At 39.3% G+C, this 72,089-nt stretch overlaps 1 protein-coding gene and 1 long non-coding RNA gene across 2 annotated transcripts; both read left to right on the top strand.

The window, feature by feature from the left end:
- The first annotated feature begins 22,282 nt into the window (after window positions 1-22,282).
- Window positions 22,283-29,169, top strand: LOC115746965 (CDPK-related kinase 5). Its single transcript, XM_030682966.2, has 11 exons — window positions 22,283-23,091; window positions 24,882-25,012; window positions 25,137-25,178; window positions 25,296-25,404; window positions 26,248-26,326; window positions 26,422-26,718; window positions 26,787-26,899; window positions 27,682-27,789; window positions 27,859-27,921; window positions 28,023-28,190; window positions 28,656-29,169. Exons 1-11 carry the CDS (start codon window positions 22,468-22,470, stop codon window positions 28,794-28,796), a joined length of 1,875 nt encoding a protein of 624 aa, XP_030538826.1. The 5' UTR covers window positions 22,283-22,467; the 3' UTR covers window positions 28,797-29,169.
- A 4,692-nt stretch (window positions 29,170-33,861) lies between these two features.
- Window positions 33,862-65,545, top strand: LOC125312835. The gene is made up of 6 exons (XR_007196891.1): window positions 33,862-34,026; window positions 35,841-35,845; window positions 42,675-42,677; window positions 48,483-48,489; window positions 60,166-60,173; window positions 65,534-65,545. It is a non-coding gene; the product is annotated as an uncharacterized LOC125312835 (long non-coding RNA).
- Window positions 65,546-72,089: the final 6,544 nt, after the last annotated feature.

Genomic DNA, 72,089 nt, shown 5'->3' with positions numbered 1-72,089 from the left:
CCACCTAGTCTACTAAGCCCCCCTCAAGTTAAAAGCCTAGTCTAAGACAACCCATCACCTCAATCTCTCATTCTTTCTCTTGGCTTTGGGAACAAGCTTTTGAGAAGCAAGAGCTCATCTTCACTCTCCCTCTCCCCTTTCTCACCACCATCTCCTTCTTGTTACCTTGTCCGTTGGTCACCGGGATGCCTCACCACCACCACCATCGACCACCCTCCTCCGTAAGAGCACCGTGAGCCTTGAACCGCCGTCTGCGAGCCGTTGAGAGCCCGCAAAGCCAAGCCAAAACAGCTGCTGCCCTTCACTGGAATTTTGGACTTGTAGGGCTGTTCTAAGGAGTTTCTTGAGTGGTTTCAAGCCCTCAAATCTGTTCCATATCTGGTCGTGAAGTCTTGCCGCCCCTTGGTTGGCTTTTCAAGCTTCAATCTTGTGGTAAGTTACTCTCAAACTTAGTCTAGGACTTTAGGTTACTAATGGATGGTTTAGAATTGGATTGGTAGGATTTTAGGGTAGTTTTGTATGAAGAATGTGTGAAACCCGAGAGACCCGTTAATCCCGTTTTTCAGCGCACGTCGAAATTGAAATGGCTCGTTCGAGGTCGTCCGGAGTCCGAATTGAGCTCCGTTTTCTCCCACACGACCGTAAGATCATGAGGAACATGATTCTGAGTTTGGATTGCTCAAAAGGAGATTAGAAAAATGTCAGTTTTTCTGAGAGTAGGTCTGGATGTAGAAATCAGTAGGTGGATACCACCGAGGATGCATGGACGTGGTTAAATTAACTTACTTGTCCTATATGTGTTTGGTCTTGAGGTGCCCTTGTGGATTGATTACTTATCATTATTATGTTTGGCTATGGTTTGCCAATGTGAATTGAGCATTTGGAATTGACTAGCTAAGTACCTTGTATTCGGTCATGAGGGATCGAAATGATCGATTGACTAAATTGATAAATTGCTCCTAGTATGTTTGACATTATGATGTGGAACATGAATGAATTGATGTGTTTGGGGCATAGTGGACGAACCATGAGATGTCCTTTGTGATTGTGCAATTCATGTTTGCTCGAGCAAGTGCTATGGTTAATTGGCATGGCTTGTGTTGTTTAGGTCATGATTGACCTTGAATTCAAGTTTGGCTAAGCGAACGAATTGATTATATATATGTGATCACATAATACCCCGAAGCGTGATACGCGGGGAATTGAATTTATCTTGAGGCGTTAAACGCGAGATAACGGCTTGATGCGTGTTTACGCGAGTCTTAATATTTATAACGACTTGATACGTGTTTACACGAGTCTTAATATTTATAACGACTTGATGCGTGTTTACGCGAGTCTTAATATTTATAATGACTTGATGCGTGATTACGCGAGTCTTAATGCTTAAAATGGCCTGAAGCGTTATGACGCGGGCACTTGACAATCCGATATCAATGATCGGTATGTGATTGAGATATACGATAGGAAACACCTTTTATGATCTTGTGATTTGTGAAATGTCCAAGTACGAAGCTCGACCTTAAAACCGTAGAGCATGACTTGAATTGCGAACTTCTATCTTATGTTTGTAGTGTGCTTTTGTCGTTTTGCTTGTTGAGCAATTGTCCCTTTGAGTAGAATTACATGTTTTAGGAATTGTCTGGAGGTACTACTTGCCTGGTCTAGGTTTAGGAATAACTTGCTGAGATTTATTCTCACCCCGTCGTGGGATAACAATTTTCAGGTCCCAAATGATGAAGTCTCATGACCGCCATAGATTGGCTTTTGAAGATGCCCTTTTTGAAGTAGATGAACCGTTAACCTTACTCGACCGTACTTCTTTTTGTAGTCTTAGAGAGCTGTGTTTTTATATTTGGGGTTGTGTTCGCCCGTATAGCTCTGTAAGGTTAAACTTCATCTCCCTTGTTTTATTAAAAGAAGTTGTATTTTGAAAATTATCAAGTAGTAACTTTTGAAGTCAATTTGACGTTTTTAAGAAATGTATGGAGTAAGTTTTAAATCCCCCTTTTACATCCCGAGTCATTGTATTTCATTCTGTTGTATGGAGTGTAGTTATCGCTTCCGCATGTGCTTATCATTTTAGGCTTAAGTTCGTTGCCGTTGGATCCTTGGGAAGTTTATAATTTACGGCCCGTGCGGGGTGTTGGCGTGCTCGTAAGGTTCGGGGCGTGACATCTTGTTTTTGCTACGATTTTGCATGTTCACCCAAGTCAAACCTCCTACCGGTGGCAAACTCACCGCGACTTAGCCAACCAAATCTGGCAACCTAGGGCTTGATCAAAACCTTAGGTAGGCCTCTTGAACTTCATGTGATGCTATTACGTGAGTTAATTCAATAGTTATGCTCTGTATTGTTTAGTTGAACCACCATTGATGTGTTCTATACAAGCTCTATTGCTCGTGTTCTAGTGGATAACTAGAGCTGATTTTGAGATATATTAAACTAGGGAGCGAGATGAGTCGAATGGAACCAATTTCGGGTCATTTGGCTGAGGTTTCACCATCGATTGGCATCAAAGAAACATCGGCCGTCCATTCATTGTTGTCTCCGCGAAAACGAAGACCAATCAACATTTGTTGAATTGATCAACATTGACATGGCACCGATTTGGCAGCACGTCGCTTGACAAGTGGCAGCCACGTCAACTGGAGATATTCCGAAAATGTTTTCAAAAAAAAAATAATAAAACCCAGATTGGACGGTTGGCATAAGGCCACATATCGCAATTTGGAAATTTTTTGGAGTAAAAAAAAATCATTTTTAGTATTATCAAATAGTCTTCAAAAATAAAAAATAAATTCTGATATGACAGTCGAGAATTAGTCTCACCGTGCGATCATAGTCGTTAGTTTTGGTATGCTGATTGAATGGCTAAGAGTTAGTCTCTCCATTCGATCTCGGCCGTTGGTTTTAGTAATCACATCAGACGGATAGGATCTAGTCTCCATTCGATCCGGCCTGTAGATCTTAGTAATCGGATCCAAGGGTCGTGGCTTAGCCACGTGGTTGAACCTTGACCGTAGGATTGAGTATTAGAAATAAAAATTCTCAAAAATTCTAAAAAAATTAGAAAAATTCGAAAATAAATAATAAAAGATGAAAAATTGTCATTTTAGACCGGCCTAGGACCCTTAGGGTCTAGGTCGAGCATCCGGGTCTCGTGGGTTAGGTCAACCCCATTCGAAAAATATTTAAAAAAAATTCATAAAAATAAAAAAAAATCAGAAAATCAATAAAAATATAAAAAATTCTGAAATTTTTCAAAAAAAATTAAATAAAATAAAAAATTCAAAAAAATTCAAAAAAATTTAAAAAAAAAATGGAAAAGGGCCACATTCAACTAGCCCAACCCAATTTTGTTGATTTTGGGTTCCCAACCCTTTTCAAATGACCGTTTTGCCCCTCTAAACACTTGGTCCCGAAATTTTCCCCAACCACCCCCGAACTTAAATGGATCATTCTCTAAGCTTAGAGGGTTTCATTAAGTACAGCCTGTGACTCATTGTTTGAAGACTTAATGCATTTTATCTGCACGTTATTGATTACTTGATCTGCGCACTTTCCATTATTGAATATGATTGATAAGTTAGAAAATTCCCATCCGCATAAAACTCTTTAGATCGTTAGAACTTATCTCACCTCTCAACGCTTCCGCAAAAAATCTTAGTTTAGGAAATCACTCGACTTAGGTACCGAAAGAGCGTCAATGACAATCTCGACGTAAATAAGTTCTTGAACCTACTTATATGGTTTTCATAGAATTGAACAATATCTCCTCGATCGCTTGATAGGGTTCCGATCATACCCTTCAAAAAATGATTAGTGGTAACTCCGTTGGCATGTACACTATGCACATGTCACTTCACATGGGTCCGATCCCCCACTACAAAAGGGATCGACCCTTGTCCTTTTAATAATACCTCTCCGTTGCGATTTGGGAAATGGACCTTACGAGGGGCTCACATACGAAATCCATCCATTATGAGTTGGATGACAACGACCCATTAGCCCCCCAACTTGAGCATAAAAGGAGGGCTTTCGAGAGGGTCAAGACAATGTTGTTCATCGATTTTACTTTCTAATTTAGGTCTCAAACTTTTTGTGATGGGTTCGATGTAGCCCTTCCATTAACTCTAACCTCATATAATATGACTTATTTTGACATGGATTGCTACATAAATGATGACTGGATAAACAAAAGACATGGCCGGCGGGTCATGTCCTTCCACCCAAGTCGACAAAAAATATAGTTCTTTTTCCTTTTTTAACCCTTTCTATTTCTCCGCCGTTCTTCCTTAGCCACTGTCCCCCCCCTCCCCCAAAAAAAAAACCCTCCAAATCTCTCTCATTTTGAAATGTTGCATCAATTTTAAAGCCATTGCAATCTCAAATAAGGAGAGAAGAACACCAAAAGTGCCAAAAGTTGTGTCCGGCGTTCATTTTAGTGCCACAAGTTTTTGCCGGAACACTTAATTGATAAATCAAAGAAAAAACAATCATTTAAGTGTCTCTAGCGAGATATTTTGGCCAAAATTAATACATGGCAGTTATAATTAATTTTTTATTATAAAGTGACATTATTTTAAAACATTAAGTCCACGTGGACTTCCCAACTTTAAAAAATTTTAAAAAAATAAAAAAATTATATTTAAAATTTGCTAAAAACTAATTTTTTTAAATATGATTTTTTTAAATAAATTTAAATATAAGATTAAAAATTTTACACAAAAAAAAATTTTAAATTTTTAAAAAGGGGGGAAATTTAAAATTTAAAAAAAATTTAAAAATTGAGAAAAATATGATAAATTTAAAAAAAAAAATCTCACCACCTGGTTCTTCCCCACCTCCCCTTTTCTTTAATTTTTTTTATCTTTTTATATAAATTTGTTTAAGCCTCTTTTAAATTTTATTTAAAAAATTTAAAATATTATTTTCTAGCAAATTTTTAAATCTAATTTACATTGTTTAATTTTTAAAATTTTTAAAAAAATTGTAATTTTATGGAATTTTAAGCTTTTTCTTTTTTTTTTAAATCTAATTAAGCTTGTATTTTTTCTTTTTATTATGTTTCTTCAACTTTATCTTTTTTTCATTGCTGACATAACCTGCGGCGAGGCACGTCGCCTTTAAATATCAATAAAAGAATGTTACGTCGGATTTCCGACTAAGCGGATAGGAGTTGGCGCTTAAGTAATAGTTTTTCAAAAATATGGGCACTTAAGTGATTTGAGAAAAAAAATTTGCGCTAAGGTGAGCGCCGTACATAACTTTTGACACTCTTGGTATTCTTACGCCCTCAAGTAAGAGATCCAGACTGTCTCAACTTTCATTCCAATGTTGCGATGGCCTCAAATTTGGTCGATCAAGAGAGAGAGGGGGGGTCATTGAGAAGTTGGCAATCGTGGTGTTCAACTTTGGCGGCCACAGATAGTGACCGTAGTAGAGAGCTTCAGCTCTATTTGAGAGAGAGAGAGAGAGAGAGAGAGAGAGAGAGAGAGAGGAGTGTCATGTGGACTAAAGTGGAAGAACAAGGTGACAATAGTTAGTAATTAAACCAAATTCACAAACGTCTTACATGCATGCATCATGACAATTCATATTTTTATGTCAATTTCAATGTTTTGTAAATTCATGAAATCTATTTCCTTAAAATCTGTTGAGTTTTAACTTTCAAATTAGTGACAAGGGTATTTTTTACCACATATTTTTTGCTTTAGTTTTTTTTTTTTTTTTGAAGAGGGACTATAAACGGGACATGTTGCATAACAAATTGTTATGCTAGCCTACACATTCTCCCCCTTTTTTGTTTTTCTATCTTCTTGATAGATCTTTGGATCTTTGGCTTGTATTCTTATGTTCGTTAGTGAAAATAGTGAAACCCCTTTCTCTCCCCTGTGATTTTTTCCCGTCTTGGCTTTTCACATATATCTTGTGTTACGTTTGGTTTTGATTTTTGCTTTCATACTTTGCTATTCGTACTTTGATTTGTACATCTTTGGTGTTCTTTCACTACAACTAGTATCGGGGTAAAGGAATTTTGATTTTTTTTTGTTTGAGATAGCATTTATCAAGTTCGAAGTGACACCCTTCGATGGACAAAAAAATTTCGAGATGTGGAGAGTAAAGATGAAAGCATTGTTGCATCGCAAAGGTTTGGTTAGAGCCTTAGATAGGAGTTACCACGATGACATGAATGCAGGCAATATTGAGGAGATGGGAGAGAGGGGGCATAGCACCATCCAATTGTTAGTGTTCAACAAGGTGCTTCGTGAGGTTGCCGATGAAAAAACAGATTTGGGATTGTGGAAGAAGCTCAAGAGCCTTTGCATGAAGAAATCTCTTATGACGAGATTATTCTTAAAGCAACATCTTTACAAGTTAAAGATGCAAGAAGGTACTCATATCTAAGAATATCCAAATGAAGATCATAATGGATATGAAAAATCTAGATTATAAGTTAGATGATGAAGACCAAGCCCTATTTGTGTTATGCTCATCACAAGCATCGCGGCCTAAATTTTCCCAAATCTAGGCTAATGGATTGTGACATTCTGAAATCCGACCCTTTTGAAGTAATGAAATGTCATCGATGTATTTCAGTAAATCTCGCTCAGAATTGATCACTCTTGAGTTAACTAACCGAAGGGGAATGGCTAACTGGGAAATGGGTACGTGGACCTAAGAACTTGACCATGGATCGACAATTTGGCCATAAGGGTTATCGAGGGAAGGTTTAGCTATTATAGGCCGATCCAAGAACGACTAAGGAACAAATTGCTAGCGTTATATAATTGGATCGCGGGTGATTCCGTTTGACCACAGTATAATTTGTGAACGTTCCTAAACCGTTTCCTGACGATCGCGTCCTTCAGAACTAATGATTGACCCTCGCAATCACATGACAACCAAGGTCGCCATAGCTTGAGTATGATACGAATCATAAGGTCGATACGCGTAACTCCTAAAGAGCCGCCCGTTAGTTTGAGATAAACTGAGTTGCAATCGATTGGGATTAGCCATTAATTTGGACTTCGAACTTGGGCATTGGATTTTTAAGGAACACAATATGAATATTTTGGACGTCGCCTCACCAAAGTCAATTAAGTTTACGGTTCGTCCCAAAATGATTAGAAAAGTGAGATATAGATGGAATTAGAAATTTCTCTTTTACCGTTGGATTAGAGCTCATTCCTCAAGTTAGATTAAGAGCAAAGTAGTCTTTAGACTTGAGTTGGATTTACAAGATTGCCCCTCTTGTTGTTATTTGCAAGAACCCAAAAGTTTGAATTATTGATGTAACTCCCTAGACAACTCTCCTTAAAACCTTCAACCACCTAGTCTACTAAGCTCCCCTCAAGTCAAAAGCCTAGTCTAAGACAACCCATCACCTCAATCTCTCATTCTTTCTCTTGGCTTTGGAAACAAGCTTTTGAGAAGCAAGAGCTCATTTTCACTCTCCCTCTCCCCTTTCTCATCACCATCTCCTTCTTGTTACCTTGTCCGTTGGTCACCGGGATGCCTCACCACCACCACCATCGACCACCCTCCTCCGCAAGAGCATCGTGAGCCTTGAACCGCCATCCGCGAGCCGTTGAGAGCCCGCAAAGCCAAGCCAAAACAGCTGCTGCCCTTCACTGGAATTGTGGACTTGTAGGGCTGTTCTAAGGAGTTTCTTGAGTGGTTTCAAGGTAAGAAACTCCATATACCTCGCTTAGTATGTTAGACAACTTGTGGAAGAAGTTTGGAGTGGATTAAGAGGATTTAAGTGGCTGACTTCAAGCGTTTTCCTTGGACTGAATTAGCCCTCAAATCTGTTCTAGATCTGGTCGTGAAGTCTTGTCGCCCCTTGGTTGGCTTTTCAAGCTTCAATCTTGTGGTAAGTTACTCTTAAACTTAGTCTAGGACTTTAGGTTACTAATGGATGGTTTAGAATTGGATTGGTAGGATTTTAGGGTAGTTTTTGTATAAAGAATGTGTGAAACCCGAGAGACCCGTTAATCCCGTTTTTCAGCGCGCGTCGAAATTGAAATGGCTCGTTCGAGGTCGTCTGGAGTCCGAATTGAGCTCCGTTTTCTCCCACACGACCGTAAGATCATGAGGAACATGATTCTGAGTTTGGATTGCTCAAAAAGAGATTACAAAAATGTCAGTTTTTCTGAGAGTAGGTCTGGATGTAGAAATCAGTAGGTGGATACCGCCGAGGATGCATGGACGTGGCTAAATTAACTTGTTTGCCCTATATGTGTTTGGTCTTGAGGTGCCCTTGTGGATTGATTACTTATTGTTATTATGTTTGGTTATGGTTTGCCAATGTGAATTGAGCATTTGGAATTGACTAGCTAAGTACCTTGTATTCGGTCATGAGGGATCGAAATGATCGATTGGCTGAATTGATAAATTGCTCCTAGTATGTTTGACATTATGATGTGGAACATGAATGAATTGATGTGTTTGGGGCATAGTGGACGAACCATGAGATGTCCTTTGTGATTGTGCAATTCATGTTTGCTCGAGCAAGTGCTATAGTTAATTGGCATGGCTTGTGTTGTTTAGGTCATGATTGACCTTGAATTCAAGTTTGGCTAAGCGAACGAATTGATTATATATATGTGATCACATAATACCCTGAAGCGTGATACGCGGGGAATTGAATTTATCTCGAGGCGTTAAACACGAGATAACGACTTGATGCGTGTTTACGCGAGTCTTAATATTTATAACGACTTGATGCGTGTTTACGCGAGTCTTAATGCTTAAAATGGCTTGAAGCGTTATGACGCGGGCACTTGGTAATCTGATATCAATGATTGGTATGTGATTGAGATATACGATAGGAAACACCTTTTATGATCTTGTGATTTGTGAAATTTCCAAGTACGAAGCTAGACCTTAAAACTGTAAAGTATGACTTGAATTGCGAACTTCTATCTTATGTTTGTAGTGTGCTTTTGTCGTTTTGCTTGTTGAGCAATTGTCCCTTTGAGTAGAATTACATGTTTTAGGAATTGTCTGGAGGTACTACTGGCCTAGTCTAGGTTTAGGAATAACTTGCTGAGATTTATTCTCACCCCGTCATGGGATAACAATTTTCAGGTCCCAAATGATGAAGTCCCATGACCGCCATAGATTGGCTTTTGAAGATGCCCTTTTTGAAGTAGATGAACCGTTAACCTTACCTGATTGTACTTCTTTTTGTAGTCTTAGAGAGCTGTGTTTTTATATTTGGGGTTGTGTTCGCCCGTATAGCTCTGTAAGGTTAAACTTCATCTCCCTTGTTTTATTAAGAGAAGTTGTATTTTGAGAATTATCAAGTAGTAACTTTTGAAGTCAATTTGACGTTTTTAAGAAATGTATGGAGTAAGTTTTAAATCCCCCTTTTACATCCCGAGTCATTGTATTTCATTCTGTTTTATGGAATGTAGTTCTCGCTTCCGCATGTGCTTATCATTTTAGGCTTAAGTTCGTTGCCGTTGGATCCTTGGGAAGTTTATAAATTTACGGCCGTGCGGGGTGTTGGCGTGCTCGTAAGGTTCGGGGCGTGACATGGATTGTTAAGCTAATCACCTAATTAATCTAATTTAGACTCTCTCGGGTCCATACTAAATCGCAACTTCCTTTATGCAATATATCTAACTTTTAGAGTCGCAACTAATCAATTTATGATAGGCTAATTAGACACCTAATAAAATATTGAAAGAAATACTTTATTTCTATGAATCAGAGATTAATGCATTCGGGAACTTAATTACGCTAGATTTATTTCTAACGCCCTTTCGGTGCCTTTTATTTTAATGGAAACATTTAAGGAAGCATCTTGGATTAATTTTATCTAAAGTCCTAACATGTGAGGAGATCATGCGGGTGCGCAAATATTATGTAACACCCAAGAATCAAAGCATGAAATAAATTACAAGATAGGGAAAAGGGAACATACCTAGATGCTGCAGACTAAACCCTAATGCTTATCTCCCAAGCGTAAGACTTAGTCTAATGTCATATTTTTTGGGAGTTTTCACTTATTTAATGAGGAATGTACATGAATGAAAAGAATATGCAATCCTAGACTAAATGACATGGTATAGCATGTAAGGTACTTATTTAAATGACCTAATTCTAACTACATGCGAAAATGAGTCTGACTAGAGTGACAATGCAATTCTACTTAAATAACATGTGAATTGACTAGATTAACCTAGTCTAAATGGCATGTGAAAATGTCAAGAATTTAACCTAGGTGACATGCAACATTAAGCTAAATGACTTAAACATGTGAACTAGATTAATGAACTTAGACAAGCGGACTATATAGATGAACCCGGACACAACTCTAGGTGACATGCGAATGTAACATGGCATATGATATGGCATGCAAATGATGACACGTAAAGCGACATGGAAAACTATATGGCATGGCACGGAATATTCTAAACTATATGAAATACATGTGCATGAGATATTTTTTGGTATTTGCTTGAGAATTTTGAAATTAATAATTAATAAAATTAAACCTATCCTATATGAAGATTGTCCTAAATGTCTAATAAATAATTTGAATTAAATCCTAAAATTATCTAGGAAGTCTTTGGTCCTAAATCTAAATGTTTTAAGATGGGATTATATATCTAAATCAAGATGCAATCCTAATCTATATGAGGATATTTAAGATGCACATAATCTATTGGATATGATTTCTAATAGATCACATCTTTCTAAATGGATGTCTATCCTATGAGATCTTACCTCCTAGAAACTTATCTAACTAAGGCAATTGAATTTTTTAGATAAACCTTATCTTTCTAACTCTTTTAAAATTTCCCCCGATAAGTAAATTATTTAATCGATATGTAGTTAGAGATATGCATGCATTTTTAAAATACTTTCCATTCAAATTGGGTAAAAAATTTGAACCAAGGAATCATATCTATGTGGTTGTAGACTAGATTTCCCGATTCCCGCACCTTATCATGTTTCATATTAGTTTGAATTTACACATTATCCGTAAGGAAATAATCTCTAATTTGAACCAGTTTTCTATTCTAAGAAAATATGCATGTTAAAGATAATGTTTGTTCAAAATAGGAAAGTAATATTACCAATTCAAAGTATGATAATGCTCTTACCTAATTCGAATATTCTTGTAGATATGGTTTCTTAATCTCTTAGGTTGCGTTTGATCATCAAGATATAAGCCAAGTTAGGATAAAGAGGATATAGTCGGGATAAAATATCCTAGGAAAGGAGTAGGGTAAACCAGGATAGGATTTTTCTAAAGAGCATACACGATGAGAATTAAGTTTGTCCCACAATCACCACCTCTCCTCCGCATTAGGCTGCCTTTCCATCGCGCCGAGCCACCTCTCCGGCGAGGAGCCACCTCCTCCACGATGGCAACCATTAAGTGTAGCCGCCTCTCTAGTGGCGCCAGGCTGGGTTCTCTAGCCACAAAGCTGGGTATCTCCATGATTTTATTTTTTTAATCTATTATTTTGCATGATATGAGATCACATCTCTCGTTCTTTAACCACTTGAACATTTTCAATATTTGAAAAGGGTCTCGACATATTATGAAGAACTCGAGATTGATCATTGACTTTTAAGATAGCTACGTGGGATAACTAGCATGAGTGCATCTTCAACTTATGCAAAGATGTCAAATAATTATATTGTTGAGAACTTGTTTACTCACTCGACAAGATAACGAGCGAGGCCAACAGTTCATTCTCAAAAGATTTGACTCCAAATTAAAACCGTTACGCTTCATCGATATTGTGTTCGAATTTAGATGGCACACACCTTTGCTCAAGAATAACTCATTCATCAGAACTCATTACTGAATAATTTCTATATCATCATGATGTTTCAGAGAAATATAGTCGATCTTAGCCGTGTCTCGCCTCTGATTATCTGACTTTACGGTAGATAGGATATGACAAACTCATTGGATTTCTTATCCTATCTTATCTAGCTTTATTCTGACTAGAAATTCAGACGACCAAGCGGAGTCTTGGTTACGAATGAGCGCAAGCATCCCCAGTTACTTTTATTTAGTCTCACGGTTCTTTCTTATCTGCATATGGCCTATTTTTCTATAAGTGCATTTTGTACGGACTTCTAGTTTTGGGCTTATCTATTGGCAAGGACTTGTTGCATTCGCGTTCATAATATACTGAAAGTCACAGTCCGCTACTTGATCTAGAGCATTGAGCCCATTCAAGAGGAGTTGCTACAACGTGGTTGTTCTTAGCTCCATTGATTTTTGGAATCCATTAGTACTCTTGAACTTCATAAATGATATAATGAAAAAAAAAAAGGTGGTTGTTATGTAATTAGCTAGGACCCAAAACGGAAAACTCATGTAAGCAATTGCACAAAATAATGCTGCTTAAATATGAATGATTGTCATGGTGGGTTGAGCTAAAATAAAATACCTCTGCTTGCTTAGCATTTCATGTTAATGTTCCTGCTTTTGGATGTTTATATAGGAAATCATATCAGCACTAACATGACGTCGCAAATCTAATTACCACCATCATTTCGTTAATGCTTTGCTCGCTCGTCCCACGATCGTTGCCATGAGCTAGGAGTTCGAGTTTACACGGCCATTAGGTGGAAAATTCGTTCTCGATTTCTTTTAATCGCCTAAATGTCGGAGTTCACAGAAGGGTAAGGTCTGACGGGGAAACAAAACACCTCAAAAACTCCATAGTTGTAATGATCCCATGGCTCATTAAAGGCCATCACGAGTGGCCCATGTTTCTAGGGTTTTAGCTTCCCCGTTTGCCCGATGGACCATTTGATCAGTCCCCAGCAGGATTTAAAAGAAGGTTTAAACGTCAATTCGACAAGATGTCTTGTTTTTAATGAAGCACTTTTACTTTCCCTTTTCCCTTTTTTTGTAGTGAATTTCGGCCCTATATTTATGGGATCATTTGACTTTTGCTTCGAGGATTCCTTTTAAGACATGCCAAATGTGGGTAGCTTTCTTTTTCTTTTGTCTTTTTTGGTTTTTAACCTCGGAAAAGATATAACATGGGGAAACAATAGACATGAGAAATAATTTAAAACCGGAAAAAGGACCGAAAGTCATGGTGGGGAAGTAAATAAATCCATTGATTTCAGCTAGTGGCGCATTAAGACCTACAACAGTGGAACGTTTTTCATAAGATTGTTTATTGGCTGCTCTTCCTTACGTGGAGGATGAAGTTAAGATGTTACTATATTTAAGAATAAGGCAATTACGGTCGGCATAATCTAGTTCATCCCTAAGGTTGTGTAGTGACAATCGCCCTTTACCGATTTATAGACTCGATGGCACGTGGAGCTATCAAAATATAGGTCATAAATCAATTTTTTAACCCATATATGATAGACTTAATTGTTATATGGATTAGTTATATTCAATAAATAGATAATAAATTAGTTCAAATATAATATAAATATTAAATAGGTCGTAAAAGGATATGCAACTTACCTATATCCAACTCATCTCTATGAATCTCTATGAGTCTCTATTTATTCTTTCTCGCCCTTATTCAATCTCGCACTCACTCACTTCGCAATATCACCTCGGTTTAAATATAAATTTTTTTATATTGGTGATTTAGGAATATAGGTCGGGCTGGATACGAATCGGTTCGAGTGTGGATCTCTAGATTATCATTGCAATAAATGAATCATAAATAGCTTAACTTCGTCTATTTGGATCAAATCATTTATGACTCGATCCACCTGTTTAACGGATCTAGTGACACATAATCGGGGGTCGAAAGCGCACGAGTATAGCGCACATTGCCGATGGTCACATAAAGGAGAAATCTAGTCGCTCAAATAGGAAAGATAAGCCTTTTGGCTCAAATGACAGCAGTCGACGTGATTCCGGCGAGAAGATAGGATGATGGCCGGGAGGGGATTTTGGGCGCCAAAGGCCGAACGTGATGAATGGAGAGGGCTGCATCATCACATGGTCAGTGTCGCCATCATTGTAATTCAAAGTCAAACCGGCCGGTTTTGCGTGGGGAGAAGTGCCATGATTAATGTCAACGTGTGAGTTCATGACTTTGCACCTGACATCCAGACAATTTCCGGAGGGCACGAGTGCTCGAACTCATGTTGTCAGTCAAAAAGGACGCGCATAGTTTTTGTATGAAGTTCGGTTGACCACGTCTGCCATTTTCGATGAGTAACGTTACGCATTTGATTGATTTCGTTTCCAAAGCGCCGGTCCGAAAATGCACATGACGCGCCTCGGATCATTCTGTGTAAACTAATGCACTCGTACAAATAAGTAATTCAAAATATATATTCTAAAGACACTCTCCTCTGTTCGAATTGTGAGATTCAATTATTCGTATCGGCAATGAAGAGCAACGCTTTGTTTGAGCCATCTGACTTTGGCAATTCCACCTTGCCTTCATTAGATGGACCGAGTGTAGTTACATATAAGAGTGGGTAGATCTAGTCCTGAAACTGGTACTCCAAAGGCGAAATCAAATTTGGCGGAATACCATTCAACCTGTGAAATCTTATGGTATGGACCAGTAGGACCTTTAATCAAGTAGATCTTGAAACCGGATCATTCGCTTAGATTCATGTCAAACTTTCCTTTTCTTTTGGATTTGTTGGAGTGTCGTGTCTAAGTTTAATTAGGAGAAGAAAAGTAGATAAATCATGACTGAGATGCAGATAGTCTTGCAGGAGCAATTATGGTTGGAGGGGTTGGATGGGTGGCAAGATGATTATGGCGGCCATATAATTGGAAGTTTGTTGTTGCATTTACCTGATTAATGGAAGTTCGACGCGTAGAACGGGTCGTCACATTTTATTCCACGAGTAGGGACGTCAAAAACGACATAGAAAAGCTAATAGAACCGCTAATTGAAGTAAATCCAACCGAAAATTTCATGCATTTAGGTTCGTTTTGATTTTTTGTTTGGGTAACTGAAAAATAATCATTCTTTTTTTTTTCAGTTCAGTTATTTCGGTTCGGTTAATCAAATCGCAATTGAAATCTCCAAAATCCCATTGACCCCCGGGATGAGGGGTCACGGCCCTCATTGTCCAGACGTAGCAGCCCTCACCTAGGGGCCAGCGACCCTAGCCGACCGTCCACCAGTGGCCAAAGGTTCTGCCCTCTTTGAACCAAAAAAGAAAATAGAATAGAAAAGAAAAAAATAAAAATAAAATTATTTCTTTTCTTTTCTTTATCTTTTTTGGGGCAAAGGGCCGATTAGGGTCGCTAGCCCCTAGGCAAGGGCAGTGAAGCCCTTGCCAGCCGTGGGCAAGTGCGACCCCTTGCTGGCTAGATCTAGTGTGGCGACCCTAGCCTAGGGGCCGGTGACCCCCATCAACCCTTAGCAAGTAGCCCGCGGTTACGTCGGCTTTGAACCAAAAAAGAAAAGAAAAGAAATAAAAATTGAAAACCGAACCAAACTAGATTTTTGGTTCGGTTCATATTCAATTCGGGGGCAAGATATGGTTTGGTTCAAGCTTGCATCCTAACGGTTCGGTTCGGTTCGATTTTCTTGACACTCCTAATCCACGAGTATCATCAACTTTTTTAATGACTCGGTTGCACCGAACTCTTATGAGTCTTTTGCGTGTACTAGTGAGATGGCCTCATCAACAGAAACACTGCTTTAAACTGTTTCAAAAGAGCACTCTTTCTAGGGTTTCGACTTCGTTCCTTACTAATTTGATTCCTCGTGATTTTCCTTAAAGGATGAAACCGTTTTTGTATCCAAGCAAACCGATTCAATTCCTATGAAACAAATTGGTTTTCTTTTTGGGAAAAATTCAAAAAAGGGTCTGAAGTCCTCTTGTTTTTTCAAATAAGGGCCGCAAATGAATTCTACTTCAAATAAAGGTCCAAAATGACATAATATGTTTCAATTAAGGGCTTGAAGTGGCCATAGTGTTTCAAAAAAGAGTTTGACCCGAAAGACGTTTTTGCCATTTTATATTTTAATATTTTTGTTCATTTTCCTCTATTTTTTTCCTTTTTTTATTTTTAAAAATTTTAAATAAAAAGGAAAAAAAAAAAAGGCACACAGGCGGGAGGGCTGCCCCACCCAAGTCCATCATACCACAAAAGTCAAGAAGCTCTTTGAAAGTTTGCATACGATAATTATCTGACTCCGTTCTACCCACTTTCTCCCACTGATAGAGTGTCTTGTTAAAATCCCCAACCCAAATCGACGGGAGATTACCTGCAGATTTGAGCTGTTTAATGTTGTCCCATGTATCGAGTCTCGCTTGATATGTAGCTAGAGCATAGATAAAGGTCAACCTGAAGGGAATTCTCGGAGCGGGATCTTCATAACAAATATCAATGAATTCATTTGTGGCAAGAGTTAATTATAATGAATATCAATAAAACAAACTTGGCAAACAACATCAAACCTGAGGAGGAGACTCTCGAGATTGCCATGGAATCCCAAAAGAAGAAGGAAAATACAGACCATCTAGATGGACAAACGCGCAAGGCAAAGTGACTCTCGCGTGGGAGAATTCATCGTATCAATCCCCAAAGGCAAAAGGGCAAATTGGAATTGCATCATGCATGACGTCATCGAGTGACCCCTAAACAGAGAAGGATTTATGTTTCTCTCCCTTATTTTCTACAATATACATGTTCACGTTACACCCAGGTTTCGCAGGTCAACTCGAGATTTGGTAATAGCCGGTCAATCTGCCGCCTCGTACTTCTATCGATTTATCCACGAAAATGGACAAGAATCGAATGGTTTCAAGAGTTGAAAAGTGGGAAATTTAATGTATAGGTGGCGAATTATTTCTCATCATCTCGTATGCGTGTACGCGTGGCGCGGTTTCATTTGACAATGTCCCACGAACTGTGGTTTAGGACCAGCGTACCTCGATAATTAAAACTGGGGGTTTAATTTATTAATTAGCTTCGACTTTCAAAGCCTCCTCGAGAGTCAAGAGGGGCTGCATTGCAAAAATAATAATAATAATAAAAAAGTGTCGGTCAAATTACTTCTTTTATATTTTATTTCAACTTTTTGTAATAAAGTTCGTTCGCCTAGAAGAAATTATAATGAAGCTCCCACATTTGTAGAGTTAAAGAATTATTAAAATATCGCAGCTCTCGACTTAAATAATATGAATTGTATTGATAGAATCATGGAAAAAGCTATGGCAACATGAATATATTGACAAATATATGTTCATTCATATAAGTTCGCAGTATACGAAATCCGGGCTGTCTCGTACGAGTTGCACGAGCACGTGAACGCACCGCTTCATTTACGTGAACCGGATAGGACTCGATCCACGAGGTGATCGACCGGCACGCAAAGCTATTCCGAGCATAGTAAATTCCGGTGATCCGGACATAGCGTTTGCCCCCATTCGAAGTTCAAACCAAGTATTAGATCGGCAAACTTCAATCACTGCTTTCGAAGTGATTGCTATTGCATATGTCTTTGTATAGTTGATTGTGTCCGCCACAAATGATGGAAGTATTCATGCCTTTGGCCATTATCATTTTTCTTCTTTTCCTTTATTATCTTGTTTTTTTTCCCCCTTTTGTTACTTTGAAACAAAACATAAATTTTGAAAAAAGAAATAAAGGGAAAGAGAAGGGAGATTGGATTTCTTTTTCTTCGCTTTGACCATGGAAATGGTCCTAATTTTTGTCAATATATTCATAATGTGATTTGCACATGTTCTAAACATGTCTAAATATTTGATAATTCAAAAGCTGCACTATAAATGCGAACACCTTAACGTGGAATAATATGGTTTTGGCAGATTTGTAGGGCTCCAAGATATTGACCAGGACAAGAGTTGAGAAAGTCAAAGAGCAAGGAAGGCGGCATTCACAAGTGCACGGGCTAATTAAGAGTCGCTTTCAGCTTCCGTGAACGGCAAGAAGCTTCCCCTTTTCGCCTCTTGTTTACTTGCCCATCAAGGCATACCTTAATAGTATTCTACTAAAAAAAAATATCTGTACATCTTACTATCAATGTCGCAAAGATAGTCCCCGTTCATGCATCACATGGAACCGGTCTTATTTTGGGCAATATGCGGTTCATGTGTCAAAATCAAAGGGTAGGAAAAATAGATGTCTAGAAGACACTCAACGACCGATTGGAGAATCAAAGGAAGACACGCATTGGGCCATTCTTACGGTTCATTTTCGGGAGAATTACCAAAAACAATCATAAATTTAATATAATTATATCAATTCGATCTTAAACTTTTTTTTTTTGGCCAATTAAGTCCTAAGTCTTTTTGTATTTGTGTCAATTCAGTCAATCCGATCCGACATGAACGTTGGCTGTCTTTCGTGATACGGCCGGCGTTGTGTGGACAGTTTTTAATAATGTCTTAATATTATTTCAAATTATTTTTTCTTTTCATTTCTTTCTCTTTCTTTTTTCTTCTTCCCTTCTTCCTCTAGCCAACTGTTAGACCTTAACAACCAACTAGAGGCGAGATAAGGTGGAGTTGACCTGAAGGTAAGGTCGGCCTAGTCCAAACCTTGTCCGCACTTGGCGAGGCTCGACCTCGCCATCATTGGGCATGAGGTAGAGATCGAGCCCTCAAGGGCCCTTGCCTCTAGCCGGTTGCCGAGGTCTACCTAAAACTTAGAGGAAGAAGGGGAAAAAAGAAAAAGAGAGATAATAAAAAATAAAAAAAAAACTAACAAAAGATTAAAATATTATTATAAAAGTTTCTATGTCGGCGCCGACTATTGCGATCGGCGTCCATATGAGTGATTTTCCCGCGGAGGGACCGAGTTGGCACAATTTCAAAAGATTTAGAGCTCAATTAGTTAAAAAAAAAAGTAATTTAAGACTGAATTGACGCAATTACAATAAAAGATTTAAGATTTTTTTTTTGCAAAAAAGAAAATTGTCAAATCGACCACGAAAATACGAACACATGCCGTTCTCTACGCCCTTGGTGGGACCACCCAACAAAGTTTCCGGTTAAATTAGTGATCAACAGAGGTTAATTGAGATTGGCCATCGTGCATGTGTTTGGTTGCATAGCATTATACCTGGGGTCCGATGAAAAAGGGTCGATAAATGCTGCTTTTTTTTTTTTTTTGGTAACAATTTTAGGTGGGAGGTTGCAAGTAAGTAAAGATTGGCATTTAATGGGAGACGGTCAAATGTCGCTATCATGGGATTGACAATAAATGTGATACCTTCCCTCTATCCATTCATTAACGCCCTTTATCTATCTCTTGTGATCTCTCCGCTCCTCTCTCCTTTTTATGCAATGCAAAATTGATATTTTACTCGAGTTCTTTATGGAAGATCTCTCTTTTTTTTTTTTTTTGGCATATTTAGGAAAAGTTTTATGTACTTTTTTTCTAGCCATGAAAAGAAATATATAAACCCATCCCCAGGATTTGGGAAAATTTCAAAGACGAACTCCAAATGTACTCATTTTTTTAAATAAGAACTTGAAGTGGACTTTGTTTGAAATAAGGGCCTGGAGTGCCATCATTATCTCAAAGAAGGACCTGAAGTGGTTATGATTGTTTCAAATAAGGGTTTGACCTCGCCGGCCGGTCGAGGGCATTTTTGTAAAAATATAAATTTAACCTCATTTTTTATTAAATTAAATTAAATTAAAACAAAAAAGCAAAAACAGAATTTTTTTTAAAAAAGAACACAAGCGGGGGGACTGACCTCCCGCTTGTGTTGTTCTTTAAAAAAAATTCAAAATTTCTTGAAAAATAGAAAAAGGGAAAAATAAAATAAAATAATAAATGAATAAAATGTCCCTAACTAAAATGACTCAGGCCCTTTTTTGAGACTAATATAGTCACTTCAGGCCCTTTTTAAAATAATATGCACTTCAGGCCCTTCTTCTACACAATCGGGGCAATTCAAGTCCTTATTTAAAATAATGTTCACTTTATATCCTTATTTGAGAAAATGAGTGTACTTGGGATTTTTTTTGGAATTTTCTCTCAGAATTTTGAAATTTGAAACAGCTTCCTTTTTAGTAAATTTTCTAACCCAGAGAAGGGGGGGGTGCAGCAGTCCAAATAATATTCTGACAAAAAAAAAGTCCAAACAATAAAACCATCTTATGTATTTAACATTGATATTTCCCCTTTGCTTTTGGAAATTTGCTGTTTGACTTTAGACCCTAACGCGCATGTTATCACCGAAAGATCAAGAACAACCGTACAAGTTTGTACTTAGCGCGGAATGTTTATATGTGATGTTTCGTGCAAAACTTGCATTTCAATAGTAACCGTATTTATACTCTACCTAATCCTCGAAAATAGACTTCTACTGCTGTTACAATCTACAACACTTGAAAAATAGAGAATTTAAACATTCTTTTTTTGCGTTATAAAGAAGACACCATATAAAGAAGTTATAACCTCGAAAAAAAGAAAAAGAAAAAGTGTTGCGCAAAGAAGTACATGTTACAAAGAAATGAAAATAAAGAAGTGGAAAGACAACCGGAAGTGACCAAGGAATGTTTATGAATAGTTAAATAATGTATCGAAGGGGACACAACACAATACTAAGTATTAGGTCTACATTTAAAAAAATAAATAAAACAAATAAAAATAATAATTAGTCCGGTTGGGTGGTCCGACTTCCCCTTAGAACCGGTCACTGGATCGCCCGATCCCCGATTTCACTTTTAGGAATTAGGAACCAGACCGGTGCCCTCAGAAATCGAACGCCACTGGTCGGCTCGGTCTGATCTGTCTTGCTCACCCCTAATCTCATCTACGTAAATGTTGAGATCCATTTTACTGTTTTTATTATATTTTATTAGGAAATTGGCGATGATACGAAGGATAATAAGACTATAATGTCGCCAGCAAAATCATTTTGATGTTGCCTAATTCCTTTTGCTTGTATCATACATTTGGTCTGTTTTCAGATTTTACGCCCAATCCATTTTGGGATTGTCCCACAAATAAAGACATTCTCGTTCTTTCCACGTTGCCCCGGCAGTTGAGGGTTGAGGGATCGTGCTAGTTTTCCTTTAGGTAACCGACTAATTATGATAGGTAGCCGAATTATAGAAACAAGAAAATGATTGCACTTCCTATGTTTTTAGTAGTCGGCTGATCTGGAATTGATTTTATGATCAACTGCTATCTTTTTGTAGCATTTCTCTCTCGATCTAAAGCTAGATCTAGATTTGAGTGTTCTTCTATCTTGATCTAGAGATAAATTTGGGATTTACAAAACATTTTATATGTTCGTTTAACCTATTTTGTGTTGTTGTGGTGTTTATATGGTGACAGTACTAGGACGCCGAACCTAGGCGCGTGTTGCCGCAATTGTTAAAGAGGAATATTTTTGCGTATGCTCATCATTGATAATGATATGAGATTTGGTGATTGGCAGCCGTTTGAGCCTTGATGCTATCGGATCCGTCTTTGTGGAATGGACTAGTCCCTCCAAGTCGTACCAAGTTGATTCACTTATTTTACTTGGTTTGTGAGATTTGCATCTTTCTCCCGAAATTATGGACTCTTTTTTCTTATGGAAAGAAGATTTTCATTTCGACAAAAATAAAAATAAAAATAAAAATAAAAGTCAATGAGATAGTGTCATTGGAGTTTTGCCTTCATAAAATCATATTCTCGAATTTTATTCATGCCGGTAAACACGAGTGAGATTTGATTTTCACCGTGAGTCCATCCGGTTTCGCGAACGAGCGGTACTAATATCCGAATGTTTAACAAGCAATCTAACCGTCCAAACCGGACTCCCGTTTTCTTGGACCTTACTTGCCGATCTCGCCTTCTTCCCGACTAAAAAAAAACCGAACTGCCCTTTTCGCAACACACGGAAATATATATATCGACACGTAAATTCATACTATAAATTTTACAATCATAAAAAAAAAATATATATATATGTTTTTTTTGTTGTTGAGAAAATAGGTATGAAAGTGAAAGTGAGATGACATTATCTCAACAGAAATGAATAAAAACATCCCTTGCTGCACACGCTGCTATCACGCGGCAGGACCACGCACGTTCCCGTCGCCCGCCCCATTTGAGTCAGCCTTTTTATTATCTTTTTCCCCTCTCTTTATTTATTAATTATTATTTTTTGGTAGAATTTATTTATTAATTGATTACTTGACTTTAATTTAATTTTTTTTTATAAAAAAAATAGCTCAACGATTACGAATTATCTCATATTATAATTGGCTGGAAATCGGGACAAACCCGGAAAAGCAAAAAGCGGCTCGATCACCGTCTTTTTATCTCCTTCTGCAGATCATACACGCACTCTCTCTCTCTCTCTCTCTCTAAAACCTTGTTTTTTTTTAATTATTTGGTTTTCTCGAAGAAGACGAGCTCCAGCTACGCCTCCGAATTCAAATTCTCATCCGCAATGCTTTAGCCACTGTTTCCGAATCGTCTCTGCATTTCCGTTGTTCGGGGAGAGGGAAGAAGGCGGAGGAGGAGGAGGAGGAGGAGGAGGAGGAGGAGGATGGGACTCTGCACTTCGAAGCCTACTTCCCAAACCGATCTCTCCTCTCCCACATCCGGGCAAAGGGGAATCGCCGTCGCTAATGGCGTGGTCCCGTCCAAGGACGAGCGGAACCCTAATTCGAGCTCCGTCAATGGCGGCGACCCCGGCAACCACGTCCCTAAGGAGGAGTCCGGGGGTGACAAGAAGGAAGGCGACGAGAACGGGAGGAAGTCGCCCTTCTTCCCGTTCTACAGCCCTAGCCCGGGGCACTACTTCTTCTCGAAGAAGTCTCCGGCGCGATCTCCGGCCAACGCTAGCGCGAATTCCACGCCCAAGCGGTTCTTCAAGCGGCCGTTCCCCCCGCCGTCGCCGGCGAAGCACATTAAGGCCGCGCTCGCGCTGCGGCGCGGAGGGACGGTGAAGCCGAACGAGGCGGCGATCCCGGAAGGGAGCGAGGTGGGGGCCGAGGGGCGGGTGACCGGGCTCGACAAGAGCTTCGGGTTCTCGAAGAACTTCGGGAGCAAGTTTGAGCTTGGGGACGAGGTTGGGAGAGGGCATTTTGGGTATACTTGCTACGCAAGGTCCAAGAAGGGTGAACTTAAGGGTCAACAGGTTGCTGTGAAAGTCATACCAAAAGCCAAGGTTTTGATCTTCTCCTTTGTTCCCCTCTATGTGTATTGAGGTTTTTGTGAGTTCAAAAGTTAGTATAGACGCTGGATAAGTAATGTTTCGTTGAGCTTGGAATTCATTTTCCTTGTGCTGTCTTTTGTGGGGGTCATGTCGTCCGTGATTCCCTATAGTTGCTAAAGAATACCTCTTGTATGATTTCTTGAAACTTTAACCAATACGATGTGAAATGGGTCTTTTGAGAGAAGGTGAAGAATCATGTCTGGCCCTGCCAATTCAGAGGATCTCGAGTGTATGTTGTATTGCCTACGGGTATGACGACTAATTATTTCTCATGTGGTGCTTTTGAGTTTCATTGTATTGTCTTAAATCGCCTAGGATAGATGAGCATTATGTCGTCGTGGGTAGTTGATTTGCAGAATAGAGGCAATTCAACCGCCAACTACTGACAAGTGGAGACACATTAGTGCTTTGGTGATTTTAATCTTTTATTTCGGTTTGTAATATTGGAGGTGATGTCCAAGCCTACTGAGGGACTTATCTGGGTTTCCTTTTTTGGGCTTTTTGTCTTCAAGCATTTCAGTGGCATTGGTGGTATTCCATTTTTTTGGTCGAAAGTTGTATTCCATTTTGAGTTGCTTTCTTATTGGTGAATTTATCATATTATAATGCTAGTTGCGATGTCAAATGAAGTTAAGCAAGACAAACTAGAAGTTCAGAATAAAGAATGCAAACTCTCAGCCCAAGCGTGGTCCTTGCCCTTTTTTATTAACACCTCCACCAGGTCATTTGCATAGCATATAATTTTGTTGATAACATTGGATGTCACTTTAGATTGCATAAAGTTGGACAAGCAGTTCTATCTATAATCTATAATTTTACTATTGGACTTCAACATACATATTCAACTATACTGGAAGAACATAGATCTGGAACAACAAAAATGACCTTGATCATCTTTACTGCTGCCTCCACAACTACAACAACAGTGTCTCCTGTTTGATTTCTTTCTTCTGAAATTCTGTCACTTTGAAGTGTGTATGAAGACAATAATCTTCATACTGGTGTTGCTCTTGTTTTTTTTTTTTTGTGTGTGTGTGTGTGTGACAATGGAAGCCTAAATAAATTAGCCGGTTCTCAAATTCAGATGGAAGTAGTTCGATTGGTGAAACTAATGGCCTGATTCATGAACTTAGCAATGAACTATCACTTACAGTGTGTTTACGCTAATTTCTGTAGGTTCTTGTTGTTTATTGATTGACAGAGAGCGTTATGTTACAAAGAAAGCGGTAGCGCCAACCAAGTCACTACAAAAATTTCTTCAATTAAAACACGGAGTTGTGCATGCAACTTCACCCCATAGGACTTAGAGATAGCCTTTTGGGTCCATCCTTTGCTGCTCTGAGAGGTCGCCTACTCATTGCCTCTTTCTGTCAATGAAAAAATATCTTTTCAGTTATCCATTTATCTTCGAGAATAGGTTTCATTGATAATGGAAAAGGAAGGAGACAATAATTATGGTGATAAAATCGCAAAGAAATGCATGTCTAGTTTGGTATTTCTCCTGATTCACTGTATGCTCTAGACTCTGGAGGATTTGGTTTTACTTGGAAGAGATTGGTGAAGCACATCTTTTTGGTGCCATGTTTCTATTTGCTAGTTTTCCCTCTTCTAGTTTGCCTTATTTTAGTTTTCTTTACTTGGTTAAAGCAGGAAAATTTTGCTAAGTACCCGATTTTTTTTTTCCTCGTCTGTTTCTTTGTTTTCTGATGGATCTTGATATATATATATTTTTTCTCCGGTAGATGACGACAGCGATTGCTATTGAGGATGTGAGAAGGGAGGTCAAAATATTGAGAGCTTTGACTGGACATGACAATCTAGTGCAGTTTTATGACGCATGCGAAGACCATGATAATGTCTATATTGTAATGGAGTAAGCTCTCTATGTTGGACTTTATCTGAGCTATTTCTACTTTATTATCATGTTCGCAGTGTAAATTTTTTTGGATGTTTGCATACTGTGACTCAAAGCTTTGGTGATTTCATGCATTTTTCAGGTTATGTGAAGGAGGGGAACTCTTGGATAGAATACTTTCGAGGTAATCTTTTGTGCTAGCTTCTTGTATAATGGGTGAATTTATGTAGATGGAAAATCCATAAAAAATGGAACTCTTCTATTGCCAGAGGCTCATTTTCTAGGTGTCTTATTTCATCAGGGGCGGGAAGTACTCGGAGGATGATGCAAAAGCTGTTTTGATACAAATACTAAATGTTGTTGCTTTTTGCCACCTGCAAGGCGTGGTGCATCGGGATTTGAAACCCGAGGTAGTCATGTTCTCCTTTTCTTTTTGCGCGGTTGTTTCATAAGTACAAAGGATCCTCTCTTGTGTTAAATTTGTTGTCTCATTTTTGTTTTACAAAAGAGCAACCTCTCTTCCTAATCCTGCTCTGTAGCGTTTGTTTCTTTCCCAAAAGTTTTTGGACTATGTGTCCTAATTAAAATTTAGCCTCAAGAAGCTTGGGAAATGAACTTCTTATGGGTCTATCTACTTTATTATTGTTGCCTAAATTGCAATACATCCAACTATATTCCAATTCTACCTTTTCCTTGATTGATGTGATCATTTATGCCAAAGTTCGGAGGAGTCGTAAAGTCGATAAATCATATGAAAGATCTTTTAGAAACTGCACTTGAAATTTGTTGACTCACATTTTGTCAACTTTTTTTCCTTGAACGCTTGAATTGAAGGCATTTGTAGAATGGGTTTTTTTTTTTTTTTGTTCTGAAATGATGTTTCTGTGTCCATATGCACGACTACGAGTTGCATGATATCAAGTTACATAAATTTTGAAAACGGTTTCGTGCTTGCACGTAGTTACCTCCACATAATTATCTTCTTTCGCAATAATGTTCATTTTCCTTCATTTGTATCCTATTGCGTTTGATGTAAAAATTGTTTGAGCAAGGGAAAGGTACTATGTCTGATTGCTGACCAAATCTTATGTTTAACTTAAACAATTTCCATTTCTTTGGAAAAGAGAAATAAACCAAAAGAGGGAGGAATTGCTTTTGAAATGTTAACCATACTTTTTCTGCTTTGCATCATCTTTCTCAAATTAATTTGGATTGACCTATTCTCATGGAAGCGTGCCTAATTGCTTGAGCAGAATTTTCTATTCTCATCGAAGGATGAAAGCTCAACATTGAAGGCCATAGATTTTGGTTTGTCAGATTTTGTGAGACCAGGTATGCATAACCCTTTAGTTTATGGCAGCTTTTGCGCCTCAGTTTGAGGGCTCAGGAAATTACCTAATGATGAGAATTGTTTAATTGTTATACAGATGAAAGGCTAAATGATATTGTTGGTAGTGCATACTATGTAGCTCCTGAAGTTCTCCATAGAGCTTACACTAGCGAGGCAGATGTCTGGAGCATAGGCGTAATTGCATATATTCTGCTCTGTGGCAGTCGTCCTTTTTGGGCCCGAAGTGAGTCCGGAATCTTTCGAGCTGTTCTAAAAGCTGATCCAAGTTTTGATGAACAACCTTGGCCTTCTCTATCCTCTGAGGCAAGAGACTTCGTGAAGCACTTATTAATTAAAGATCCCAGGAAAAGGATGACAGCTGCTCAAGCTCTAAGTAAGTTTCATCTGCCAATGAAGGTGCTAGTTTTTTAATGAAGTAATTCTAACATTTTTCTTTGTCAGGCCATCCGTGGATAAAGAATTATAAAGATATCAAAGTGCCTCTTGATATTCTTATATTCAAACTCATGAAAACATATATGCGTTCAACCGCACTCAGGAGAGCTGCTTTAAGGGTATGTAAAATAATGCAGCTTGGCCATCTCTGAATTCATCTGCTCTGGAAATGGAAATAGTTCCAGGGATGAACTGGCATATTTAATTAGAATTCTAGACATGGTTCTAGGTACGTGGAGCAACTTATTATCATGCAGGATGTTCATGTTGCTATGAACTTAATGTAACTTCATATCTATTGTTGCTTCACAATGAAGTGGAAATCGAAAAACTTGGCCACGTCTATGTGTTGAGTTTTTTCTGGACAAGATCCCGATTCTTCTGCTCAGACTAACCATATAATTGTGCCTTTTAAATTGCTTTCGCCCGGCTGGTTCTATTGTGTGCTACAACAGATTTTGTTGTTTAGATTAGGAGAAATTTTCTAGGAAAGGAACTTGGTGTGGTATAAATAATGTTGGAGTGAGACTTAGCCTAGTGAGGGTTCATTCCTAGCAAGATGAAAGTCTTGGGGTTGAATCCAAACTTCTGTGGCTAATTTTTGCTCCCTTTTCTCTTAGTTTTCCTTTATTTAGTATTTGTATTGTTTAGGGTATGTTAGATTACGTTAGATTTAGTTTGTCGAGTTATAAGTGGCAAAGGATGATTAAAGGAAGGGTAGTGTAAAGATGGCTTATTTTATGGACTTTGACATCAAATCTGAAGGAGAATCTAGGACAGAAGCAAGAGGAGCTACAATGAGATAATATGTAGAAGAAGGGATGTTGAGGCATGCTTTAATCTTGTATTGAAGAGATTATACTTAGTTTATACTGACAGTTTGGTCATGTGGTTGTTACAGGCTTTATCCAAAACATTGACTGGAGATGAGCTATTTTATCTGAACGAGCAGTTTGCTCTATTTGAACCAAACAAGAACGGTACCATAGGATTTGAAAACATTAAAATGGTTGGTATCGCCTTGTTTTTCCCCCTGGTTTTAATGAGATAGTGGTTTTACACTCTTTGGTCTTGCCAGGCCTTGATGAGGAATGCAACGGATGCTATGAAAGAATCTCGTGTCCCAGATTTCTTGACATCAGTATAGCCCTCATCATTGAGCTTTGTGAAAGTTTTACCATTTTCTGTTTTTGTCAACGGTAGATCTTGAGTGTTGAACTGTTCTTCTTTACCTTGGGACAGCTTAGTGCACTTCAATATAGGAGGATGGATTTTGAAGAGTTTTGTGCAGCTACTCTAAGCGTCCATCAACTTGAAGCTCTTGATAGATGGGAACAACTTGCTCGTTCTGCCTATGAAATTTTTGAAAAAGAAGGAAACCGGGCTATTGTCATTGATGAGTTGGCTTCGGTATGTTGCTACTTTCAGCTACTTTGCAAGATTTAGGCAACTATATATAGGCACACATGCATTATATTTCTTTGCTGCTCTTCCGTGTTATCTGCACACTTTGTGATTTGCATGGTTTTCAGTACTTATTTTTACCTTTTGGTTGTCTTCTCCTTTTGCCCTTCTACAATATTGCCTGTAGCTCCTGCAGCTTATCAGTAATGGGGTTACTGGGTAACTTTATGTTTATATCCATGATTGTCTAACATCTAGTTTCTTTTAGTTGCTTGTTTCCATGTAAATGTGGACTTTAAGATGATATTCTAGCCTGATTCCTGCTAGAGTATGTTGACATGTGAAAGGGGGGCAACTCTATGCTTTTTATCCGGTACATGATCAGATTGTCTATATAAACGATATGTTCTTATACTCCAGAAATCTGTATCAGGATATTGTCATCACCTGACATCTTTTATCATGTTGCAGGAACTAGGTGTGAGCAGTTCAGTCCCTGTGTATGCTGTACTCCACGATTGGATCAGACACACGGATGGAAAGTTGAGCTTCCATGGCTTTTTGAAATTGTTGCATGGCATCTCAAGTCGAAGTCTGGCAAAAGCTTCGTAAGCAGATATAAATTTTTAAGTTCAAAGCCTGCATGTCCATACCTGAGGATTCCTGTGACAGAGTAATGGTCCTGCAGATAGGAAATGCACGCCGCTCCTTGTGTATTGGAAGATGCATACGGTTTGGCGGTGGTTGACCCGATTGGACAGAAGCATTTTTTCGGTCTTAGATGCAATGAGTGTGCATAACCAGAAATATATTACTGATGTCGTACGGAAATGAAGCTTAGGCATTTGTGTTTTCTTCTTGTAAAGAGCTAGCCAAGTGTGTCAAATTGCAGGCTCGTAGTATTTCTCAAAGTCAACTGGCTCATAGAAGAACTGATTGTTAACTGATTTTCTGACATATTAGACTGCGCTGACTTTACCAACAATCCCAAAGTATCTTGCTCCTACTTGCCTTTTTAATCTGGACTCTCTCTCTCTCTCTCTCTCTCTCTCTCGCACGCAGGCGCAGGCCTTGCTCACTCATGGGAATTAATGTTCATTAGGTGAGGTTTTTAATTAGTGGGGAAACCTTGAAGTTTCTGGTTTTGGAGTGTTGTATTTATCTCGTTGATAACATAATTTTGAAATAATTAGTTAATGAAAAATATTTTCATTATCTATAATAATTTTTGTTTAAATATTTACAATAGAAATAGTTCGTGTTTATTCATTTTTGTGAATGATACAAGTGCTTATGTTGATTTCATGTACCGTTCCGTTGTAAATAAACGATCTTATCATAGATCCATTTCGAACAGCAACCCTAGTTGCCATTTTTTACGAAAATATTTCTCAAATCATTCTTTTATATTCTGATGGGAAACATGTAACTCTCTAAAATGGTTTCGAAACTTTGGTTCAATATACAATATGATCTTTGAACTTTTAATTTTTTCAATGTGATTAATGAACTTTAGCCCAATGTGTAATGTCACTTATGAACTTTTAAATTGTTCATGTGCTCCCATTGCTCAATGTTGTCACCGAATTTGAATTAATAGAAGGACTACTTGGAACATTTTCATAAAGTTATGGGGCTAAATTGAATATGTACAAAAAAATTTAGGGACCACATTGAACAAATTATAAGTTTATTGATCATATTGCACATTGAGATAAAGGTCGGGGATCACATTAAACAAATTAAAAGCTCGGGGATTACATTGCACATTGAGACGAAGTTCGGGGACCATTTGCATCACTATCCTAAAAACAACAAAATCTGTCTTATAGTCATCAAAATTCAAAGTTAAGTACTTGAAAATGTTTGACAAAAAAAAAAAAAAGTACTTGAAAATGAGATATTTCAACATCTCCATTCCTTATTCAAAAGCACTCATAACACCATATAAGAAACGAGGATCGGAAGATCTTGTATCTTTGTTCGACGTCTGCGGATCAAAATCATGTATGCCTCAATCAGGTATATAGTAGGAGTTCAACTTCTAGGTGTTTTACATCTATATACAAGACTTTAGATCATTTAATTTCTCGCATATGGCGATTTTGTGGATACCAAATTCGGTTCTTCATGGAATTCGAGTTTCTCGTTCATTGTTCAAGAATCAATAGAGAGCTTTTGTTGATGAAACATGTCTTCAAAACCCACGAAAGTAAAAAGCAAAACAAAAGCAGGAGAGGTCGGCTCTTCTTATATCATTCATGGATTTTTATTAGGCACTGATATGAGCAGTTTTTACTATTATTTTAATATATTTGAAGTTATTTTTTTCTTTTTCTTCTTTCTCTGGCCGGTTCCCCAGTGGGAGTAGTGACTAGCGTTATAGGTTGTTGGGCGGTCGGAATGTTGCCAGCGAGGCCGACCTTGCCTTTGGGCTCGACCTTGCCATGGCTAGGCAAGGTTGAACTTGTTGGCGCTTGACTCTGGCCGATCAGCAATCCCGCGATCGACCGGAGGAAGAAGGAGAAGAAAAAAGAAAGAAAGAAAAAAATTAAAAAAATAACATTTTTATAAAATATCAAAATCCTATTAAAAATTATCGCATTAGTGCCGCTACGTCGGTATGAGGGAGCCAAAGTTGGCCGGATGGATTGAATTAGTAAAAATGTAAAATATTTAGGAATCAATTAGCAAAAAAAAAAAAAAAGGGTTTAAGACTGAATGACACAATTGTAATATATTTATGGCTTTTTTGGTAATTTTCATACATCAAGTTTTTGATGACTGAAATGCTGCTGTTGGCTTTATTAAGTACAGTAGGAACAGTTCTCTCTATTCTTTGAAGTCTCACTAATTTCTTCAAGAACCTCTCGTGGATCCATTCGCTGAGCACCCGGTATAAGAAAAGGTTCACCCCGATCCCCTCAGTGAAGAACATCATTAGAGGAGAAACGATGAGTCGGGCCAAGGGGCTCGGCGGCAAGAGGCATTGGAGGTGACGTTTGGGCGACGTTACCAATAGCGGCAAGGGGTGGAGACAGGGACTCTGATGTGATGTTAAGTGAGTGCAAGTGAGTGACAAAGTAGAAGAGGAAAATAATACCACAAGTGTCTTGACTTTTGTATGACGCTCACGGATTTCCTCAAAAGAGGATCAAAAGTAAATCTTATTTTGAATAAGGCTCTCAAGTGACAAACTCAATCTCAAATAAGTACTTGAAGTGGCAAACTTAATCTTAACTAAGGCCCCAAGATCACCCACCAACCAAATCGTAATATGCCAAGGGCATTTTCATCCAATAGACTTTTTTTTTTGTGATTTCTGTCTCTTTTTCTTTTTGTTTTCTTTCCTCCCTTTTCTTTTACCTTCTTGTCCAATGTTAAGGACAAAACCACTGATCACCATCGTCTCGATAACATGCGGGGTTTCGATGAGACAGATGAGACAAGAGAAGCGAGTAATGAGCGCATGAAGGTGCTCTTGTGGGGGAAGGGGGAAGTCGCGGTCGAGGCTGGAGAGGGCACAGAGGATGCCGTCTAGGGTGGAGAGGGAGGTCTCGGAGTAGCTCGGGATGTGGAAGAAAGAAGAAAAATGAAATAAAATAAACCTTAAATAAAAAGAAAAAAAAGAAAAGAAAGAAAGTGAAAGAGAAAGAAAACATAAAAGATATATATTTTTTACAAAAATGCCCCTAATCATATGTAGATTTGAGTGATTGATGAGTTTGAGCCTTTATTTGAGACTAATTTTCCACTTCAGGCCCTTATTTAATATAAGATTCACTTTGACCCATCTTTTGAGAAAAATCTCCACTTCACGCCCTTATTTGAAATTTTTATTAATTTTTTTTCCAATCATTTGAGTGATAACTTGCGTACGACTCTTTCTTGGATGCCATAACTATATTTGCTAATCACTTGATTGATGTTCACCACAAGAGCCATGCCACGTTAGATTTGCGACACTAGGATAAACGTTTTCTAAAAGTTATGGCACTTAGATGATCGGTTGAAAGTTAAGAAACTTAGGTAAATGTTTTTTGGAAGTCATGATACTCAAGTTTTCAAATAAAAAGATATGTCACTCAAATAAACGATGTATGAAAACTATGACACTTGTGAGGTCCTTATCCCTAGTTAGAAAGAAAGGGCGAGGAGAAAGAGATGGACATAGATTGGAGTCACATGTGTCATTTGAATTTGGAGGAGATGCACTGACCATTACAAGTGAGAATAGCTTTTGATATGTTGGTGCTTAGATTTTTGAAGTTTTCCATAAAGATAAATAATCTTTACTATAGGTCGAATTTTTAATTCATATACTCTAACTACTGAGTTAAGTAGGTCATTTATCATCACAATGAGAAACAAAACGAACTCATTCATCCCATCGATGAATTATCAATCAAATGTTACTCCTAATCAACACGAATCAAACTAGAAGATATATGTTGAATAATGTAATATTCATCTTGATAAGAAATTATCCACATAATATGATAAAATACGTGTCCGAGCGCAAGGGTATAGCTCGGTTAGGTAGAGCACCTCGTTCATACAAGTGGCGATGTTTTCCAAAGGAATGACATCATGGAATCAAAAGAATTTATCTTATTAAGAAATTCATGTCTTACTCCATAAGGTTTAGTGAATAAAACAAGAGAACAGTGGCCTGACAAAAGGCCCTTAGTTCGATTCAGGAGCCCATTTCAATTAAGCACTAAATAGAACCCATCCTTGATTTGAGATATTGATAAGGGCATTATATTCATCCTCTGTTAGATTTCATAAATTTTACCGTGAGGTTGCGAAGTTGGATGATACATAACAATAATTGAGTTGACTTGACAAGCCATATGGAAATTCGGAAGATGAACAAATAGATTTTCAGGCATATCTGAGTAGACTTTCTATTAGCAATGGAGTTTTGGTTAATAGAATTTAATAATCCTTCCTTCTTAGAGGAAATATTTGGTAATCCTTCCTTGCCAACTCATCTATAAGCCACTCTACTAATTGACCGACATGTGTCATATGGGACCCATATTCCAAATTTTTAAGAATTTCTTTTTTCACTCACCTTTTCTTTTCCCTAAATACCCCTCACTTTCTTCTTCCCCTCTTGTGTGAGCCCTCTCCGTCTCCCTCGCCATTCGTGATCTTGGCAGCTCAGCCCACAACTCCCTCGTTGCTCGCGATCTCGGCCGCTTAGCCCGCGGCTCCCTCACCGCTAGCCACAAATGGGCATGAGGTTGCTTCAGCCATGATGAGCGGAGATCTCGAATGCGAAGCTTGCCCTCCACTAGACCAAGACCCTTGCCTCTGCCTTTGCCTCACCGCCCGTGATCTCTATGGCTCAGCCCGTGGCTCCCTTGCCGTCATCTTGATGGCTAAATCTTGCCGTTTTGAGTTAACCATGTCCGGCATCCGATAGATGCGATGGATTTTGCTAATATAAAACACAGCGAAAATCCTGGGGAAATAAAACATAGCGGCGAGGATGTGAAGAATTTAGCATGGAGCCCAAACTCATAGGATATTGAAACTCATGAACCGGGACATATGCATAGTGATGACAATCCATGGGAACAAAGCTAATCTCGGGGCCATAGGGGGACTAAAGAAAACACGTGGGCCAATGGGGTTAACTTATCATGTTGGAACTAGTGGGGAAGCGATTCTAATCAGCAGAATAGTGGTAATTCCGAGAACGATGAGAAATGGGCCTAAAGAGCCCTTAACTCTTGAGACTGGATTGCTGAAAAGTCAAGGTAGTTCGGTTCCAATCCCGATGGTATGGACTATGGCCATATAAGAGAAGATAGAGCTTCAAAAGATGGAAGTGTAAGGTTTTCCTAATAGTGGCTTATATTAATTGAGATTATAATTTATCATTTTACGGAATTAATTTACCCTTTATGGGATTAGTCTAATAAGGTAAGATATAAAGATTTTTAAGCAGTCTAATATGGGCCTAGCATTGTGTAGGCCGAGTTAAGCCCGGCACGTGATGAGAGAGGCCCGGCTGGAAACTTTATAAATAACGCTCAAGTCCCTCCTCTAGCCCTAACGAATTCATAGCAACCTCACATAAGACATGTATACGGATTGGCGTCATTAAGGGGCTATCTTATTAAGCTAGGGATATAGAGGGTAATAGAGGAGAATATGTTCGGTTTAGATCGTTGCTATTCCGCATCAAGAACGATGAATTCCAACTCGAGTGCACAAATTCCTTTAAATTATTACTGTGCTTTTAGATTCTAGCTATGTTGATCTTGAGATTGCTGTAATAAGGTCTTTAGTGGCTTACATGTGGTATCGAAACTTTCCACCGTCTATATTTAGAACTTTCGAGTTTTGCCAGTTTTCGAAAATTATGTTTGATGAAATTTGATTTTGATCACATATTTGGGTTTGTCTCATCAATATGAGTGTTTCGAGTGGTGGTACGCTTCCGGTGGATGTCGCATGCGCCTCTATGCGCGGTCTAGAGCGGCGATGGAGCCAGCTCGTGGATCCACACTTGGAGCAAAGCAAGAAACCACCGTTCATGCGCGCCCACATGACCCATGCGTGGCATGATGATTTCATCCTAATGTTATCATCTACCGTCAAAGGGGGTGGCCGCCACTTGGGAGGCCGCCACACGGCTCCACCTTTGGCCGTTGTTGCTCATGCGAGGCCACCACGTGGCAGCTAACTTCACTCATGTTGTCGGTGAGCCACCGACTCCGAGTTTTGGGTTTGATCATTGACCGGGTTACTCGAACCGATTTTGCTCTTGATCGGGTTACCCGACCCGATAATTGGGTTGACCGGGTTACTCGACCCGCTAATCGGGTTGACCCGACCGGGGTCCGGTTCAAATCAAGCATGGGCACGTGCTATTCACGTGTCACACGTGTAGTACATGTGCCGAAGCTTCAATCGGTGTGTGTCGGCGTGTCCAATCTCCGATTTGGGAGATCTTGGTATCATCGTTGTTACCAAAATTTTGTTTTTTTAGCATAAAATGAAAATTAGTCATAATTCTCACAAAAAATAATTTTCTCATGCATTGCATATCTCATTTTTTTTTGTCAATCATGCATTTAGGCCAAAGGTAGAGCAATTGAGCTTAATTTGACGAGCAACTGGGCCAAACTTAGGCTAAAAATTTCGACTAAGGCATAGAGGGTATGCCGAATTCCATACAAGCCAATTGGGCCTATCTGGAGCTCAAATCAGTCCACTTAAATAATTAAGGCTTTTAATTAAATGTCTATTATTTTGAGAAAGCCTTAATTCGAGCCTGGAAATGTGCGAATGAGCCCACAAGAACACAAATTTGGCCAAGCCTATTGCACATATTAGATAGCTGAAAATTGCAATAAATTAATGCCAAGTTCAAAAAATGTTAGATAATTAAGCAAGTTTATTTGAATATATCTCTTGGGCTCTGGATTAGGAAAATAACAGATTTTGCTCTTAAAGAAACCCCAAATCTAAGCCTATATAAGCATAACCTTGCTCACGGTTTTGAGGGGGCCAACTTATTGTAACACACGGCCGAAAGAGGGAAGTCTTCTTCTCTTTACGTTTTTTACTTTGTGTGCGGGTTCAAGGCCACTTTTATTGAATATACAGCAGAAGCTTGGAGGCCAATTCATTGAGGATGGGTGGCCATTGAGAGAATCTCTCTCTTTTGGGATCTAGATGGAAGACTCACATGAAGAAAGTGGATGCTATTGAAGTAATAAATCAAAAGGCAAAAAAAAATCAGAATGGTCACAACGCAGAATTTTTTACAAATCATGAAGATAGTACAAGCAAACTATCCGCGAGTTGAACATTTGGAGATCTTTTTCCATTTATCATGTAGATCAAGTTGTTTTCTTTTACTGATTTGTTATTGTGTAAATCATATCATTATCTTTCATTTCCACCATAGTTATAGGTGACAATACCCCTATTTATACTGTACAAAGTATCAATGAAAAATTATGCTTCAACGACTCAATTTCTTGTTTTCTTCATGGTATCAAAGCCATGCAAGGCACATTGATCTTTTCTTCTTGCAAAAAAAAAAAAAAAAAAAAAACTCGATACAATCATGTCGAGATTTCCATTTCCTTCAAACATTAATGCGGCAAATTTGGTCATGTTGAAACTCAATGAAAACAACTTTTTACTTTGGGAGACACAAGAATTATCTCCGATTGAAAGTCAAGGCCTACTTGGTTTCCTTATAGGAGAGATAAAGGCACCACCGCAGACTCGGGCATCATGGAACTGAAGTCAATAATCCATACTATGCATCATGGGTGCGTAGTGATCATCTTGTGAAGTCTTGGATTGTGGGCACACTCTCGAAAGATGTTCTCGGACATGCCATTGGCCTCCAAACAACATCAGAAGTGTGGAGAACTCTCATCGATTACTCCAAACAAAGCTCGGTGACTTGTGAACTTGACCTTCTTAGACAACTCCAACACATTAGGAAAGAAAATAAGCCTTTGTCTGTTTATCTTCACGAACTTAAATCCATTTGCGATCAATTGCATTCCATTGGTAAATTAGTGTCGGATGCTAATAAAGTCTTCAGATTACTTGAAGGACTTGATGATAGTTATGAGTCGTTTAAAATGACTATGCTCGGGCCTCCTCTTCTATCTCATGCTGAAATGGTTGCACAACTTCAAAGTTATGAGTTACGAAACAAACGCACCCAAATCATGCTCCTGAATATTTCAATGGCGTTTATCTCATATCAACGTAACAGTGGCTACAAAAATAGCCCCGGAGGAAGGGTTAGAGGACCCACAATTAATTTTAGGGGTCGTGGCTTTTCTCAAATGAACCAGAATGGTCGGCATTTTTTAGGAAAATATTATGCTTCTCAGCAATCCAAAGTTGCTGGTACTTCACCAAAGTCAAACTTTGGAGTGTCAGATCTCATATGTCAAATTTGTAAGAAGAAGGGGCATGATGCATTAAATTGCTGGTATCGTTTCGACAACAGTTATCAGAGTGGTGATATACCTCATGGCCTGGCAGCTCTCCATATCTCAAACTCAAAAGACGAAGAATGGCATCCGGACACAAGTGCTAATACTCAAATGACAGATAATCCAGGTAATCTTGTGAATGTAGTCCTTTACCATGGCCATGATAATGTGATAGTTGGAAATGGTGCATCAATGCCGATAACTCATGTTGGGATTGGTCAATTTGGTAATGAGACCGGTCGGTTTTCACTTAATAATGTTCTAGTTGTTCCTAAAAAGAAAAATTTATTATCCGCCTCTCAATTGACGAGAGATTATCCTTGCTATTTTGAGTTTGATGCCTTTGGTTTTTCTATCAAGGACTCCAGGACACACCAGATACTGGCGACAGGAACTAATCATCAAGGATTATATACAAATAAGGATCTGCAACCTATGTCATTCTTTTCTCGGAGAAAGAAGGTTGTCGATAAACTCACTTGGCATTGACAATTGGGCCATCCAAATAGTCGTATTTTATAGCTTTTACGATCTAATGATTTGATTTCAGTAAATAAATCAATTGGTACTTTATGTACAAGTTATCAGATTAGTAAAAGTTCAAGATTTCCATTTTCTTTATTTGATTATCGATGTACTCATCCATTGGGGAAAATACACTGTGATATTTAGGGACCAAGCCCAATTTCTTCTATGTAAAATTTTCGATATTACGTGGTATTTATTGATGATTTCTCTCGATATTGTTGGCTGTATCCATTGAAGTGAAAGTAAGATTTCCTTGGGATTTTCCTATCTTTCAGAAATTGGTTGAGAATCAGCTTGACAGGAAAATTAAAATTTTCCAATCTGATGGAGAAGGTGAATTCACGAGCAATAATTTTCTTACACATCTTCGTGAATGCGGAATACAACACCAACTTTCTTGTCCAGGTACACCCGAGCAAAACAATATTGCTGAGAGAAAACATCGACACATTGTTGAATTGGGGTTTGCTACATTATTTGAGGCATCTATACCGCTTAACTATTGGGTGGAAACATTTACAACAACAAATTGTTTGATATTACGTGGTATTTATTGACGATTTCTCTCAATATTGTTGGTCGTATCCATTGAAGTGAAAGTAAGATTTCCTTGGGATTTTCCTATCTTTTCAGAAATTGGTTGAGAATCAGCTTAATAAGAAAATTAAAATTTTCCAATCTAATGGAGAAGGTGAATTCACGAGCAATAATTTTCTTACACATCTTCGTGAACGCGGAATACAACACCAACTTTCTTGTCCAGGTACACCCGATTAAAACGATATTGCTGAGAGAAAACATCGACACATTATTGAATTGGGGTTTGCTACATTATTTGAGGCATCTATACCGCTTAACTATTGGGTGGAAACATTTACAACAACAAATTATTTGATAAATCGGCTTCCTTCAACTGCTCCGGGCAACGGAAGTCCATGCTCGATCTTATTCAAGAAGGATCCCGATTATTCATTGCTTCGAGTGTTTGGTTCTCATTGTTATCCATACTTAAGCAACTATGCGATGAACAAATTTGACAAGCACTCTTTACTGTGTGTATTTTTGGGATACATCGAAAAGCATAAAGGATATCGCTGCCTTCATCAATCTATTGGTCGCATTTATATAGCTTGACATGTTATTTTTGATGAGCATTACTTTCCTTTTGCCTCTTCTTCTTAGGTTCCCGCTATGACCGAGGGGGAGATATTGCAATGGAGTTCAACTCTAAGTCCACCACAAACAAAAGCCTCTGGTGATCATTCGACTATGCCCATATCCAACCTATATGTTGGTCAAAATGGTTACTCATCAACAAATCTTGACTCTCCCAATGAACGTGCACGTCTATTTTTCGAGATAGAACCAAACTCAAATAGTTCATCAAATCATGTGCAACAACTGGCGGAGAGCGACTTTGTCGTTCGGACTCAGCTCGAAGCTTCCACATCTTCAGTGCATTCGATGGTTACACATTCAAAGGTCGGGATCTCGAAGTCAAACCCCACGTATGCCAATATAGCAAGATCATCTATCCCTCCGGAGCTACGCACCGTCCATTCATCCTTAAAACACCCGGTTGGATAGTTGCTATGCTTGAGGAGTGGATGCTCTTAGAATTAACAAAACATGAGAACTTGTTCCTTGTCATCCCTCAATGAATGTGGTTGGATGTAAATGGGTGTACAAGGCAAAGCTACATGTAGGTGGTTCCCTTGATCGATTGAAAGCCCGACTTGTGGCAAAAGGATTTCATCAAGAGGAGGGTGTTGATTTCATGGAAACCTTTAGTCCGATGTCAAACAAGCCACTATTCACCTTGTCTTGTCTGTTGCTATTTTTCAGAATTGGGATATTTGCCAATTAGATGTCAAGAACGCCTTTCTATACGGCGACCTCGATATTCCTATCTATATGGAACAACCACTTGGCTTTCGAGATTCAACTCATCCCGATCACATTTGCTAATTCAAGCATGCACTTTACAGCATCAAACAAGCTCCTAGGGCATGGTTCGACAAGTTTAGTGATTTTCTTATGGAGTATGGATTTTTTTGCAGTAGTGCCGATCCATCATTATTTGTCTATCGTCATGACGGTTATATTATTATTCTATTACTCTACGTGGATGATATAATTCTCACTGGTGATTCCTCGAAATTATTGAACCATTTTGTGCAGGCACTTGGTCAAGTATCTTCCATGAAAGACCTTGAGGCTCTTCATTATTTTTTGAGCATTGAGGTCAATCAATCCACCGATGGACTCTTTATCTTACAACAAAAATATTCCCTGGATCTTTTGAATCGAGCATCAATGGTGCAATGTAAACCGATTGCTACTCCGATAGCTATCAAGTAGCCACCACTAAAAAATGGTGATAAACCCTATGCTGATCCATCCCATTTTCAAAGCATTGTTGGCGCTCTTCAATATCTTACTCTCACCCGTCCGAATCTCTCACTTGCGATCAACATGGTATGCCAACATATACATGCTCCAATTGTTGCTCACTATCTGTCACGACCTGAACCCTACAAGCTCGCCAACATCCTCTCTCGCCACACTTATGTACGGTTCTCCGGGATCCAAAGGCCAACAAATACGAACTCAACATATATAACATGCACATGCGGAAGCAGAAATCAACCTCGTGTAAGAACAAACAAGAACACGATGAATTGGGGCGGTAAAAACAAACTTATATACATATACATATATCCTTTATACAAGTCAAACCCAAAGCTTCAGAGGCCACCGTACAAGCCTATGACCACCTATAACAAAAAGATCTAGTGGATGAAGCCTAGCATTCCTCTAAAATAAAAACACTCAACGAAAGTCAAGAGGCCAACTACACTAGGCCCCATCCTCGCTATCATCGGTCTCGGGCCCTAAAGCTTCCTCCATCTCCTCATCAATCTCGGGTGGTAGCTCCACATCTAATGGCTTGACGATCTCCCCATCCTCTTCCGGCACCGGGTCCTCCGGGTCGAACTCTAAGCCTATAGGACCAGCAACGTGGTGGGTTCACCACCACGCCGTCCGGAGGGGCAGCCCGAGTGGGGTCCCACTCCCCAACTCGATCATAGGGGATATCAAAACCCCTCAAAGGTCCCGCTAGCATGTCCCCATGGTGGTACGTCTACGCTAAGTAAGTGTGGGGCTTCCAATAAAGCTCTCCTACGTCCACCCGGATAGTGGTAGCGTGCATATAATAAACCTTATCATCCCCAACCGGATACTCAGTAAATATCGTCTCCATGTCTCGGGGGATTCCAAATCTCCGAGGCGGGTCATTGTCAAGGCGGAGGGTATGAAAAAGATGACCCACGACAGGGTGAGAATAAATCTCAGTAAGAAAGTCCCTAATCCTATATTAGGGTGCTATAGTGCCTTCGGACACATCTTAGGTGAGCAGTTCCCAACAAATTCTTCCTCGATCAATAATTCACAGAATAAATTCCAGAATAAACGTCATTCTTTCTCCCAACTTGCTACACCTTAATAAAAATTTCACGTTACTCAGAAGCCCGTGTTTAACGCATCACGCTATGATATAAATGGACAGACCCCGGGTAATAACGACTTAGGCCATTATATAGTCCGGACTTGCGTAATAACGCCTCGGGTCGATATAACTCGCGTAATAACGCCTCAAGTTATTATCCCGCGTTTAACGCCTCGGGGTAAAATAATAACAGAGCCCCGCGTCATAATGCCTCGGGGTAAAATATGGTCTTATAAATATAAATCCCGCGTAATAATGCTTTAGGGTGAAATTGCACACTCACACTTGATTATTCTTCATAAAGACCATATAATGCTAATAATCCCTCGATCGCTCATCCGATACCACATGATCACATAAAACCTCCCGATCGATCAATCTTCACCACACGATCTTGCTAAATTTTCCGATTAGCAGATCGAGACCACACGATCTCACTAATTTTCTCTGATAAAAGATTGGGACCACACGATCTTTCTAATTTTTCCCAACCGGTCAATCGAGACCACTCGATTTAATTATACTGAAGAATTATTCAATCGGGACCACGTAATTCACTCATGTTAGATAAATAATCAATCGGGACCGCCCGATTAAATCACACTCAAACTATCGGCCAATCGGAATCACATGATCACTTTATGCTACCGCAATAATTAATCTACGCCATACGATTAAAATTATGCTAACGTAGCAATTAATATATACCGTACGATTAAAATTATACTAATGTACAATTAATACATACCACACAATTAAATGATACTAATGTAGCAATTTTCCGGGACCATACGATTTAATTACACTAACGTACAATTAATCTCCACCACATGATTAAAGCATCAAAAGCAACAATTAATCCTAGCCGTTCGATCAAAGTGTCGTAAAGCAAGATTCAATCATAGCCGTGCGATTATTCTAAATAAAGCTACTTTCAATCTTGGCCACCCAAATTCAATCATGGTATACTATTCACCTCAAGAGCACAAATTTCTCTCTCGCCCTTCTCTCTCCATTTTCGGCCAACTCAATCTCATAGAGCAAACCGACAATTTGTTTTTCTTCCAATCCTTCTCAAATCTACATCCTTTAGCATCCTAGCAACCTAATCCAAGTTTAGAAACTACTTACCTCAAAATCTAGCAAATTTCTTTGGTGAAAAGTTGAGAGAAAATTTGATCCAAGCGGCGGCTCCAGCAATCCTCTCTCCGCTAGGGAGGTTCCACGGCAATCCGGCGGTAGCTCGGCTTCAGTGGTGGCTAGCTTTGGTGATTCAAGGGCGGTCGGTGATGGCTTGGTAAAATTCTCGCGGTGATGGTGGTGGTGAAGGGTGTTCGGCCAAAGAGAGAGAGGGAGTGTAGTGAGAGAAAGTGAAGACCAATTATGAGGATGAAGATGAAAAAATTGAAGATAATAGGTTAGGATAATTTTTGGTAGATATTTTGGTCTTGCAAAATGAAGAGAGTGAGTCTTGTGGGGTCCACCAATAATGCACTTCAATTTTTGCTCTTGAATGCAAGAAGGGCAATTTGGTAATTTTCTTTACCAAAGACTAGTCAAATTTCGGCCAAGGGGGTGAATGACCAAAATACCCTTTGGCCAAAGTGAAGAAATGGATATTTTCCAAGGGCAAATGGGTCATTTCCCATTTCCAGTCCTAATTTTATTTTTTCCGAACCCTTTGGGGCAAACAACGAAGTAATCATGCTCAGCTTGAGGTAACGTCCAAAATTTAATTATTGAAACCTCTAAAAGTCCAACGTCTAATTTCGAAGTTTGATTTGCGATCAATCTCAATCAATTGAAATTTCAGCGTATCTCAAACTAACGGGCGGTTTTTAGGAGTTACGCGTATCGACCCGTGATTAATATCACGTTTAGGAATTACTCGAGCCATGGCGACTTTGGTTGTCATTTAATTGTGAGGGTCAATCACTAGTCCCGATGGACACGATCGTTAGAAAATAATTTAGGGACGTTCGGAACCCACACGAGGTCAAACGGAATCATTCGTGATCCAAACGTAGGGTATTACCCAAATTGTTCCTTAACCATTCTAGGATTGGCCTATATTAGTCCAAAATATTCCCTTGACAATTTTCATGGCCAAAGAGTCAATCCAAGATCAAGTTCTTAGGTCCACGTACTTGATTTTCCTAGCTAGCCATTCCCATTTGGTTAGTCTGCTCAAGATGGACCAATTCCGAGTGAAATTTAGCTGAAATACATCAATGAGACATTTCGTTCATTCAAAACTTCGAAAGCGAGTCAAAATACAGGATGTCACACTATCGGATGGTAAAACGTATCTTGCGATATATACACTGTACTTTACACCTCAGACTTCGCATTTTTTTCTCGTAGTTCTCTCCATTTATTTGGCTTTGCCGATATAGACCGGGCTGGGTGCAAACTCACCCAATGTTCTACCATCGGTTATTGTACTTTTCTTGGCTCGAATTGTATTTCATGGTGTGCCAAGAAACAAGTTATTGTTGCACGCTCTACAGCTGAAATTGAATATTGGGCTCTTGCTTCCGCAACTGCTGAACTCACTTGGATTTCATACATACTACGTGACATTGGGATCTACTAACGTCAACCTTCATTACTTTTCTCCGATAACATGTCAGCATTACATCTCACAACTAATCCAGTCTCTCGTGCTCGGACAAAGCATATTGAGATCAATTACCATTTTGTCCGGGAAAAGGTTGCTCTTGGTTCTATTGTAACTCGATATGTTCCGTCTTCCTTGCAGGTTGCTGATATTTTCACCATACCATTGACTCGAGATAGATTTTTCGATTTACGAACCAAACTCGGTCTCTGGTCCTCCCCATTGCCCGGTTAGAAGGGGAGAATTGAAGTAATAAATCAAAAGGCAAAAAAATCAGAATGGTCACAATGCAGAATTTTTTACAAATCATGAAGATCATGAAGATAGCACATCAAGCAGACTATCCAAGAGTTGAACATTTGGAGATCTTTTTCTATTTATCATGTAGATCAAGTATTTATCTTTTTCTGATTTTGTTATTGTGTAAATCATATCATTATCTTTTATTTCCACCATAGTTATAGGTGATAATACCCTTATTTATACTGTACAATGTATCAATGAAAAATTATGATTCAGCGACTCAATTTCTTGTTTTCTTCAGACGCCACACTAGAGAGGAAGCCTTCTTTGTCCTCTTTCATCTCTGGACAAGGGGGGGAGGTTACTGGCGAGAAAGAACTCCCTTCACGTGCACGACGAAAGACAAAAGGGGGCATTCGGCAAAAGGACAAGAAAGGGACCACTATCCTTCATTAATATCAGAGAATCTCATCCCTTTATTGTTCTTTCCTCTGTTCAGGTCGTTTCTAGCCGCTGTTCGCTACTGTGACGAGGACGATTGGCTCACTGTTTGGGTGCATTCTAGTTGCTGTTCGGTGCCCCTTTTGCCTCTGTTTAGTGTTGTTTTTCTGCTGATTGGTGCCTAAAACTCGCCGCTTTTTTAGTCCAAAATTTCTGCTGCTTTTCAAGGATAAAACACTTCTGTTTTGGACTTATTTTCCTGCTGTCCAGAGGCAAAAACACCACTGTTTCAGTGTTTTTACTTTTCTGCTTGGTGCAGATTTTTGCCTCACTGATCAGACACGACTCCCTTGCTGTTTTGAGCGCAATATCATCACTGTTCAGCACTGTTTCTAAGGTTGATCGGCCTCGTTTTGTTGCTATTTAAAGAGCTAACCTAACTACTCTTTGTGTTAGATTATTTGAGTGGTTTGGCGATGAATCGAGCCAAAAAAGGTGCAATTTTGGGAGAATTTATAGCTTGCGCGTGTGCTTGAATTTAGCTTGAAAATGTACAACTTCTCAACTATTTGATTGCAAATCAATGCTTATTTGATTGGAAATTAGTATGTGTGTTCTTATATCTCAAGAAACATACACGATTTGCAATTAAAAGTGGAGAAGGTTCAAGCCTTTTACCAATTTCTGCTAGAACCAAAAAATTGGATTCCTTGGTATAAAATTCTGACTTTTCTGAGTAAGATTAATTTGATCACAAAATTGGATGAATTTGATTGAATTTTCTACGAATTGATGGGCTTGTTTGGAAAATATCTTTTCTCAAAAACTGTTCACCATTTTTAGATCAAATTAGTTAAATCGGAAAGGTAAGAATTTTTGTGAAACAAAAATCTAATTTTTGGCATGTACCCCCTCTTGGACGAATTTGATGTGCTAATGGATGAGCCTTGCTTTGAACTTTACCCCTTGATTGGTTGAGTTGCTTTCTCTAACGATTTTTTGATGTCATGGATAATGATTGAGCTAAATTAGACTTTATCTAATTCTTGAAAACCTCTTAGTTGGATGATAAATTTATAATGGATAAACTTTTGATCTCAATAATTATCTCTGGCATGTGAGTTTGGTTGGAATACTTGTTTTGTGGATTTATGGATGATAGCCGATGCTATGGATGATATTTGATTGAATTGAACTTTTTGCTCTGAATCCTATCTTGTGTTGGTTGAATTGTTCTATCTCATGATTATTTGATGCCATGCTGTAGATAAGGATTTGTGCTTAATGAGATAATATCTAATTTTTGATAATCATCCGAATTGGATAACATCTAACTTGTGGATAATCTTTTTGCTCTGGATGATCATATCATATTCATTGAATTGGTTGAATCGTTTTATCTCTTATGGATAGTTGATGTTATGGATAAGCTTGGGTGGATTTGATAATTATCCAAAATTTTGAGAATTATTTGAATTAATTTGCAAAATATTAAGAATAATTTTCTCAAGTTAAATCAAATTTTGGACAAGGAAAGGTGAACCCCACTCTCATATTTTCGGCCACCCCTCCAATTTTTTTCGAAAATTCAAATTGAATTGGTTCATTTTTACTTCTTGTCCGGTCTCGTTTGTTTATTTTATTTTTGCTACAAAGTTTGCACATATATAAACAAACATGCTCATAATATATGCTCCCATGTGCCTTATCTTGTCGGAAAATAAATTATATGCCTTAGCCATGATCTTATGGAATGAGATTATAATTTAGTATAGAATTTTTGTATTCCGCCCCTTTGGAAAAAGAGATGATGTTATTCTATACATCTATCCGCATACCGGCTCGAATCTTCGAGGATGTAACGGATAAAATTCTTCTCTAGCCCAAATCTTTGCGAATGAGCGAATTTATCTAAAAATTCGAAATTAAAAAGTATATTATGGGTATTTTTCTTCAAACTTTTGGTTGCTTTATTTTGCCAAGAAAACACAAAAAAATCAAATCTTTTTTCGCATATCATATGGTCCCATATCATATTTTTCCAATTAATCATCAAGCTCACATTAATCAATCAAAAAGGATTTTTCAAGAAATTGGTACCAAAGGGCAATTTTTTTCAAATTAATGTAATCAAGTCCCCAGACTCACTTTCTCCGGTTCGCAGAAATAAAATAGTCCTCCCGCTATTTTATATAGGTTTATAATCGACCTATCGTAAACGATTAGTGGCGGCTCCAATTTAATATATTTTTCATGAAATTAAACATAAGTTGCGATTTCGTAGGGCTTGGGAGAGCCCGAATTAGGTTAGTTAATTTAATTAACCTGATAATCCGTTAACCTAAGATTTTCGAACTTTAGGTCGCGACAGCTTGGTGACTTCGCTGGGGAATTTTTTTTTTAATTTTTTTGAAAAAATAAATGGTGCATCTATTGTCCAATTTTCTAAAAATTAAAATTGATTTTTTAAAAAATATAATAAACCCTTAAATTTTAGGAAAAATGAAATTTGCTTGTGGACTTAGGTCATTGATTTTCATGATTTATCCTTCGATTGATTGATTGTGAATTGTGGTGCATTTCTTGGATCAATTGATTGGAATATCCCTTGAATTCTAGGTTAATTTTCATGGATGATATCCGTGAATTGCTCTTGACCTATGATCATTTTTACAGGTTTATTTAATTTTTGGCTTTGCATTTTATTGCTTTACTTTATTGTAAAATGCCATGTTTGAGTGCATTATACCTGTTATGCATGATTCATGACATTGCATCAGACCTAAAATGTTAGATGAACCTAGGATGGTGTCTAGAAAATTTTTTGTCTAGCCTCGGGATGGATAAATGGATGACCGTGCCCTCGACCCCAACTATGTTAAGAATTCCCCACTCTGGCCTGAATCTGCGAGCATGAGAGGATTTCTTGACATCCCCTAAGCTCAAGAGGTGTTGAATACGACTTAGATTGATAAGTATGATTCGCCCTCGAAAGCTCTAAAAACTTGGCTAATAATGCATGCATGAACATTATTCTTCTTGTCTCTACCTTCTAGTCTTTGTTCTAATACATGTACTTGTCACATGCTTATTTTTGAGTCAGTCCATGGCAAATTAGGTTTTTCCTTATGATCTTGTCAAGTCATATCTTTTTACTTATATCTTTACATTCCTAGATCTCTTGTTTAGGAATTTTTTTTTGGATTTCAAGGTTGTAGTGTCTTTATTACTTTTTTCAGTCAATAAACCAGTTCTGATTTTTATTCTGACCTCGTTTATTTGCTCGAATTTTTAGACCATTTTTGAATTAGTTCTAACTCCCATTCATAAAATGAAAAATGTTGAAAGGATCTTAAAATTTCACGTCAAAAAATTTTGTGGCAATCCGATATGTTTTCCATTTACTATGGAATTAATAGCCGAGATGGAGCAGGCTGGAATTTCGCATGTTTTATGACTCCAGAACCACTTCGCCTTTTATCACTAGTAAAAGAGCTCCTTTACTAAATCATGAAACATGAAAGTTGTAGATCAGCCCTTCAACTGATAGGCTGAAAAATTTTGAACTTTAATTCACATTTTTTAGGGCTCCTTCGTCCTTTCAATTAGAGCCGGACAGAGCAGTTTTCTGGACGAAATTCCTTCAAAGATACATTAAAATGTATTGATCCATACATATCCAACTTTGAGTCAAAACATGAAAGTTCTGTATCATCCTTCGGACTACAAGCCCGTAAAATTTTATATCATGCCGCCTACTTTGTGATTTTTGACAAAATTTTTTCCAAAATCCGACAAAACTGGAATTTCCTAGGTCAGGGTCATGGGTCAAGTTGAGTAGTGTTTATGAGTCTAGTCTAGCCATGGATCGACTCAACGTTTCTTACATGCCATACTCACCATAAGATCATCTTTTGCAGGTAATTTACCATGGATCCTCTGCACATTACTTGATCGGCAGCAAGGAGAATGGTCGACAAAGCCGAAATCAATGCCGCCGTCCGAGATCCCTTGAAGGAACAGCTCGATGCTCTAAGCGAGCGATTCTAAGGGATGATGTCATGAAAGATGGAGCAGATGATGGTCAACATTGCAGCCAAGAAAAACCGTCTAGCTCAAACACTTTGCCAGTCATTTCCACTCTAATTCCTCCGGCAGACAACTCCGGCAAAGCCCCAAAAGGTATTCCCTATCGGACTATGCTGCTAGAAGAAGTGATCATTACGGGCGTGAGCTCGAGCACACCGCCCTTGGTCTCGGTTCTCCAAGCCAGCCCCGTGGCTATGAGACTAAATGATGAAACGGCCAAGCTGTTGGCCTAGATGGAACAAAGGATACAAGAGGTGGAAGGGACACACAACATACCCGAGATTGATCTATCCGCCTTTTTGAAGGTCGAGGTGCTACAGAAATTTAAGATGCCCAATTTTGAGAAGTACGATGGCACTTCTAATCTAGTTTAGCATGTCCAGATGTACCAGACCAGAATGAATAAATACGCAACTAATGGCCCCTCGATGGTTCAGGACTTTCCAGGCCGCCTAAAGGATGTAGCCATGAGATGGTATACTGACTACAAAGTCTACTGCATGGAGGTTTGGGAGAAGGCGGCCAATGCGTTTGTTAAACATTTCAGCTTTAACCTCGACGTTGTTACCACTAGGGAGGATTTGGAATAGGTGGAAATGAAGAAGGATGAAATGGTTAAGCAAGACGCCACCGGATGGAGGAACGTTGCATCTCAAATGAAACCGGTTCCTTCCGAGCGAGAGCTCATGAGGTTATTTGTCTCCACCCTCCCCTAGATAATGCGATCACCAATCCTTGGGACTGCAGCAATGTCATTCAGTTACCTCATTGCAATGGCTGAAAATGTGGAAAGCGGCCTGAAGAAAGAATGGTATGGAGATACCGGTGCTAGTGCTAAACGGTTCACAGTGAGAAAAGGAAAAGAATCTGCTCCACAAGTGAATGTCACTTACACTCAGAAGTCTTAGGTCCAAGCGCCCAAGGTTCAAGCCCCTAATCAGCAATAGGAAAATTTCAGTGCTTAAGGACAAAGAGGATACAAGCGCAATCGGCGGTTTACTCCATTACCCGGTACTCCCTCTCGGTTCTTGGTCGTTCTACGCAAGGACTTATTGTTAGTAGAGCCCATGCGGCTGAATCATGCAACTTTTGCGAGGTACAACTTGACTAAGAAATGTGAATACCATCGAGATGAACCCGGGCATGACACGGATGGTTGTTATGTGCTCAAGAACTGCATCTAAGACCCGCTCGACTCCGGAGCATTTTCGTTTCAAGATAATTATCAGCCTAATGTTCAGAACAATCCTTTGCCAAATCACTCATGCAAGGTTAACACCGTATTTGATTCCGAAGCCGGGTAGATAGATTGTTTTAAGGTTCGGATCGTCGACATGTTTGTCGCTTTGGTTAGAGCAAGCTATTACCGGATCGAAGACCACGTGTCGTTCGACTAGCTGAAGGAAAGGATCTCGCTTATGATGAGAGACATAATGATCATATTTACAGGCCAAGATGGCTTGGTGGGAACTATATCTTAGATCATCATAGACCGAGATCAAGAATTTGCAGCATTAGCTACACCTCAAGTTGAGTTCGAACCGGAGGCGAGTCCGATTAAGGTAGATGTTGCGAGCTTGATTAAAACCGATCCAAAGTTGGTCGATGTGCCCACTCTAGAGGACGTCATAACGATGAACTTGGGATTGTTATACCCGAGAGTCTTGTGATCACCTCACCCCAACCATTCCCATATATAGACAATAACCCAGTACCATGGTCCTATGATCTTGCCCTAATAATAAGGTCCGGATGCGCTTATAATGATGATCAGCCGCCCAAGCGGGTTACTAAGAAAGATGCAAAAGAGTTTTTGGTGGTAATCAAGGCAAGCAAGTACAATGTTGTCGATCGGTTAAGGAAGTTGCCGACCCGGGTTTCCTTGCTGGAATTCCTTCAATCATCCGAAAAGCATCGAAATTCTCTAATGAAGGTATTGGGTCAAATATACATACCTGAAGATATCGATCAAGACAAGCTAGAGAACTTCGTCAGAGCTATCCTCGTGAAGGATTAAGTGGCGTTCGGCGACGATGAGATCCCAGCAGAAGGTCGGGGCCATAACAAGGCTTTATACATCACCGTGAAGTACACATAGGCTCATGTAGCCCAGGTATTAATCGACAATGGCTTGGCTATGAACTTATGTCCTCTAGCTACTTTGAACCGCTTGGGTATTGACTCGGCTAGGATGCAGGCCGCCAAGACTTCAGTCGGGGCCTTTGATGGTGTAAAGAAGAATGTTTTGGGGCAAATTAATCTCGAGATCCAAATCGGACCCTCCGTGTTAGATGTTCTATTTTAGGTATTGGATATTTCTTCAGCTTTTAACCTGTTACTGGGCTGTCCATGGATTCACAACGCAAGAGCTATACCGTCTCGTCTCCACCAGAAGATTAAGTTTGTGGTTAAGGAAAAGCTGGTTATTGTTCACGGTGAGGAGGATCACTGAATTTTCAATGATACGGCTATTCCTTACATCAAACCGGCTCATACTAATGATGATTTGTATCATACTTTCTAGCTGGTGCACACCATTCATGCTTCACCAGAGAGCCCTTTACCGGTCCCGGAGTTATTAAGTACCTCGCTCATGGTGGCTAAGGTGATGGTAGGCCACGGATTCAAACCTGGCATTGGTCTAGGTCTATTTGATTAAGGGATCCGCACCGTGATCAAACTTAACGGGCAATCCCATACGGTTGGTGCGGGATACTGCAAATGTGATCGACTAGGACATAGGAGATGATATGTGATAGGTCATGGTAAGCCCAAGCAAAGTCCCTTACCACCATTCTTAGGTGAGACTTTTCGATCAGCCGGAGTAATCGGGAGTTATAATGAGCTAGGCCGTTTCGAGAATGATTTAGGGTTTTCTTTCCCTGATTCGTAGGCTGGCCAAAATGACCTGCATTAGACAACCGAGCCAATGGTGCTAGACGAAAAGGAGGCTAACGGTGGAGTCCTTAATCTTGCTAGATGGTTTGATGATCTAACAATTACTGCTATATTTGAAGATTCCATGCAAGTTGATGGAGCGCCCGAAGAAAAGCCTTACATGATGCCTAAGCCTCCAAGGCCATCCATCAATACCATATTCGATGATCCCCTAGAGGGTTTAGATTTAGAGTAACATCTTTTTGTTTATGCATTCCCCTGCATGAGAGCTTTTATCACTTTCTTAGGATTTCCTTTTCAATTCATTGTTGCACTTTAGGATTTTCCTTCCAATAAGATGTAATTCATTGATTTCATTATCAATAAAATTACAATGGTATTTCATTACATTTTTAACCTTGTTAAAGTATCCCAAACTAGCTCGATGACGATAACCAACGATCGAACAAAATTGTCATCCATGGTAAGAGCTGAGGGCTGGGCTTCTTCAAGAATTCTTGTCCCGCGGTCTTCGAAAACAAAATTCTTTGAAAAGAACCTATGATTTTCAAATATTGCATCTTTAAACCATGTTTGTTTTTTCCGATTCTACTACTTTATGTTTCGGGGGCAAACATGTGGAGGGAAATACGGTAGATCCAGATATATGTAACGCTGATGATTTGGGCGATCCCGATGAATCCGATCTAGACGTCAAAGAAATACAACGGAACCTCGAATAGCACAAGAAAACCAAACCTCTGACCGTTGAGGAGACTTTATCGATCAATCCGGGTGATGCGAAAAACCCCAGAGAAGTTAAGATCGGGGAAAACCTTCCCGAGGATGTGGCTAAACAATTACAGGATACCTTTGCCTGGTTTTATGCAGATATGCCCGGCGAACACTGTTTACCGATCGATCCTTCGGTTGAGCCCACGAAGCAAAGGCAACGAATGGCTAAACCAGAGCTAGCAAAGAAGATTCAAGAAGAATCTATGAAGCTTCTTAATGTGGAATTCATTGAAACTACCAAGTATGTTGAATGGGTCGCTAACATAGTCCCGGTGCTAAAAAAAATGGTCGGGTTCCGGTTTGTGTAGACTATCGAGACTTAAACAAAGCCAATCCCAAGGATGATTTTCTACTTCCACGCATTGACGTACTCATGGATAGTTCGGCATGGTTCAAGTTATTCTCATTCATGGATGGTTTCTTAGGGTATAACTAGATCTTGATGAATGAAAATGACAAGTTGAAAATCCCGATTATCACTCCCCGGGGAATATTTCATTACAAGGTTATGCCCTTCGGTCTTAAGTATGTTGGGGCGACTTATCGGTGGGCCATGATCATGCTGTTTCATGACATGATGCATAATGAGATCGAGGTATATGTCGACGACATGATCGCGAAGACTAAGTGTGGAGAGGATCATGTAGAGACCTTGAAGAAGTTGTTTGACAAGCACCGAAAGTTTAGGTTACGCCTTAACCCCGTCAAGTGTGTCTTTGGTGCTAGCTCGGGCAAATTGCTCGGATTTATTGTTAGCAGTGAAGGTATTGAGATCGACCCATCCAAAGTGAAATTTATCTATGAGCTCAAGCCACTTATGTCAATCAAGGAAGTTCGAAGCCTCATGGGTAGGCTGAATTACATTGCTCGTTTCATTTCTCAATTATCCGAGACCGCTAAGCCATTCCTCAAGTTGCTAAAGGAAAATGCACTAGTGAAGTAGGATAATGAATACGAGGACGCTTTTGAGAAGCTAAAGCAACACCTCATAAATCTGCCCGTGCTTGTTCCGCCAACACCGGGGTAACCTCTGACCTCTACCTTACAACCCATAGTGAGTCGATGGGTGCCATGCTACAACAAGTAGGACAGGAGGATGGAAAAGAACGGGCTATCTACTATCTAAGTACGAAGTTCACGGTTTCTAAATTGAATTACTCTGAAGCCAAGAACACATGTTTAGCCTTAATCTGGGTGTTACACAGGCTATGGCAGTGGCAGTATACCCTACGTTACTAGGTGCTCTTGGTAATAGAGTGTAATCGTATCAAGTACTTGCTAAATCAACCCGCCTTAGTCGGGAAACTTGGAAATGGCAGATTCTTATTTTTGAGTTTGATGTCCAGCATCTGTCACAAAAGTCAGTAAAAAGACGGGTCACAACTGATGTCCTAGTCGAGAATCCGGGACAGAATGAGGAGATCTATTGTCCGGAGGATCGAATTATGTCGGTGGATGCCTATGTTTGGACCATGTACTTTGATGGAGCCGTGAACTTATCTCGGATCGTGCATCGAGTAGTCTTGATATTCTCTAGTGGACAACACTACCTTGTAGCAGCAAAGTTAGTATTTCCTTATACTAATAACATAGCAGAGCACGAGGCATGTATTCTCGGGCTATAGGCTGCAATTGAAATGAGGATAACCCGACTCAAGGTGTTCGGGGATTAAGCTTTGATTATCCTCCGGATCGTTAGAGAATGGAAGATGCGAGATGCTAAATTGCTACCCTACCATGAGTATCCGAATCGGTAAATAGGAGAATTTGATAATATATCATTCAATTATCTATCTAGGACACATAATCAATTCACCGATGCATTAGCTACCTTATCATCGATGTTGCAAGTCACCGACGGACTTGAGGTCGAACCACTAAAAATTGAGGTGTTGAGAAAGCCAGCCTACCCTATGGCCGTGATCGAAGAGCCAGATGGCAGGCCATGGTACCATGATATCAAGACTTATATCCATAAGCAGAAGTTTCCCGAGAAAAGTACCGTATCCAACCAAAGGTACATAAAGAAAATGGCCTCGAAGTTTTTTTTTTGAGAGGAGAGAATTTGTACAAGTGGTCGTTTGATTTTGTCCTTGATTCCGCCAAGCAAATCCGTCTAATGATGGAAGTATATGAAGGAATTTATGGTCTGCACATGAACAGCCACATGCTAGCTAAGAAAATCATGAGGTTAGGCTATTACTGGCTCACTTTAGAAAGTGATTGTATTTAGCATGGTCAGAGCTGTCATAAATGCCAGATTCATGGTGACAAGAGTAATGTTCCTTCGAATAAGTTGCATTAGTTATTAGAGCCATAGCCATTTTCTATGTGGGGAATTGAGGTGATAGGTCCGATTAACCCCAAAGGATCTAATAGGCATCGATTCATCATGGTAGCTATTGATTATTTTTCCAAATAGATTGAAGCCGCATCGTACCCGGGCAATACAATGTGAAATTTTGTGAAGCTTATCCATCGAGACATTATTGCTCGATATGGTTCGCTTGAAGCCATAAGCACTAACAATGACTCGAACTTGAATAACAAGTTGGTTGATGATTTGTTCTAGGAATTCAAGATCAAGCATTTTAATTCTTCCTCGTACCGTCCTTAGATGAACGGAGCAATGGAAGCAGCTAATAAGAACATTAAGAAGATCTTGACCAAGACGGTTGAGAATTATCGTGATTGACATGAGAGGCTGCCATTTGAACTCATGGCATATTAGACCTCAATCCGAACATCTACTAGGGCAACCCCGTATTCGCTTGTGTATGGCATGGAAGCAGAATTACTAGTTGAAGTGGAAATTGCTTCCTTATGTATACTACCTCAAGTCAAGCTGACTAAAGTTGATTGGATCCAACAGAGGATGAACCAATTGAACCCGACTGATGAGAAGCGGCTTAAGGCTATATGTCATGGCCAGTACAATCAGTAAAGAGTTGCTAAATCCTTCAACAAGAAGGTTCGGCCTCGACATTTCTAGATAGGTGACCTTGTTTTGCGGAAGTTGTTACCCATAATTCTACTTCTAGAAGGAAGGTTCACTTTGAACTATGGTGGACCACATGTTGTGAAGAAGGTGCTTCTAAGTGGTGCTCTAATCTTAGCAAAGATGGATGGTTGTGTTGTTATCGGTCCTATTAATTTTGATGTTGTAAAGAAATATTATACTTGATTTGTTCTAAGATTTTGATGATCAAGTTATAATATGCAATTGAGGTTTATTGAATCATTTATACTTTCAATTTGCTTTACCAATCTTCATGTAAGATAGTTTCAATAAGGAAATCTCTTTGATCCAATTGAATTGGTTATTTTGAATGAGAAACATCAAGACGATGAAAGGCAAGCGGTTTCAATACACGTCCCGTATCATAATCCCCAGTGAGTTGAGTGTGAGAATTTTCATGCTTACAAGGTAAAGGGTTATCTCGCGAGAAGTATGACGACCAAAATGATGATAGGCATTCATTTCCTATATCCATACACTATAGGTTGCCCTTTGCTTAACCCCTTTGAATGGTGGCTTCATTTCATACCCCTATCAAGAACAACCTCACATTGAGGCAATTTTCATGAAAGTTCAAAAAATGGTTAGAATTTTCTTGCTTTCACTTGCATCAATTTTCAAGTGTATTTATTGCATGCGAATTTTGTGTTAGCTCAAGTGCCTCGGAGATGACGAAGAGTATTTCATTTCTATATCCTATGCATTTGATCCTTTGCTTAACCCAACTTGAGCAGCGGTTCATTTCTCATAACCCGATTGGTAATCGTTCTCATGGTAAAAAATGAGGGCCATCTCAAAGCATCGTGCAAATGACAAGTAAAGTGCTTTGGGGTAAGTTGAAACTCGAAAGATCTGTCAAGAAAAATGTGTAGAAGTTTCAGATGAGACACTTCCTTCCTCTCGGAAAAGCTCTCAAAAGAAAACTCTCAAAAGGAAGAGAAAAATGGGAGTAGGGAGTAAGAAAAGCAAAGGCCGACCCCCTTATAAAAAAAAAAAAAAAAACAAAAAAACAAAGGCTGACCCTACAAAAAATCTTGAGCACTAAAAAAAAAAAGCGTAGCCTGAAAGAAAAAGGCATGCTCCCGTCACAAAAAGAACAAAAAAAAAAAAAGAGAAAAGAAAGCGAAAAGAGCTCTCTAAAAAAAAAAATTCTGGAAAGGAAGGGAGATCTCAACTGAATTTGTTCACAAGAATATTCCTCAAGAAAGATCATTTTTGAAGGAGATTGATAAAGTCACTCGTTGGCAGCAACACCTATGCTCAAAGTGTCAAGGATGGATGATTGCCAATCTTATCATCATATACCCATTTTGTTGTAAATAGGCCTTTCATTTCAAGCCTACCCCGCGCCTACATTATAACTCTTACCAAAGTCTCTTCAGATTGTAGCACTTGAATTAATGTAGGATTTCAAATGTTTATATATATCGCTCGAAGAAGCAAGATCATTTTATCTCATTTCGCAGGGTTCTTGACTTATAGACCTGATGCAGCCGATAATGATCTCAGTTCATTTCATAGCCAAATGACTCACATGAGTCCCTTTTGATGAACCTTTGACCAAGCTTGACTTACAAGCACCGCAAAAGATCTCACGGATTGGTTTGGTCATACTGATTGCGAGAATACCCCCGACCCCTATCAAGTGTGATGATGATAGCTCTGAGTATTTCTCATACCCGCATTAATGGCCGGGTTTTCAAAAGCTTTTTCGCGAGAGTGAGTGGAAAGTCCTTTCTGATCGAAGGTTCCTCATTCAATTCGATCAGAATTGTCAAAGGGTCGGACATATTTCCTTATTGATAGATTCCCTAGTGAAAGCTTTATAGTGCAAGCAAAAAGTTGACAATATTTGTCAACATATGACGTTGCATTTGCATTAAGACATGGTTATATTTCAAGTGATTAAACAGGTACGATATAGTCCGCCTGTCTTGTTCCATGACCACGCGTTTGGAAAATCCAGGTAAGTTTTCCGGACCCTTTTCAAATTGACAGCTTTACTCATTTGAGCTGTCATTTTGACCTCTAGTGTTTGTACTGACAAGATTCAGGCGATACACTTCTTAAATACCGACACTAATTCAGTTCGAATAATACACCTCTTATACTTATACCTTTTGGTTCACAATGGATTTGCTCTCGTGATCTCTTTTATCCATATCATAATCTCGATTTGCTCTTGTGATCTGGATATTTATCTTTCTCACGATCAACCTGCTCTCATGAGATATTTATCAAACTAGGATGGATTTGCTCTCATGGTTTTGATAAATCTTTATCAAGTTCATGATCGACCTGCTCTCTTATTCAGTTAATGATCTCGATTTGCTCTTGTGATCTGGATATGAGATAATTTATCGAACCGCGATGGATTTGCTTTCGTGGCCTCAATAAATTTTTATTAAAGTCATAATCTCAATTTGCGCTAGTGGCTTTAATAATTATCCAAGTCGTAATCTCGATTTGCTCTTGTGGCTTTAATATTTATTCAGTTAATAATCTCGATTTGCTCTTTTGATCTCAAAAAGCATATTTTCAACACTACACATATCTTGTGCTGTCTCGCATCGGAAGGAAACTTTTGGTAATAGATAAGGCACTCTATACCTTGAAATCCTCGCGTCCGTAAGAAGCTTGGGAATTAAGGGGATCATCAGCATTATGAGGTATCTGATAAAACGGGTATTTTCAAATGCGATCCATGTGAAACTCTAATCCATTTCATGGAGGAGAGAAGTTTTGACACATTTTATTTACAATTTTGCATATCATGCATCATTTTCATACATCAGAAAATGAGATTGAAACTCATGCCAAAAAACATATTTCATCACTTGCATCTGCAAAATTTAGGTTTTAATTTTAGTCTTTGAGTGAAACCTCTACGAGCTTCCACTTAAAGAGGGACAACTGTTAACACCTAACATAAAATGAAAATTATTCATAATTCTCACAAAAAAATAATTTTCTCATGCATTGCATATCTCATTTTTTGTTAGTCATACATTCAGGCCGGAGGTAGAGCAATTGAGCTTAATTTGACGAGCAACCGAGCCAAGCTTAGGCTAAAAATTTTGACTAAGGCATAGAGGGTGTGCCGAATTCCATACAAGCCAATTGGGCCAATCTTGAGCTCAAATCAATCCACTTAAATAATTAAGGCTTTCAATTAAATATCTATTATTTTGAGAAAGCCTTAATCCGAGCCCGGAAATGCACGAATGAGCCCACGAGAGCACAAATTTGGCCAAGCCCATTGCACATATTAAATAGCTGAAAATTGCAATAAATTAATGCAAAGTTGGAAAATGATATATAATTGAGCAATTTGATTTGAATATATCTCTTGGGCTCTGGATTAGGAAAATAACAGATTTTGCTCTGAAAAAAAACCCTAAATCTAAGGCTATATAAGCATAACTTTGCTCACGATTTTGAGGGGGCCAACTCAATGTAACACACGGCCAGAAGAGAGAAGTCTCCTTCTCTTTAGGTTTTTTACTTTGTGTGCAGGCTCAAGGCCACTTTTATTGAATATACGGCAGAAGCTCAGAGGCCAATTCATTGAGGACAGGCGGCCATTGAGAGAATCTCTCTCTTTTGGGATCTCGGTGGAAGACTCACATGAAGAAAGTGGACGCCACACGAGAGAGGAAGCCTTCTTTGTCCTCTTTCATCTCTGGACATGGGCAGATGTAAAAGGGGGGAAGGTTATTGGTGAGAAAGAACTCCCTTCACGTGCACGACGAAAGACAAAAAGGACCATTCGGCAAAAGGACATGAAAGGGATGAGATTATCTGATATTAATGAAGGATATTAATGAAGGATAGTGGTCCCTTTATTGTTCTTTCCTCTGTTCGGGTCGTTCCTAGCTGCTGTTCGCTACTGTGACGAGGACGATTGGCTCACTGTTTGGGTGCATTCTAGTTGCTGTTCGGTGCCCGTTTTGCCTCTGTTTAGTGCTGTTTTTCTGCTGATTGGTGCCTAAAACTCACCGCTTTTTTAGTCCAAAATTTCTGCTGCTTTTCAAGGATAAAACACTGGTGTTTTGGACTTATTTTCCTGCTGTCCAGAGGCAAAAACAGCACTGTTTCAGTGTTTTTACTTTGCTGCTTGGTGCAGATTTTTACCTCACTGATCAGACACGACTCCCTTGCTGTTTTGAGCTCAATATCATCACTGTTCAGCACTGTTTCTAAGGTTGATCAGCCTCTTTTTGTTGCTATTTAAAGATCTAACCTAACTACGTTTGCGTTAGATTACTCGAGTGGTCTGGCGATGAATCGAGCTCAAAAAGGTGCCATTTTGGGCGAATTTGTAGCTTGCGCATGTGCTTGAATTTAGCTTGAAAAGGTACAACTTCTAAACAATTTGATTGCGAATCAATGCTTATTTGATTGAAAATTAGTATGTGTGTTCTTATATCTCAAGGAACATACACGATTTGCAATTAAAAGTGGAGAAGGTTCAAGCCTTTTTACCAATTTCTGCTAGAACCAAAAAATTGGATTCCTTGGTATAAAATTCTGACTTTTCTGAGTAAGATTAATTTGATCACGAAATTGGATGAATTTGATTGAATTTTCTGAGAATTGATGAGCTTGTTTGGGAAATATCTTTTCTCAAAAACTGTTCACCATTTTTTGGTCAAACTTGTCACGACTCGAACCCCGCGAGCTCGTTGACATTCCACCTGGCCACGCTTATGTACAGTTCTCCAGGATCCAAAGGCCAACAAATTCATGCGGAAGCAAAAACGAATCCCCGTACAGAAACAATTAACATCTCGATGACTTGGGACGGTAAAACAAACTTATGTACATATATACATAAGTTCTACAAACTCATCAGCCTAGGGCTTCAGGGGCCACCGTACAAGCCCGTGACCACCTATAACAAAAAGAGACGTGGTCAAAGCCCGCTACACAACCAAAATACAGCACTCTACAAAAGCTGAGATGCCAACTATCCTAGGCCTCGCCCTCGCTATCGGGCACAATTTTGTTTAAGGCTGCCAGCTCGTCCTCATCCAACCGGGTACTCTGTCACCACGGTTTCCATGTCCCACGGGATCCCGAACCTTTGAGGCGGGTCGTTCATTGTTGTGACGGAGGGTCTGAAAAACAACGAACCCACGACGGGGTGAGATAAAATCTCGCAAAGCTAGCCCCTAATCCTAGATTAGGGCTCTCGTGCCTCCAGACACATTTTCAGTGGACAATTTCCAACAACTTTTCTTTCTTACTAAAAATTCCACAATTTAATTCCAGAAAATTCCGTTCTTTCTCCGAAAATTCCCACACCTTCTCAAATATTCTACATTACTACCGTTTCGGCGTTCCACGCCTCAATCTGACAATAAAATGTTCCACATGCTCCGGGGCCCGCTTTTAACGCATCGTGCCATAATATAATTATCTACATTACTCCGAAAATTCCACGTTACTCCGAAAACATTCCATGCTACTCCAGAATATTCCACGTTACTCCAGAAATATTCCACGTTACTCCGAAAATATTCCACGTTACTCCACCGACATCATACAAGTTCACAACCTTGAGCCTCAGACATTTATAGAACATGGCTCTATATAGATATACTAGGGTCTCGCACACGCAGGAATACGACCCATAAATCTCGGTCTCGGACACATAGGAACACGACCGGATTAAGTCTCGGACAATTAGTCGAACACGACTCACTTTGGTCTCGGACGACTTAATTGAACACGACTTTCATACTTTCTCGGTCTCGGACAATCAGACGAATATGGCTCACTTTGGCCTCGGACGATTTGATTGAATACGACCCTCACATTTTCTCGGTCTCGCACAATCGGACGAATACGGCTCACTTTGGCCTCGGACGACTTGATTGAATACGACCCTCACATTTCCTCGATCTCGGACAATCAGACGAATACGGCTCACTTTGGCCTCAGACAACTTGATTGAATACAACCATTACATTTTCTCGGTCTCGCACAATCAGGCGAATATGGCTCACTTTGGCCTCGCACGACTTGATTGAATACGACCTTCATACTTTCCCAGAATAATTCGGGACCACGTGATTCACTCACGTTAGAGAATTAATAATTCGGGATCACCCGATTAATTCACACTAATCCAAGGACTAATCCAGACTACCCGATCAATTAATACTACCATAGTATCCAATCCACACCAAGCGACCATATTATTCTAACGTAGCAATATATAAATAATGTACGATTAAAAATTATACTAACGTGAGAATTTATTAGGGCCGAACAATAATAATTTTCTAACGTGCAATTAATTTATGACTAAAGTACAAAACTATAATAATGCCATATTTAATTAGCACCATGGTATAACAACATTTTGTCACATAAAAAGTAACTATAGTTAAAGTATAATCTAACCATGGTTCAAAAATTAACTAGAGTCAATAACTAACCTAACCATGATTAAATAATAGCATAAAGTAACTCTAGTTAAGCATAAAGTAACCATGGTCCAACTTTGACCAAACAATTATTCTCTTGACTTCACTATTCATGCAAGAACACATTTCTCTCTCCTCCCTTCATTTGCATTTTCGGCCAACTCCATGAACTAGCACAAAACCAACCCATTTTTCACCAAAATCACTTAATCTATAGTCTATTAGCAACCTAGATACCTAATCTAAGGTTAGGGAGCAACTTACCACTATTTTAGCAAGTTTTCCGGGGAGAAAACGGGTGGAGAATCTTGGTTCCAACCGGCGGCTCCGGCGACTCCTCGTGACCGGCCTTAACCCACGGAAATCCGGCGACTCCGAGTAGTTCACGGCGGTAATTGAGCTCCGGCGGTTCAAGGCGACACCGGCGGTTGTTTGAAGAATTTTCGGTGAGGGAGAGAGTGAGCAAGGGTGAGTTCGGCCAAGAGAGGGAGTGAGCAAGAGAGAGAGTGGTTTCTTGAAAATAATGAGGAGGAAGAAGACCAAATAATAAATAATATAAGTTGAGAATAATTAATTATGCCCACAAAATCAAGAGGGAAAAATGATTTTCTCCCCACATTGACTAGTCAATCTCGACCAAAAGGAAAAATGACCAAAATACCCTTCGTTCCAAGTGGAAAATGGGGTATTTTTCGAGGGCAAATGGGTCCTTTCCCATACCCAGTCCAAATCTACTTTTCCCGAACCTCTTTGGGACGAACCGCGAAGGAATTGCACTCGGGAGGAGGAAACGTCCAAAATTTTTATTTATTGGAACTCCCGAAGGTCCGACGTTAAATTCCGAAGCTCGATTCGCGATCAATCTCGATTGATAGAATTTTCAGCGTATCTCAAACTAACGGGTGGTTTTTAGGAGTTACGCGTATCGACCCGTGATAAAAATCACGTTTAAGAATTACTCGAGCCATGGCGACCTTGGTTGTCATTCAATTGCGAGGGTCAATCACTAGTCCCGATGGACACGATCGTTAGAAAATAATTTAGGGAGGTTCGGAACCCATACGAGGTCAAACGGAATCACCCGTGATCCAAGCGTAGGGTATTATCCAAATCGTTCCTTAATCATTCTAGGATCGATTTGTATTGGTCCAGAATATTCTCTCGACAATTTTCATGGCCAAAGAGTCAATCCATGATCAAGTTCTTAGGTCCACGTACTTGATTTTCCTAGCTAGCCATTCCCATTTGGTTAGTCCGCTCGAGAGAGATCAACTCCGAGTGAGATTAGACTGAAATACATCAATGAGACCTTTCATTTATTCAAAGCTTTGAAAGTGGGTCAGAATTCAGGATGTCACAATTCTTCCCCCCTTACAAAATTTCGTCCTCGAAATTTGCAATTCTCCAATCATCTCGTCTTATGGGGTACCGACGCCTCATCGCTACCACACTTCCTAAAGTAGTTCTTGTCGTCATTTGACACTTCGATAACGTCCTTAACAGCAACGGTTTTCATCCTTCGAACTCGTTTTCTTTGGTCCTCCACTATGTTCACCTTCCTCTTCCCTTTTGACATTCGCAAAATCTGTTGGTAGCATGCCCTTGAATATTCAAATCACCTCTTCAATTGTCTATTGGTCCAAGAATAACATGCATACCTCACTACAATCCAGCTTTTCTAATTCCGGACTGAAGGTCTTTCCAAAATATTGCATAAGACTCATGGCCTTTATCAACTTGCCCTCTATTATTCAAATCGAGTCGTAACCTTCTCGACTCCTTAAGCAAGTTCAAGATTACTTTCATAGTAATCTGCTCTTAATTCCATTTGAAAACCTTCAACGATCATAGTAATCTTTTGATTTTCAAGGTCATGCCTCTTCTTAGCTGGCATGTCTCATCCTTGACCACATGTAAGATCGATCCAACATTCAGTCCATTTCATTGGACACCATAATTCTCTCCTCAAATTTCGATGAGGTCATATCTTTAGATTCCTCTCCACTATTGAACTCGTACACTCGTCTATTGAGCTTCAAGGTTTCTATCCTCAACTTTGAGGTTTCTTTTCCAAGTACTTAGAAGTCTGGATTTCCTCCTTATTCTATTCGTTTCCACAACCCTTAGAAGTCCGGGTCCATTCATCGCCACATCTCAATTCCTTTCTGACCTTCAGGCTTGATGCTTCAAGTAGCCATCAAACTAGCCAATTGGAAAACTTCCAATTTAGAAGTTTAATCTCTTATTTCTCGAGGGAAGATCTGTCCCTCTATCACCAATTACACATTGCTCAATTCTCAATTATAAGCATCCGCTAATTAATCCGTCCTTCCTTAGCGATATGGGTATCGCAGTAATAATACTTGGGTAATCTCTTTGTTCAACGTGACTTTCCTTCAATTCCCTTTTACGCAGTCGGTGCTCTCAACCTCCTATAGTTCACATAACGTTGAGGTTTTTCTTTATACAAGCAACGCTCTCATATCCATAAGTAGTTTCATACATTAGCGTTGCCTCTCGTTCAATTCCTCTCGGGAAACTACTACCTTATTTTCTTGTGGTAGATATAGATTCAAAATCTTTTTCCAACCAAACCATGTTTCCCAAACTTTGTCTCGAGGACATTTGCAAACCAACTCCAGTCATACACTAAGCATTCCAACTCGTAAGGTCTTATTGTCACAGCCTATTCGCACAACCATCTTCAGATTGCCTTGTTACGCCTCAATTTCTCCCTTCCACATCACATCATTATGATTCTCTTGATCCCTTTGATTCAAACGATAACGCCATTAACAACTTAGTCATCAACTTGACTCAAGTCCTCAAAGACTCTTTTCACGTTCATTCACACGTTACATCTCGTCCTTAGCCCATTTCATCAATGGGACAGCTCTCGCGAGGAATCCTTCCACAATCTGTCTATAACAATCCATCAATCCCAGGAAATTTTAAGTTTCGGCAACTCAAATCGACCCTAGTCGATTCATCACTCATTCCAATCCTCAAAGGCTCCACAGGGATTTCATTTCCCACAAATTTCATAACCGAGGAATCTTGCCTCATCAGGTCTACAATTTGTTCTCTTCTCATTTAGCATACAACGAGCATCTCCTTAGAGTTCATAAGATACTCTTAAAAGCTATCCATGTTTCTTATGACTCCTTAAATGAGTCCTTTCATCGTCTCTCAAGACGGTAACAACCAATCCAATTATTCCTTGGATACTCAAGCCGACTATCATCGCTTTCTTATCACTAGACGTAGAACATTCAAACTGTTCTTCATACATCTTACTTAAGAGCTCAAACCTTGGCCCTCTGTTGTCAAGGGTCTCCACTTGGACCATACAACATTTTGTTCATTTTTGTCATTCTTTCCTCGGGAAGCATTATTGCCTTGCCCTCTTGGTTTCACAACCAACTAATGCAACCCTATCTTGATTTCATTCATTCAACTGGACATCGACATGTCCTAAGATTCAATGCCATCTACAAGACAGTTTCTCGGACTTCACTTTTAGGAATCATCCAAGTTTTGTGTCCTCTTTCTCGGTTCTGACACTCAATCTTAATATTAAGACAGTTAATATTTTCTCTTCCTTCCACACTAGGGCTCTTTCCCCATGAAGGAAACTATACACTTCAGTGGCATTCTCTTACTTCGAATCCCCCTCGTCTTTCCCATTCCACAGGACGTCAATCTTGGAGTCTATGTCAATTGCAGAGTTTGTACTTCAGGATTTAGATGCCACCATACTCGATATTCTTCTTCCGGAGACTCAATCACCTCAAGTGATAAGATTTCAAGGAATCGAGGTTCCTCCTTAATCACCATAAATCCACACTTGAACATGCAATTTGACTTCCTCAAGTCACTTTGTAATTACACTCTAGACGCTCTTTTTGCTTACTCAACCATTCAATAAAATTACAAACAACCAGGACTATCAAGTCCATTCGCTTTCCTTTCCCTCAACGACCATCTCATGGTCCGATCGCCCTTTAAGAACGACATCTTACTCTTTAGGGGTAATAACACACAATGTCACTTCTAGTGGTCCCGATTCATCCTCAATCAATCTTATTTTATTCGACAAGATCAAACAATTGACATAACTTCTTCCTTAATTTTCCTCACAACGGAAGAAACAAAACATCAATCTCTCATTACGATTCTTACGCCAAGGCAATAGCCGTTTCTCACGTGCACGGTCCATGTTCCATAATGAACATTTATTTGCTCGAAATCCATGAGCAAAGGTTCTCTTATTCATATGGCTTCTAATCATCTGCTCCCTTCATTAAAATCTTTTACAATTCCTCGGACTTAGGAATAACAACTAGCCATAAGGCTTCCAAATTCAAATCTACTAAGGGACTTCATGTTTTATTCAAAGGATCCTTGACCACATTTAACATATGCTTAAATGAGTTTGAGAACTCTGTCTCACACTGGTCGATTGTCCTCGCATCCTTACAAGATTATTAGGATCTACACAATCTTTGCTCTCATGCAATCCCAGGAAAGTACTTCCATTAAGCAACTCAATGAAGGCGATCATCAATAGCTTCTTAAGGCTAATAACCGCCAGGGTCACTTTCTTTCTTTAGTGTACCCAAAACTTCTAAGGTTTTCTCACGAAACCCTCAATCCGGAGGGAGACAGTTTCAAATTCACTTTCTCTATCGAATCTTAGTTGACGTCAGCCTCGTGATCCACCTCACAAGCTATTGAAAGCCCTCGTGGTTCTTCCCACACCTTCAATTCAGAAATAAGTAACTCATAGTCACCTTTCTCGTGACTTCCATCACTTAGCTCATCAATACTAATATCTGTCACCATAGTGACTTAGGCATAATGGCAGCTCCTCCTCGAGCTTGCCTACCCATCAATTTTTCTCATTTTCATTTAAAATTCTCACGACCCCTTATTACACTTGGATCTCACATAATTAACAAATCGAGTCATACTCACTTGTAGTACTTATACTCTAGTCACTTATCTTTACTCAATTCTCGTAATCCATCTCGGTTCTTGGATCTGTTCATATCTCACATAAATGAGCCAAGTGCTCCTCTAGCGATCGTACTTTGGTCAATCAACCTCATTAGGTTCTCATGTCACTTGAACCACTACAATTCCCTCTAGGAATTAAAGACTTAAGTCATCTACTCGAGTCTAGCGGTTTCAGTCTGCTCATCTCATTATCTATCATTAGCAATCAACCATCCAGTGGTTCTTAGGCAACTCTCAACTAATTGCCCATTGTCTAATGATCCCAAATCATCCTCAAAACAGTAACCACATAACAAGCCAGCCTCAACTAGGTAGTTTCTCAATTAATAGTCATATACGAGGCAAGCCTTAGCTTAGCCAATGCCAATTACAAGCATCAATTTTCTTCTCTAACGGCTCCCGCTGCCAAGTACGAAACTCATAATCACGCCAATCACAGGGCGCCTTACAAATGTCAAGCCACTACAAAATTCAATGTGAGGATCAACTCCGTACACTACATCTCTTAACCAAAATCAAACTCAACCTGATACCTAGACTCTCACTTTCAAATTATGACTTGGGTCATTCCCGCCTCCTTGCTATCTTAGAAGCCTACCAGGAGCCGCTCTTTGTCCGGACCTTTGTGTCTCGGCGATCACTCCCCGCCCTCATCAGACCCGGTCGTTGCGGGTTGTCCTAAGCCATATTTCTACGGAGAGAGTCCCATTCCACACGACCCATATCATGCTTCATCACGGTTTATAGGTATCCCGTCACTTGTCTCATACCAAGCAACAGTTTATCAAGTCCAATCGTGATAAGCTCATGCATGCACATTCATCGACTTTCGGTTTAATGCCACAAACACCTACACTACATGATTGTCCTCGTTACTCGACGTAGCGTAGTCGCTTCCGGATCAATTCTTATCCACAAAAGATCTTTAATTCCACCAATGACTGTCACGTGTCATGGATCCATTGCCTATGTTCCAGCATATTCTTCAAGTTGAGTCATTGATAAATCATAGTCATATAATCCAACCGACCCTTCACTCAAAAGCAATCTTCTATTAACCTCAACCACATGTACAACCTCAAAATCCATACTTATGGCTCCTCAATTTCCTGATTGCTCACTTATAAACCTCAATAATATCATCACCCAAGTTTACCAATAAAATAAAACGATACTAGAACCATTAGAATACAATACAAGTTCAAGCCTATAATCCTCAAGATTCAGAAATCAATGTCTTATCCTAAGGGTCCCAATATCTAATCGTCCTCAAGTCATCACTCCTTATTACTCCAAGTCTCAATCTCATTTGATCGAGCGCACCTTGCTCTGATACCACTTCAAACGGGGATGTCACGACCCGAACCCCGCGAGCTCGTTGACATTCCACCTGGCCACGCTTATGTACAGTTTTCCAGGATCCAAAGGCCAACAAATTCATGCGGAAGCAAAAACGAATCCCCGTACAGAAACAATTAACATCTCGATGACTTGGGACGGTAAAACAAACTTATGTACATATATACATAAGTTCTACAAACTCATCGGCCTAGGGCTTCAGGGGCCACCGTACAAGCCCGTGACCACCTATAACAAAAAGAGACGTGGTCAAAGCCCGCTACACAACCAAAATACAGCACTCTACAAAAGCCGAGAGGCCAACTATCCTAGGCCTCGTTCTCGCTATCCAGCACAATCTTGTTTAAGGCTGCCAGCTCGTCCTCATCCAACTGGGTACTCTGTCACCACGGTTTCCATGTCCCACGGGATCCCGAACCTTTGAGGCGGGTCGTTCATTGTTGTGACGGAGGGTCCGAAAAACAACGAACCCACGACGGGGTGAGATAAAATCTCGAAAGCTAGCCCCTAATCCTAGATTAGGGCTCTAGTGCCTCCAGACACATTTTCAGTGGACAATTTCCAACAACTTTTCTTTCTTACTAAAAATTCCACAATTTAATTCCAGAAAATTCCGTTCTTTCTCCGAAAATTCCCACACCTTCTCAAATATTCTACGTTACTCCCGTTTCGGCGTTCCACGCCTCAATCCGACAATAAAATGTTCCACATGCTCCGGGGCCCGCTTTTAACGCATCAGGCCATAATATAATTATCTACATTACTCCGAAAATTCCACGTTACTCCGAAAACATTCCATGCTACTCCAGAATATTCCACGTTACTCCGTAAATATTCCACGTTACTCCGAAAATATTCCACGTTACTCCACCGACATCATACAAGTTCACAACCTTGAGCCTCGGACATTTATAGAACACGACTCTATATAGATATACTAGGGTCTCGGACACAGAGGAATACGACCCATAAATCTCGGTCTCGGACACATAGGAACACGACCGGATTAAGTCTCGGACAATTAGTCGAACACGACTCACTTTGGTCTCGGACGACTTAATTGAACACGACTTTCATACTTTCTCGGTCTCGGACAATCAGATGAATACGGCTCACTTTGGCCTCGGACGATTTGATTGAATACGACCCTCACATTTTCTCGGTCTCGCACAATCAGACGAATACGGCTCACTTTGGCCTCATACGACTTGATTGAATACGACCCTCATATTTTCTTGGTCTCGGACAATCAGACGAATACGGCTCACTTTGGCCTCAGACGACTTGATTGAATACGACCCTCACATTTCCTCGATCTCAAACAATCAGACGAATACGGCTCACTTTGGCCTCAGACGACTTGATTGAATACAACCATTACATTTTCTCGGTCTCGGACAATCAGACGAATACGGCTCACTTTGGTCTCAGACGACTTGATTGAATACGACCTTCATACTTTCCCAGAATAATTCGGGACCACGTGATTCACTCACGTTAGAGAATTAATAATTCGGGATCACCCGATTAATTCACACTAATCCAAGGACTAATCCAGACTACCCGATCAATTAATACTACCATAGTATCCAATCCACGCCAAGCGACCATATTATGCTAACGTAGCAATATATAAATAATGTACGATTAAAAATTATACTAACGTGAGAATTTATTAGGGCCGAACAATAATAATTTTCTAACGTGCAATTAATTCATGACTAAAGTACAAAACTATAATAATGCCATATTTAATTAGCACCATGGCATAACAACATTTTGTCACATAAAAAGTAACTATAGTTAAAGTATAATCTAACCATGGTTCAAAAATTAACTAGAGTCAATAACTAACCTAACCATGATTAACTAATAGCATAAAGTAACTCTAGTTAAGCATAAAGTAACCATGGTCCAACTTTGACCAAACAATTATTCTCTTGACTTCACTATTCATGCAAGAACACATTTCTCTCTCCTCCCTTCATTTGCATTTTCGGCTAACTCCATGAACTAGCACAAAACCAACCCATTTTTCACCAAAATCACTTAATCTATAGTCTATTAGCAACCTAGATACTTAATCTAAGGTTAGGGAGCAACTTACCACTATTTTAGCAAGTTTTCCAGGGAGAAAACGGGTGGAGAATCTTGGTTCCAACCGGCGGCTCCGGCGACTCCTCGTGACCGGCCTTAACCCACGGAAATCCGGCAACTCCGAGTAGTTCACGGCGGTAATTGAGCTCCGGCGGTTCAAGGTGACACCGGCGGTTGTTTGAAGAATTTTCGGTGAGGGAGAGAGTGAGCAAGGGTGAGTTCGGCCAAGAGAGGGAGTGAGGAAGAGAGAGAGTGGTTTCTTGAAAATAATGAGGAGGAAGAAGACCAAATATTAAATAATATAAGTTGAGAATAATTAATTATGCCCACAAAGTCAAGAGGGAAAAATGATTTTCTCCCCACATTGACTAGTCAATCTCGGCCAAAAGGAAAAATGACCAAAATACCCTTCGTTCCAAGTGGAAAATGGGGTATTTTTCGAGGGCAAATGGGTCCTTTCCCATACCCAGTCCAAATCTACTTTTCCTGAACCTCTTTGGGGCGAACCGCGAAGGAATTGCACTCGGGAGGAGGAAACGTCCAAAATTTTTATTTATTGGAACCCCCGAAGGTCCGACGTCAAATTCCGAAGCTCGATTTGCGATCAATCTCGATCGATAGAATTTTCAGCGTATCTCAAACTAACGGGTGGTTTTTAGGAGTTACGCGTATCGACCCGTGATAAAAATCACGTTTAGGAATTACTCGAGCCATGGCGACCTTGGTTGTCATTCAATTGCGATGGTCAATCACTAGTCCCGATGGACACGATCGTTAGAAAATAATTTAGGGAGGTTCGGAACCCATACGAGGTCAAACGGAATCACCCGTGATCCAAGCGTATGGTATTATCCAAATCGTTCCTTAATCATTCTAGGATCGATCCGTATTGGTCCGGAATATTCCCTCGACAATTTTCATGGCCAAAGAGTCAATCCATGATCAAGTTCTTAGGTCCATGTACTTGATTTTCCTAGCTAGCCATTCCCATTTGGTTAGTCTGCTCGAGAGAGATCAACTCCAAGTGAGATTAGATTGAAATACATCAATGAGACCTTTCATTTATTCAAAGCTTCGAAAGTGGGTCGGAATTCGGGATGTCACAAAACTAGTTAAATCGGAAATGGCAAGAATTTTTGTGAAACAAAAATCTAATTTTCGGCATGTACTCCTTGGCCAAATTTGATATTCTAATGGATGAGCATCGCTTTGAACTTTACCCCTTGATTGGTTGAGTTGCTTTCTCGACGAAGTTTTTGATGTCACGGATAATGATTGAGCTAAATTAGACTTTATCGAATTCTTGAAAATCTCTTAGTTGGATGATAAATTTGTAATGGATAAACTTTTGATCTCAATAATTATCTTTGGCATGTGAGTTTGGTTGGAATACTTATCTTGTGGATCTATGGATGATACCCGATGCTATGGATGATATATGATTGAATTGGACTTTTTGCTTTGAATCCTATCTTGTGTTGGTTGAATTGTTCTATCTCATGATTATTTGATTCCATCTTCATGCTGTAGATAAGGATTTGTGCTTAATGAGATAATATCTAACTTTTGATAATCATCCGAATTGGATAATATCTAACTTGTGGATAATCTTTTTGCTCTGGATGATCATCTCATATTCATTGAATTGGTTGAATTTTCTTATCTCTTGTGGATAGTTGATGTTATGGATAAGTTTGGGTGGATTGTATAATTATCTAAATTTTTTAGAATTATCTGAATTAATTTGCAAAATATTAAGGATAATTTTCTCAAATTAAATCAAATTTTGGACAAGGAAAGGTGGACCCCACTCTCATATTTTCGGCCACCCCTCCAATTTTTTGGAAAATTCAAATTGAATTGGTCCATTTTTACTTCTCGTC

Source organism: Rhodamnia argentea, chromosome 11 (genome assembly GCF_020921035.1).
Source record: "Rhodamnia argentea isolate NSW1041297 chromosome 11, ASM2092103v1, whole genome shotgun sequence".
Lineage (NCBI taxonomy): Eukaryota > Viridiplantae > Streptophyta > Magnoliopsida > Myrtales > Myrtaceae > Rhodamnia > Rhodamnia argentea.
The sequence above is the reverse complement of the archived record's forward strand: the minus strand, read 5'-3'. Positions and strand labels throughout refer to the sequence as shown.

Excerpts from the sequence above, each read along its gene's own strand:
- LOC115746965 (XM_030682966.2), top strand. The coding sequence starts at position 22,468 with ATGGGACTCTGCACTTCGAAGCCTACTTCCCAAACCGATCTCTCCTCT. Across the intron at positions 23,092-24,881 it reads AAGTCATACCAAAAGCCAAG|ATGACGACAGCGATTGCTAT; the intron begins GTTTTGATCTTC and ends TTTCTCCGGTAG. Across the intron at positions 28,191-28,655 it reads TCATTGATGAGTTGGCTTCG|GAACTAGGTGTGAGCAGTTC; the intron begins GTATGTTGCTAC and ends ATCATGTTGCAG.